General features: G+C 45.1%; 2 protein-coding genes across 2 annotated transcripts in view; both read right to left on the reverse strand.

Moving 5' to 3' along the window:
- The window catches only part of Lct (lactase), a 44,257-nt gene extending 16,950 nt beyond the window's left edge, over nt 1–27,307 (reverse strand). The window contains exons 1-8 of the mRNA XM_021175421.2: nt 26,662–27,307; nt 17,725–17,804; nt 13,331–13,414; nt 11,809–11,911; nt 10,751–10,829; nt 7,876–8,596; nt 3,279–3,924; nt 1–914 (exon numbers count right to left, since the gene is read on the reverse strand). The exon at nt 1–914 is cut by the window's left edge and continues 643 nt beyond it. Of these exons, the coding sequence (XP_021031080.1) occupies nt 1–914; nt 3,279–3,924; nt 7,876–8,596; nt 10,751–10,829; nt 11,809–11,911; nt 13,331–13,414; nt 17,725–17,804; nt 26,662–27,307 (3,273 nt within the window). The remainder of the gene's footprint in view (nt 915–3,278; nt 3,925–7,875; nt 8,597–10,750; nt 10,830–11,808; nt 11,912–13,330; nt 13,415–17,724; nt 17,805–26,661) is intronic.
- Nucleotides 27,308–30,616: 3,309 nt separating this feature from the next.
- Nucleotides 30,617–58,869, reverse strand: Mcm6 (minichromosome maintenance complex component 6). Its single transcript, XM_021150920.2, has 17 exons — nt 58,627–58,869; nt 53,664–53,810; nt 51,562–51,672; nt 49,598–49,847; nt 47,651–47,816; nt 47,273–47,418; nt 46,719–46,869; nt 44,313–44,454; nt 42,699–42,840; nt 41,832–41,939; nt 40,404–40,559; nt 39,052–39,180; nt 37,922–38,083; nt 35,015–35,150; nt 33,911–34,066; nt 32,449–32,588; nt 30,617–31,073 (listed from the first exon to the last, which is right to left on the reverse strand). Exons 1-17 carry the CDS (start codon nt 58,731–58,733, stop codon nt 30,957–30,959), a joined length of 2,466 nt encoding a protein of 821 aa, XP_021006579.1. The 5' UTR covers nt 58,734–58,869; the 3' UTR covers nt 30,617–30,956.
- Nucleotides 58,870–60,948: the final 2,079 nt, after the last annotated feature.

Consider the following 60,948-nt stretch of genomic DNA (forward strand, 5'->3'; position numbering starts at 1 on the left):
TGAGCCCGGGTCCTGCACATTTGGGGGAAATATCCCTGAACTATAGCCTAACACTGCCGAACACCAGGGCTCATTAAAGGTCATCCAGAACTTGACTCTGTCACCAAAGGTCTTAAAACAGAAGTCTGCATAGCTGTCGAACAACTCAATCAAAGAAGGGTTCTCCCAACCTCCAATATCCTGGAGGGCCTGGGGCAGGTCCCAGTGAAAGAGTGTCACCATGGGGGAGATGTTGCTCTCCAACAATCTGTCAATCAGTTTGTTGTAATAATCAACACCTTGTTTGTTGATGGAACTGTTTCTTCCCGTTGGGAAAATTCGAGGCCAGGAGATGGAAAATCGATAGGACTTGACCTTCAGGGTTCGAAGGATGTTTATGTCAGCGTCCAGTTGATGATAGCTGTCACACGCTATGTCTCCGGTGGCATTGTCTTTCACACCGTTCCCTGGGGTGTGGGTGAAGTTATCCCAGATGCTGGGGCCTTTGCCATCAGCATCCCAACCTCCTTCGATTTGATAGGCTGAAGAGGATACGCCCCACAGGAAGTCATCCCGGAATGTGCCATGATAGAATAAGTCTCTTTCAAACTTGGGCTGCCTGGAGAACTTGTCCCACACTACTTTAGCCTTGGAGGGCACCTCCGATGGAAAGCTGGAGGCAGCCCTGGCTCTGGAGGTGAAGTCTGCTTTCAAGGGCAGTGGGTTTCTTTTGACTTTCTTGGCAGGAAAACCGTTCTTTTCAATGATGCTGGTGAAGAAGTAGGCAGATTTCCTGGGAGTTCGTGGCCTGCTGCTGTCGTTGAAGTTGACATGGTATAGCCCAAACCTCTGGCTGTAGCCCAGGGGTCCTTCATAGCCATCAATGAGGGAACGAGCAATATATGAACGGACATCCACTGAATCCTCTTTGACAGCTGTAAAGAGAAGATGAAAGTCAGTGTGTGTGTGTTTGGACTGGGTTCTCTTTTCTTAATTTTAAAAAATGTTTATATGTATGGGTGTTTTGCCTGCATGTATGTCTGGGAAGCACATGTGTGCAGTGCCTACAGAGGTCAGAAGAGGGCATCAGGTCCCTCGAACTAGAGTTCCAGATGGCTGTGTGCTTGCTGCTATAAGGGTACTGGGAATTGAACTCAGATTCAGACAGTGCTCTTAACCACGGAGTCATTTCTCCAATCACCCCCACCCCCACCTCATCACCTTAAAATAAAACAAAGCCAAGGTCTCATGTGGCCCAGGCGGGGTTCAAACTCTGTGGCTGAGAATAAACTTGAGCTCCTGATCCTATCTCTTCCACTTCCAGGTCAGCATGGCCTTGGTGGGGACAGAAGGACACGGTTCCTGCCCCTGGGACAGTGGACAATGGCTGCTGTGGATGAAAGGCTTGGTTATATAATAATACACATATTTTTTTCATTCCTCCTGTAAGGAATGTCCTCCCTGTTAACATTAATGACTCCATGATAATCAGACAGCAAGAGTGCGGGAGGCAAGGATGTGGCTAATGTCTCAGCAAAATGGTAAATGCTGGGACCTTCAGGGCAATACTCTTTTTTTTTTTTTTTTTAATGGTTTTTTGAGACAGGATTTCTCTTGCCCTGGCTGTCCTGGAACTCACTTTGTAGACCAGGCTGGCCTCGAACTCAGAAATCCACCTGCAGGGCAATACTCTTAAGGCTGTGGGAAAGAACTCTAAAATCATGAGTTCAAAAACATATAATTTCTCAACTATGCAGAAATAGGATAAGGATGCAATTTGAGTTAATGAGGGGCTTCACGAATCTAAAGGAGCAGAGGTAGTTACACCATGAGCCAGCTTGTCAAGAAGATACAAAGACAGGCAGATACAAATGCAGGCAGATTCCTGAGTTCGGGCCTGGGACAGAGCAAAGTTAGGTCCAGATATGGTAGAAATGTTTCAGGACAGGGTCCCACCCAGCCAGCTTATCAGGCAGATCTCTGAATTCTTTGGTAGTGTTAAAAGGAAATGTGGGCTTGCTGTCTCCTAAGGATTAAGGGGCTGAGGAACATGGGGCAATCAAAAGGGAACCTGAAATAAGTGGCTGGATTGACTGGGCTTATGATCTGCAGGAGAAGAGCTATCCAGAGAATCTTTAGAACTGCAAGAGAGAACAGCCTTGAGTGGGGGGTTGGGGGAGAGAGGGAGAGAGGGAGAGAGTGCTAGCTGTCTGGAGACCTCCAGGAAGAGCAGATCAGAGGGAAGAGAAAGCAACCTGGAAAGCAGAGCATAGGCCACCAGCTCGGACCCACGATTTGACTGCAAGTCCTTTGTTTTCAGACACAGCTTCCTCTGAACTCCTCTCCAAGCCTAGGCTGGTCCTTAGCCCTGCACTTGAGTATTGTGTTACAGGCATACGCCACCTAGTGTCTGGTAGCCAGTACTACCGGCATGCTAGGAGAGCTCTCTACCATCTGAGCTACATGCCCTCACCTATTTATTTTTGAGACGGCTCTCACTAAGCATTCCAGGATAGTTTTGAATTCTCAATCCTTCTGCCCTAATTCCAAGTGCTGTGGATAAAGGCATGTGCCAACACAACCAACCATCAACCATAAGGAGAAAGTTCACATGAAGATGGAGGCACAGGCTGGCGTGAGGCTAACCTCCCCACTCACTCTCTGTGGATAATCTGTGGCTGGAAAAGATGTGGAAGAGAGTGCTGGGCCATTTCCTGTCTTCTCACTCTGAATAGGGTAGTGTTAACTTTTCATTCCTGCCCTTGCTCATTGGCTTCTCTGAGTGACAGGTATCATGAGCTGATTCTAGTTTCCTGACCTATGTGCTGGGAACCACTCGGCATCCTTTCCCACTTGGATAAGAAAGCGTGGGGCGTGGGGTGCACGGTTCCACTGCAAAGCAGGGAAGTGCCATGCAGACTGGACAGCCAGCTAAGGGAGATGGAGCTCATAGGGCCTGGTGCCCTGAGGGCAGTCCATGGGTTAGGGTCCTATCCCAAGTGTCAGTCCATTCTGTGTCCACTGCACACTGAGAGACCCCTTTAGAAAGGATGCCATTCATTCAGTACAATACTTCTACTGTCTTTTACAATTCCTGGTCCGTCGTGGGCTCCCAATAAATATTAGCTAACTAAGTACATTAGCATATTGGACTGGAGAGGCTGGTTAAGATGGCTCAGTGGTAGAGGCTCTTGCTCTACCTGAATGACCTGAATTCAATCTCTGGCCTCTAATTAAACAGATCCCCACCCCACCCCACCCCACCCAGCCAATCCCCCTGGGATCAGTATTTCTCTTACCCTTGAGCACCTCGTTGATGTACAAGTTTAAGTAGTTTACTCTCATTGAGTCGTCAAACAGATCTGCTCCTTCCCCTATTGGCATGCCATTTCCAGCCAAGAAGATTGGAAGTTTTCCTTTCGTGTATTCCATGGAAGCAAACCAAAGCAGCCTCCTTATGCCCCAGGGCACCACTCGGATCCAGGGTGATGCCGTCTGGGGCCACTTGGGGTCTACGTGCTGGGAGAAGCCTCCGATGTTATCATAGCTGGGGATGCAGGTCTGCTGCCCTGCCTTGCTGATGAGGCGGGATGTGTAATGAGACAGACCCAGGAAATCCGCAGAGCCTTTCAGGAGCCGCTTCTCCGCTTCAGTGAACTCTGGGAGTTGGGCCAGAGGACGGCCACACTGCTGGTTTATGTGCTGGATCTGGGCCCGAAGAGCAGCAGGGTAGTCCCCATCTACAAAGATGGGGTGTGCAAACCAGCCTAGCATGAAGTGCAGGGAGCGCTCGGCAGCAGCAAGGTCCTGCGGGCTCTTCCCGTCCAGGGGCTCCGCCCAGTCTGAATTGAGCACAATGCCCACGCGTCCCTGCTGCTTTTGGCGATGGTGATAGTTGTAGTGATGCCAAGTTCTGGCATGCGCCTTGAGGATCAGGTGAGCCACCTTGTGAGGGAGAGGAGGAAATGATGGTAAGAGAGGCACTATCAAGTCACTGTCCACAAGTTCCTGCTGAAGCAACAGAGGCAGCGATGGGTCTGGGGTGTGGCTGGGTTGGTAGACTGCCTCATAGTCACAAACCCCTGGGCTCCATTTCCTACAATGAAAAGTGTGTGTGTGTGCAATGAATTGTCGTGGTGGTGCAAGCCTGTAACCCCAAAACCGCAGTGAGGACTAACTCTTGTGACACTGTTGAGTGAACCAGGAGCACTAAACTAAGGCCAGATATGAAAATGCCACAAAAGCAGGACTGTAAGAAAACCCAGTACTGGACAGGATCACTCCTAGGGACAAGAATGTTACCTGTGACATTTACTATGGACTAAACTGTATCCCCTATGAGTACATGTGAAGTCCTAAGTCCCAGTGTGGTAGTGTTTGGAGAGGCCCTCAGGAGGTGGCTGGGTAGGACGGGATGAAGCCAGTGTTCTTATAAAAGGAGCCACCAATGGACACGCTCCATTTTTTGTGCCCAGTCCCCAGCTCCCCCATTCTCTCTCCTCCCTGCAGGACGACACAAGAAGCTGCCTCCAGACAGGAACACAAGCTCCACTGGGAATGAGAGCAGGAGATTGCTTAAGCCCAGCTTACGGCATCTTTGTCACAGCAGCCACAAGACCTAGGTCTTAAACCCTGAAGCAACGCGAACTGAACGCTGAAGGCTATGGCTCAGGGTGGAGAGCGCTTGGCTAGCTGCTCTTGAGGTTCAAGACCACAAAGAAACGGGGGACTGCGTGAAGCTGTCTGTGGGTGACACTCCACCCACAGGGCCACAAAGAGAAAGAAGAGGGAAGAAAAAATAATTTGCGACAACATTCCCAGCTTGACAGAATCTAGAACCATGGAGGAGACGAACCTGGGACTGTCTGTGAAGCAGTTTCTGAGGAAGTTTCTAGATGGGATAAACTGAGGTAAGGAAACCTACTCTAAAGGAGTGTGGCAGCTTTCCATGAGCTGGGGTCCTGGACTGAATAAAAAGAACATGAGCGGAGTACCAGCTCTCTGCTTCCTGACTGCGGAAGACCTGTGCCCAGCTGCTTCCCAAGTGCACAGCTGCTGAGTCATGCTGACGTCATGCTTTCTCCGCCTTGATGGGCTGTGTCTTGGCTTATGAGCCAGAAGAAAGTCTTAAGTCTTTCCCCCAGGTACTTTGTCAGAGCAATCAAAAAAGTAACTACGAGGGCTGGAGAGATGGGTCAGTGATTAAGAACACTGACTGCTCTTCCGAAGGTCCTGAGTTCAATTCCCAGCAACCACATGGTGGCTCACAACCATCACCGTCGTCTGAAGACAGCTACAGTGTACTTACACATAATAATAAATAAATCTTTGGGCCGGAGCGAGCAGGCCGACCGGAGCAAGCAGAGGTCCTAAATTGAGTTCCCAGAAACCACATGATGGCTCACTCCATCTGTACAGCTACAGGGTACTCATACATACATACATACATACATACATACATACATACATACATAAAATAAATAAATAAATCTTAAAAAAAAGAAAAATATCTACGACATAAATGAAGGAGAAAAGCAAAGCCTTTCTCAGCCCTGTCTCTGTAAAATATCTCAGAAGTCTCTCTCTATAAACACTCAAAAAAGTCACAACCATAAGTACAGTTTATGACAAAGACCAAATACACCATAGTCCACAGGTCTGGGTAAGTCCCTAAACGTACTACTGCTACATGTTGGCTTCTGTAGCTCCACTCATTGCTAACGGTTCTTACTAATTAAAGTGTATCAACAGGGTATTTGTGTGTGTGTGTGTGTGTGTGTGTGTGTGTGTGTGTGTATGTGTATAAAAGCCTTTTGGCTATATCACTTGGGCAGGTTCCCTATGTGGCATGTATGCATGTATGTATGATGTACAGTGCTTCCTAAATGTCTCTTCCATCTGACTTCATTATCGTTACTGTTTTACATGCATATTTGTAAGAGTATTTACTTTCGTTGGAAAAGCTCAAAATGGGCTTGTTATGTTGCCCATGTTGGCCTTAAACGCAACAGCACTCTAGCCAAAACCTCCCAAAAGCTAGGATTATAGACTTGTGCAATGCCCAGTTCGTTTTGGAAGAAAATATCTTACTTATGTGTCTGTTTATTTCTTGAAATAAAGCATTTGTTCATGGCTGAAACAAAAAAGAAAGAAGAGAAAAGAAAGAAAAAGAAAAGAAAAGCTTAAAAAAAAACCAAGCCCCTCAACAGAGGAATGGATACAGAAAATGTGGTACATTTACACAATGGAGTACTACTCAGCTATTAAAAGGAATGAATTTATGAAATTCCTAGGCAAATGGATGGATCTGGAGGGCATCATCCTGAGTGAGGTAACATATTCACAAAGGAACTCACACAATATGTACTCACTGATAAGTGGATATTAGCCCAAAAACTTAGGATACCCAAGATATAAGATACAATTTGTTAAACGCATGAAACTCAAGAAGAACGAAGACCAAAGTGTGGACACTGTGCCCCTTCTTGGAATTGGGAACAAAACACCCATGGAAAGAATTACAGAGATAAAGTTTGGAGCTGTGAAGAAAGGATGGACCATCTAAAGACTGCCATATCCAGGGATCCATCCCACAATCAGCTTCCAAACGCTGACACCATTGCATACACTAGCAAGATTTTGCTGAAAGGACCCAGATATAGCTGTCCTATATGCCGGGGCCTAGCAAACACAGAAGTGGATGCTCACAGTCAGCTATTGGATGGATCACAGGGCCCCAAATGGAGGAGCTAGAGAAAGTACCCAAGGAGCTAAAGGGAACTGCAACCCCATAGGTGGAACATTATTATGAACTAACCAGTACCCCAGAGCTCTTGACTCTAGCTGCATTTGTATCAAAAGATGGCCTAGTCGGCCATCACTGGAAAGAGAGGCCCATTGGACTTGCCAACTTTATATGCCCCAGTACGGGGGAATGCCAGGGCCAAGGGGTGGGGGTGGGTGGGTGCGGGACTGGGGGGGGGGAGTGTATTGGGGACTTTTTGGATAGCATTGGAAATGTAATTGAGGAAAATACCTAATTAAAAAAAAAAAAACAAGTTTGGTGGCTTGGCCTGTAATCTTAGCACTTTAGAGGCTGAGGCAGGGGGATTGCTGTGAGTTGAAGACTGAACGGTAAATTTCAGGTTAGCCTGAGCTACAAACTCTGACCTATCTCAAAGGTTAAAAAGGCTGTGGCTATGGTTAAGTTATATAAGTAAGTGTTTGATTAGAAAGCAACAAGCCTAGGTCTATCCCCCCAACCCCAGTGCTGCATAAAACTGGGTGTGGCAGCACATGCCTGCTATCCCTGCACCAAGGAGGTAGAGACTCATCCCAGGGTCACGTGCGTGCTCGACCAGCGCGCTACAACTTACAACAGGCCTCCAAGCCTGGAGCTTGCCTTTGGAGTCAAGAAGTCTTGACAGAGGGGCTGAGGGTATGGCTCAGTTGGTAGTGTGCTTGCCTGGGATAAAAGAAGCCCTAGGTCTAACGCTGCTTAAAAATCAGGCATGGTAAGCCGGGCAGTGGTGGTGCACGCCTTTAATCCCAGCACTCAGGAGGCAGAGGCAGACAGATTTCTGAGTTCAAGGCCAGTCTGGTCTACAAAGTGAGTTTCAGGACAGCCAGGACTATACAGAGAAACCCTGTCTTGAAGAAAAAAACAAACAAACAAACAAAAAAACAGGCATGGTGACAGTTCTCAGGAATAGGAGCAAGAGGTCAGAAGTTCAAGGTCATCCTTAGCTCCATAGTAAATTCAGTATCAGCCTTGGGTGTGTGAGACAAAAATAACAAAGTGTACTTATCCATCCCTCTCTCTGGTTTCCTTCCAAGGACAGGAAGGAGTCAAATGTGTTTTCTAATTGGCAGGAGTTGCAGGATGGGAGGAAGTACCTTAAAGGAAGCCACTCCTGGGTCAGAGATGGCTGGCGGGTGCTGCCCGGTGCCGTAGCCTGCATAGCTTATCACCCATGGCTCATGGAAGGTCACCCACAGCTTCACACGGTCCCCAAAGGTGGAGAAGCAGAAGGCGGCGTAGTCCAGGAAGGCATCCACCACACTCTCGTTCTGCCACCCGCCTTGCTCCTGCAGGGCCTGGGGGAGGTCCCAGTGGAACAGCGTAGCCATGGGCTCCACCTGGGAGTCCAGCAGGCTGTCAATCAGTTTGTTGTAGTAGGCAACACCTTGGAGGTTGGGGCTGGTCCTCTGCCCGGTGGGAAAGATGCGGGACCAGGAGATGGAGAATTTGTACACATCAGCCCTGAGGCCTCGGAGGAGGGCCACATCAAAAGCGGGTTTGTGGTAACTGTCACTGGCCACCTTTGCTGTCGCTTGGCTCTCAGCAGCATTCAGGTTACTGTAGTGGTCCCAGATGCTTGGCCCTCTGCCGCCTTCGGCCCAGCCTCCTTCCACGTTAAAGGCTCCCGTGGATACTCCCCAGAGGAACCCTTCTGGAAATACATCTTGAAGGAAAGCATCCCTTTCCTCCCTAGACTGGTTAGCAAAGGCTGCCCAGACTCTCTGGTAGGCGGACACAGGGAATGAGGGCACAACTGTCTCATGCTGCTGCTCGCTCTGAAGGGCCAGGCTGATGTCCGTTAAAGAACAAGATGGGCTGTGGGATTGAAGTGACATAATTAGTGACTGAGTTACAAATGTTGAATAGGGTCAGGCATGATGGCTCATGCCCTAATCTCAGCACTCAGGAGGCAGACACGGGCAGATCTCTGTGAATGTGAGACCAACCAGGTTGGTCTACATAGTGAGTTTCAGACTGGCCATGGTTACCCTGTTTAAAGGAAGAAGAAAGAAGAGGAGGAGGCAGGAGGGGAGGAGGAAAAAGAAGATGGGGGGGGGGGGGAGAGGGGGAGGGGCTACACAGCTTTTGGCTACACACCAAAGGCAGCCCACATCCCTGGACTTCTCAGGCAATATCCACAAATGGGGCACAGACATCGAGCAGCCAAACACTCAGACACATGAAAAGGTGCGATTCTCTGGACTGTGCTCTGCTGCATCGGCTCTCAGGCTGCTGCTGTGTTCTCTGGGGAAGGTGTTTCACATTTCACACTGAAAACCTGGGCCAGGAACTTATTTCACGAAGCTTCTGTGGGCTGCTCGGATCTAAGCTGGCTTCCTTTTTCCTTCTCTTTAAAAAGATGATTGTATTTATGTACTTTTCAAGCTTTATTATTACCTGTTGCTGCTGTGTGGACAGCTTCATGGAGTCCCTTCTCTCCTCTGCCTTTACATGGGACCTGAGATCACACTCGGGGCACCAGGCTTGCCTGCGGAGCTGGTTAGTTTTTTTGTCAACTTGACAGCACGCTAGGGTCACAAGGGAAGAAGAAACCTTCACCTAGGAAATGCTTATGTCAGACCAGCTTCTACACAAGTCGGGTGGGGCACTGTCTCGTTAATGGTGGAAGAGAGAGGGCCTATATCTTTGTGGGTAGTAGCCCTCTGGGCAGGTGGCCCTGAGTTGTATAATAAAGCAGGCAGGAGGGGTGAGGGGCAGGGGCCTCAGACTAGGTATAACTGTACTTACAAAGGCTATGGTGCCCTCTTCTGGTGTGCATACAAGCAGACAAAATGCCCGCCCATATGCATTAAGTATATAAGTATATAAATAAATCTTTTTTTTTTTTTTTTTCCGAGACAGGGTTTATCTGTGTAGCCCTGGCTGTCCTGGAACTCACTTTGTAGACCAGGCTGGCCTCGAACTCCGAAATCTGCCTGCCTCTGCTTCCCAAGTGCTGGGATTAAAGGCATGCGCCACCACACCCGGGGGGGGGGGGAAGGAAGGAAGGAAGAGGGCTGAACAAGCCAGGAAAACAAACCAATAGGCAGCACTCCTCCATGGCCTCTGCTTCAGTTCCTGCCTTGATTTCCTGCTCTGACTCCCCTTGATGATGGACTGTGAGCTTTAAGATAAAGTAAACTCCATCTTCCCCAAGTTGCTTTTGGTCAGTGTTTTATCATAGCAATAGAAAGCAAACGGTGGTAAGTAAGTGCCTTTGCCCTCTCAATCATCTGCTAGTCAGTCCTACATTTTTATTTATTTAGAGACTCTGTGTGTGTGTGTGTGCGCACGCGCACGCTCACACGGGCACACATGTGCACATTGCATGTGTATGGTATGGTAGTAGACAGGACAATTTGTCAGTTATCTCCGTCCAACATGTGAGCCACAGGAGTCAGGCTCAGGTCTCCAGGCTTGGCTGAAGTGCCCTGACCCACTGAATCATCCAGCTGGCCCCATAGCCTGCCTTCTCTGCACACTTTTCCTAGTGTCTTAAACTAAAAGGCACAGGCTCAGATATCAACCCTGCTAATGTGTGCACGTACGAGAATGCGACAGTGAGGAAGCAGACTATGTGGGGCCCAGATACCTGGCCAGGAGGGACTGCTTCTCCTCCAGCCTCCCCTTTGAGCCTTTGTCTCTCATCTGTTAAATGACTATAACCTGTTTGCTATTCCAAGGGGCCAGGATAGGGCTGGAGAGATGGCTCAGCAGGTAAAAGAGATTACTGCTCTTGCAGAGGGCCTGCCCTGCACCCACATGAGAACTCCAGTTGCAAGGGTCTGATACCCTGTTTTAACTTCTGCATGCTCACTCAGGCATGTGCACGCACACACACACACACACACACACACACACACACACACACACACTAAGAGACACATTGGTCCCCAGTGATTGCCTTTATAAAGAACAGCAGAGCCCACAGTACCAGTTTCTTATAGTGATCTGTGCAAGCGGCATTACCTCTCCTCAGAACTGGATGTACAGCTCAGGAAGGCACTGACATCAAACCCAACAGTCTGGACTCGGTCTTTATTTATGGCTGTAAGGAAAGAACCTTAGTTGACTGTGTGTGAGATCAAACACAAACAATACAGTTTGCCTCGTTCTAAAACCAGCCAAGGCCCAAGCAATGATCCTCACCCTTTTATTTTGTGTTTTTTGAGACAGGGTTTCTCTGTGTAGCCTTTGCTGTCCTGCAACTCACTCTGTAGAACAGGCTGGACTCAAACTCAGAGATCTGCCTGCCTCTGCCTCTCGAGCGCTGGCATTGAAGGCATGTGCCACCATTGCTTGAAAAGGAAAACATTTTTAAAAGGCAGCTGGGGAGTTACTTGGTAAAGTGCCTTGTTGGTAAGCATGAGGTACCAAGTTCAGCCTCCAGAAGCACATAAGAAGCTGGCCTTGGGGTTGGAGAGATGACTCTGGTTAGGAGCATACCCTAGAAGACCTGAGTTCAGTTCCCAGCAGCCACTTCAGGTGGCTCACATCTGCTTGTAACTCCATTTGCAGAGGATCCAACACCCTCTTCTGTGCTCCTCATGCAACTGCACCAATATATACACACTCACACACACACACACACACACACACACACACACACATACACACACACAAACACCAAAAAGACTATCCTAGAGTTCAAGGCCTGCCTGGACTACATGGTGAGTTCTAGAACAGCAGGATGCACCTAGAGGTTTTTAGCATCTTAGGTGCCACCAGGGCTACATGTAACATGGGTACACAGGCTGTTTCCATGCTGACAGCTCCCACCTGAGGCTGGAGATTTACGTGTCCGTATTGGGCATTCTTAGCATCTCTACAGAACCTCCTAGTGTCTTGGGACAGCGAGTAAGAGCTCACTGTCAGGGCTGCAGGGGACCTTAGCCTTATTCGCAGGCTCCCAGTCTGGCCATCTTCCTAGGCCTCTCCCTCACGGGAACCCCAGATTTCAGTACTGCTACCCAACAAGCCAGTGTATAAAACATCACTCAGCACTTGTCACATGTTGGTCCAGTCACCTTCCAGGAGTCTGAAGAGCAGTGAGGCGGGGTTCATTCCAGTCGATGGGCAGTCCTGAGGTTTTAGGGTGTAGATGAAAACTTTCACTTTTGGCTCAAGGTTCTAGAAGAGACAAAGACCAAGAAATGCACCTTCAGCATGGGAACAGGTGAGATGCCCTCTGCTCTCCTTTTGGAAATGACCTCTAGTCATCCCACTTACCAAGGACAGTGACTTGGACTCTGAGGGAGAAAGACACTAGTCAATGACCATCAGCCACCAGCCCTTCCCAGAGGAAGTGATGCCCACAGCAGCCTATTTCAGACGGGGCACCTCATAAGCCAGCAGCCACATTATTATCAAGGCAATCTGCTTGTGTAAGGAGTACCCAAGAAGTTTAACCAAGATGCCCTCATGTTCATAAGCACCTGTGGCTTGCTTAAAAAGATTCTGGCCAGGCGTGGTGGTGCATGCCTTTAATCCCAGCACTTGGGAGGCAGAGGCAGGTGGATTTCTGAGTTCGAGGCCAGCCTGGTCTACAAAGTGAGTTCCAGGACAGCAAGGACTACAGAGAAACCCTGTCTCGAAAAAAACAAAACAAAACAATACAAAACATCTGGTTTGTGAGACGAGAGCTGAGGCTGTTTGGCAGAGTGGTTTGTCTGCCTGCATATGTGTCTTTGCATGTATGTTTATGTACATGCATTCCTAAGTATCACCTGTTGAGTCCATGTACATTGTTTGTACATTTGCAGGGCTGACCATTTGGCACTGGACAATCAGTTGGTGTGCTCTTCCCTGGGGACGACCCCACCCCAGCCCCGCTCCCAGCGATACTCAGCTGCCTGTAGTATTCCGTGCAGAGTTGAGGCTTCATGGGCTCTTCAGCATCCAGGTTTGCACGTTTATTGGTGTTATCCTTGCTGATCTCACGTTCTAACCGTCATGTTGGTGAGACATTATAGTTGTAGTTTTCAATATTTCTTGGAGACGCCCTCCCATCAAAGGCTGCCTCTCACAGTCTATCTCTCCCTCCTTTTTTATTTTTCCAGTATCTTTGGTGTGAAGGGAAATTCTCTTCAGGCTGATATGTTTGACTTCACTTAAAAGTGTTTTATCGGTGGTCCTGGTTTGGAGGCTTCTGCAGACACCCTTTTTTGTGGCTGCTTGTGTTGATGGCCTCTCTTCCCCATCCTCTCTCAAACAGGGTTTCAAGTAGCCCAGGCTGGCCTTGAACTCATTGTTTAGTTGAGACTAACTCTGAACTCTAGTCCTCCTGCCTCTATCTTCGAGTGCTGGGACTACAAGCATGCATTAATACACTTGGTTTATGCTGTGCTGGGTATGGGACTCAGAACTGCACATTCTAGGCAAGCAGTCTGTCACCTGAAGAGCTACTGAGAGCCCATGGCAAGCCCATCTCAGGCTCAGCAGGTCTGATTTAGCAAGTTCAGCCCACACCTTAGCCAAAGCATCACATTTCTAAGAAGCTGTCCAGAACCTTTGCCACCCACCATCGAGATGAAAGAGCCCTCACGTTACCTGCAATTCACTCAGCTTCTGTGGTAGAGTCGATATACTTTGGCAGTCATAAGACAAATCAAGAGACAGGAAATCCACGGAACCCTAGAAGTAAGGAAATCAAGCCATTAGGAACAAGGTCCTGCACAGAAGTGAGCCGTGACTCTCCCCAGGACTAAGCTCAATCGTGGGCTGAGAATCTGGGGATGCGTGTGCATATCACTAGATCACCTAGTGCCCCGGCGGGAGCACTGTGGGTAAATAATAAGTGTGTAGATGGGTGTGCTGGGTGTGGGGTGCCAACAAATGGAGGAGCTCCATCTGCCCATGGCAGCACACTCCCCTTGACCTTTGTGGTATCTGAGGGCCCTCCTGGGGCTGCAGTTTGGTTTCCATTTCAGGCCCTAGTTTGAAGTCCACACCAGTCAACCCTGGCTTGACTCGTTTCCTAGCAGAAAGCACAAAAGCACAAACTGCACAGCCCCACTCAGCTGTGCTCTAACCCGCACTCTAGTTAGGGCCTGCTGAGTGTTAGCTCAGAGGGTAGGGTGCTTGCTTACCATGTGCAAGCCCCGGGTCTGGCACCATGCTGGTGCATGCCTGTAACCCAGCACTCATCCTTGGCTACCTACTGAGTTCAAGGCCAGCTTGTACAACATGAAATCAGTCTTGTCTTGAAGAGGGGGAGGGGCAGAGGGGAGGAGAATAGTGAGATGGCTCAGAGGATACAGGCTCCTGCCATCAACTCTGGTGACCTGACTTCTATTCCCAGATCCCACATGATAGAACAGAGATTCCTCAAAATTATCCTCTGACATCCACATAAGTATCATAGCACGTGCATGTCTACACAGAGACACACAGGTACAGACTCAGATACACACACACACACACACACACACACACAGCTGTCTGGCTGTCTGGCCACTCAATTCTTCTCCTTGCTGGGATCTCATGAGCTCATTGCCACCCTGGACCTGACACCTAACCCATCGCTGGCTCCCCAGTATTCTCCTAATGGGATGATCCCTGGTTTTCACCAGGTTCCACAGGCTGGCTCCATGGTGGAGACTGGCACTGAAGTCTCCCAAGCACACGCTCCCCATTCTTGTTTCTGCTGTCAGGTGTGATAAGACACAGGCATGGTCTTCCTGGTGGGAGCCATGCACAGGGGATAAAGAGACTCACAGTTACGGGTAGGTTAAGACTCGGATGCACAGCTTAAGAAGGAAGGTGAGTAAGTATATTGAGCTCATGAAGGAAGGCAGAGGATGATAAGGGCTCTAAGAAAAGCCTGCACTAGTGAGGCTCAGTGTTCACGAAGGAGACTCACCTGGGAACTTAGGACACTTTCAAAGTCTCAGATCAGCTCCACCTAAGCAAGCTGTTGGAGTCTCTCACCCCACTCCCCTCCTCTCTTCTCTTCCCTCCCCTCCCCTCCCCTCCTCTCTTCTCCCCTACCTTCCTCTCCTATCCTCTCTCTTCCCTTTTATACTTCACTGCCTTCCTTTTTTGTGAGAGGGACAGGGTCTCATGTAGCCCAGGCTAGCCTTAAACTCACTGTGTAGTTGAGGCTGATCTTGAACTCCTAGTCTTCCTGCCTCTATATCCCGAGTACTGTATTCTAGGTATCTGCACCATGCCCAGTTTGTAGTACTAGAGACAGAAGCCAGGGATTTATGTATGCGAGGCAAGCACTCCACCAACTCATTAAACTCCATACTTAGCTCTATTAAGTATACATTTTTAAAAAAGAATAAATCATCTAAGCAGTAAACAGCTTTGACCTGCTTTGGCTGCAAGGCAATGTGGGACATTGTTCTGTAGTGTGTACGCTGACAGCTGCATTGTCCTGAGCCATACGTGTGAGGGACCAGATGTCATATTTGCCAACTCAGGAACTTGAAAAACATCCATGATAAGGTTTTGGATTAACAAATTTCTTGCTGACTAAACGGCATCTAAATTAACTTATAAAGAGTGATAATTGCTATCAGGAGACCAAAGGGCTGATCATAAAAATGTTTCTCCAGCAACAGCCTTTGAACTGGTATCTCACCCATGCTGGCAGCGTGTGGAGTTTTGAGATGACCCCAGCACGGCATGGGTTCCCTCTGGGAAGCTCCCACCCTGCTCAGTGCAAACCCCCAGGGCCTCCAATGGGCCTGCACGGTAGATGCCTCTCTCTCTGACTCTGGACTCAACTTCTGCATTTGCCCTGTGTGTATCTTATGCTGGCTTCCCGTCATTTTACATGATGCCTGCCTTCCACGGCTCTCCCTCCTCCTCTGCCTCTCTTAATGTGTCCAGCAACACCCCCTCTACTGTTAACCCCACACACTAGTGTCCTCCAGCAGGACTGATCAGAGCTCCTCTCTCAACCCTCAGGTGTTCTTTCCCCTGGGAGCTCTTTGCTTAGATGGTGGAGACCTTGGCTTGGGGATATGGTTCAGTTGGAAGATTGTTTGCCTCGAATGCACAAAGGCCTGGGTTCCATCCCTAGTGTATTACAAACTGGGTATAGTGGCTCACGCCTATAACCCCAGCACTTGGGTAGTAGCGGCAGGAAGAGCAGGGGTTGAAGATCATCTTTAGCTATGCAGTGACTTTTAGGCTAGCCGGAGATACCTTTTTCAAAAACAAAATGAATAAATGATAGTTCCTAAAGGAAATTCCCTAGGGGGTCTTGGCACTCAGAGGCTAAGGCAAGAAGATTGAGCAAATTTGAGACCATCTTGGGCTATAAGATGTTAGTGAGACCCCGTCTCAAAATAAAACAAAATATAGTAAGGCCAGGCATATAAACCCCAGAGCTCAGAAAATGGAAGCTAAATGATCAACAGGCCAAGTTCAGCCTGGGCTACACAGGGAGACCCTGTTTCAAAACCAAACCAATCCAAAAATATGCTATAGTTTAAAAGGCATAGAGAATATAAATCAGATGGGTACTGATTTATATTACTAAGAAGTGTATTACTGATTACTAAGAAGTATATTTTTAAAAATTAGTACACCTGAATGAGTTTTTCTCTGTGTGTGGGCACGTGTAAGCCACAATACACATGCCAGGTGAGAGGACAAGTTACAGGGAGTCAACTCTCTCCTTCCACCACGTGGGTATCAGGAGAATATTTGTTTGGTTTTCTTTGAGACGCGCATTATGTATACCTGGTTGGCCTTCAGCTCAGTATGTAGATCAGGCTGGCCTCAGACTATTTAGAGACCCACCTGCTTCTGCCTGTTGAGTGCTGGAATGACAGGCATGTGACACCGTGCAGGTCGGACTTTGGCTTCTTGATGGAGCCAAGCTGAACAGGACAGATGTGGGGAGCTAGGGCAAAAGCACATAGTTCCTTTTTAAGGTAGCTGTGAACCTTGGGACTGGACACTGCTTGGAAGAATTTATGAAGATATCAAACCAGGGCTGGGTTTGTAGCAGGGTTGTTGGCGGGGTGCTTGCCCAGCGTTGTCAACTATCACAGCACTGCACAAATCAGGTGTGTGTCACATGCCTGTAATCAGAATGTAGCACTCAGGAGGTGGAGGCAGGCAGGGGTGGGGGGTAAGGGGGAAGTCAGAAGTCCAAGATAATCTACTGCTGAGTTCTCAGAGACATGGAACACTATCTCACAAGTTTTAAAATTAAAAAAAAATGCAAAGAAGCAAATGAAAAATTTCAGTTTTAACAATTAAAAATCACAGCCGGGCATGGTGGCGCACGCCTTTAATCCCAGCACTCAGGAGGCAGAGGCAGGCGGATTTCTGAGTTCGAGGCCAGCCTGGTCTACAAAGTGAGTTCCAGGACAGCCTGGGCTATACAGAGAAACCCTGTCTCGAAAACAAACAAACAAACAATAAACAAAAACAAAAACAAAAAACCCCCCAACAATTAAAAATCACACTTTAGCCAGGCAAGGTGGTGCACACCTTTCGTCCTAGCACCTTGGGAACCAGAGGCAGGTGGGTCTCTGAGTTTGAGGCCACCTGGTCTACATAACTGAGAGAAAAAGAGCTTGACCACCTTACCTTGGAGGCACCCCAATTCTGGCCTAATTGCACCCCTCCTGTGGTTAGTTACAGCCAAGGCACCCGCCACCCCTGCCCCACTGCTGTGACTAACAGTTTCCCTAAGTCAGTGTCCATACAAGCACCATTCCTGTACAGCCTAGATTAGCAGTTAATAAACCTGGCCAGACTCAAGCTCAGCCCCTTGACTAAGCCACCTCCCTGTTGCTGGTGATAGAAGTCCACTGTCTTGTCTTCTCTGATGACAGCCCGTCTCGGATTTCCTCAGAAATAAACCTGTCTCATTGCCCTTGAGCAGCCTTCCGTTGTGTTCTTCATACAGAGACTTTATCTCAAAATAAATGAATACAACTGCAATTCTCCCTAGGCATTTCAGGTGCTGCGCCTACCTTGACGAGAGCCACCAAGGCTGGGTCTAGCAGAAGCTTGGAGATGTCTTCAGCCTTCAGGACCACAGACAGCTTTCCTCCTGGAACCAGACAGAAGCATGAGGCTGAGGGAGGGCTGAGGTTTTTTGAAGAGATTTCTACTGTGGCTTGTCTCTAGGGGACTGACACACTTTAGAAAACAAAGTGGCCAAAACCCACAATGTCTCTTTAAGAGACTATTTTGTTCTTATTTTTTGTTTTGTTTTGTTTTGTTTTGTTTTGTTTTGTTTGTTTGTTTGTTTGTTTGTTTTTTCGAGACAGGGTTTCTCCGTATAGCCCTGGCTGTCCTGGAACTCACTCTGTAGACCAGGCTGGCCTCGAACTCATAAATCCACCTGCCTCTGCCTCCCAAGTGCTGGGATTAAAGGCATGCGCCTCCACGCCCGGCCTTGTTCTTTTTTTTTTTAATTTCTTTTTTAAATTTAATTTTATTTGTAATTCATTTTTTTTCACTCCATATTCCATTCCCACCCCTCCCCTCCCACCCTCCAACTGTTCCACATCCCATGCCTCCTCCCCACCACACCCCGTCTCCACATGGATGCCCCCAGCTTCTACCCCATCTGATCTCTAAACTCCCTGGGGCCTCCAGTCTCTTGAGGATTAGGTGCATCATCTCTGAATGAACACAGACCCGGAAGTCCTCTACTGTATGTGTGTTAGGGGTCTCATATCAGCTGGTGTATGCTGTCTGTTTGGTGGTTCAGTGTTTGAAAGATCTCGGGGAGCTGGGCATGGTGGCACATGCCTTTAACCCCAGCACTCAGGAGGCAGAGGCAGGCCGATTTCTGAGTTCGAGGCCAGCCTGGTCTACAGAGTGAGTTCCAGGACAGCCAGGGCTACACAGAGAAACCCTGTCTCAGAAACAAAACAAAACAAACAAACAAACAAACCCAAAAAACAAAAATGAAAGATCTCGGGGTTCAAATTAATTGAGACTGCTGGTCCTCCTACAGGATTGCCCCTCAGCTTCTTTCAGCCTTCCCTAATTCAACAATGGGGTCAGCTGCTTCTGTCCATTGGTTGGGTGAAAATATCTGCATCTGACTCTTTCAGCTGCTTGCTGGGTCTTCCGGAGGGCAGTCATGATCCCTTTTATTGAGTGCTCCATAGCCTCAGTAATAGTGTCAGGCCTTGAGACCTCCCCTTGAGCTGGATCCCTCTTTGGGCCTGTTGCTGGACCTTCTTTTCCTCAGGCTCCTCTCCATTTCCATCCCTGTAATTCTTTCAGACAGAAACAATTATGGGTCAGAGGTGTGACTGTGGGATGGCAATCCCATCCCTCACTTGATGTCCTGTCTTCCTGCTGGAGGTGGGCTCTATAAGTTCCCTCTCCCCACTATTGGGCATTTCATCAAAGGTCCCTCACTATGAGTCCTGGGAGTCTCTCACCTCCCAGGTCTCTGGTGCACTCTGGGGTGGTCCCCCCAACCTCCTATTTCCTGAGGTTGCCTGTTTATATTCTTTCTGCTGGCCCTCAGAGCTTCAGTCCTTTTCCCTCCCCCAATACCAGATCAGGTCCCCCCACCACTGTCCTCCCACCCCATCCACTTTCCCTCCCAAGTCCCTCCCTCCTTCCCCACTTATGATTGCTTTCTTCTCTCTCCCAAGTGGGACTGAGGCGTCCTCACTTGGGCACTTCAGCTTGTCAAGCTTTTTGAATTCTGTGGACTGTATCTTGTTTTTTTTTTTTTTTTTTTTTTGTGCTAATATCCACTTACCAGTGAGAAGGAAGGAGTCTTACTGTGTGACTCTGACTGTCCTGGAACACAATTTGTAAAGTAGGCTTGCAGAGGTTTTCTTGCCTCTGCCTCCTAAGTGCTTGGACTAAACTCTTGTGCTGACTAAACCATGCCTGACTAAAGGCTGTTTTGTATGAATAAGGACTGCCATACAGAGCACTTGGAAGATTAGGAATAAAAAGAATTATCCTAAGGTGACAAGAGAACCCTTTTAATTCTATTTAAAGGCACAGTGCTCTGGGCTTTGTAGTGAGCTATCATGCCAGGCCCAGTGACTGTATAACCCAGGTGTGGTGGCACATGCCTGTGACCCCAGCGCTTGAGAAGTAGAGAAAGGAAAGATCAGAAGTTCAAGGTCATCTTGACTATATCCCCAACTCTACTCCTGGCCAATCGGGACTACCTAAAACCAAACCAAACCAAACTAAACCAATCCAAACCTGAAGGCAGGGCGTTTCCAGGAAACTGCTGTTTCTTTGCCCTCATTGCAGCTGCTGTGACTTGAGGGGAAACATAGGAAAATCTAATGTATGTGACTTGTTAGATTTTATCTCAAAGAGCATGGCCATGGTTCTCAAGCTTTGTGTATCCCACAACTCCTGTAGAAATTTAAGAAAATGAAAGCACCAGGTATGTGTGTGTGTGTGTGTGTGTGTGTGTGTGTGTGCCTGTAGGGATATGAGGGGTCTAGGGGATGATGGTGCACACCACTTAATTCCAGCACTCAAAAGGCAGGAGAAGCAGGCAGATCTCTGAGTTTGAGGCCAGCCGGATCTACAGAGTGAGTTCCAGGACAGTCAGGGCTACACAGAGAAACCCTGTCTTGAAAAACCAAAAAAGAAAAGTAAAGCCAATGTTGAAGACCCATCTTCAGATGTAGAGTCAAGAGATGGATGGGCCCAAGAACACATACCCCTTTAAAAAAATATATGCTGGTTTTTATTTATGTGTATATTTCCGTGCCCATATGAGTATATGCAATTCAAATACAGATGTCTGCAGAAGCCAGAAGAAAGTGTAGAATCCCCTGGAGCTGGAATTACAGGTGGTCCTGCCTGAGCCACTTGATATGAGTGCTGGGAATCAAACTCTGCTACTCTGGAAGAGCAGCAAGCACTCTCAGCCAATCAAGAGTCATCTCTCCACTATCCCCAGTCCCCAACAGAGTCTCATGTGACCCAGGCTGGCCTCAAGCTCTCCAAATAGACAAGGATGGCCCTGAACTTCTGATTCTCCCACCTTCACCTCCCAAGCTGAAATTATAGGTATGCACTACGAGGCCTGGTTTATGCAGTCCTGGGGATTGAAGTAGGGCCTTCTGAATACCAGGCAAACACTCTACTGATTCAGCTACATCCTGAGCCAGGAACATAAACGTTAACACAAGCTATCTATCTGTGTAATTCTGACCCTGTGGTCCTTAGATGGCTCTGAGAGACACTAATGCAGAGGGGTTGGGTTTCTCGGGTGCGCTGCCTTACTGTCTAACTGGCGTGTTCACACACCCCACACATTATACATTCCTTGAGAAGGAAGCACTGAAGCACTGGAGCTGGGAATGTGGCTCAGTTGGTGAAGTGACTGCCTCACAAGCACGAGGACTGGTACTGGCTGGTTTTCTATCACTTGACACAAGCTAGAGTCACTGGGGAGAAAGGAGCCTCAGTTGAGAAAATGCCTCCATAAGATCCAGCTGTAGGGCATTTTCTCAATTAGTGATCAATGGAGGAGGGCTCAGCCCATTGTAGGGGGTGCCATCCCTGGGTAGGGCAGACTTTATAGCCATGGAAAGGAAGCAAGCCAGTAAGCAGCACCCCTTCATGGCCTCTGCATCAGCTCCTGCCTCTAGGAGCCTGATCTGTTTGAGTTCCTGTCCTGACTTCCTTCAATGATGAACAGCAATGTGGATGTGTAAGCCAAATAAACCCTTTTCTCCATAACTTGCTTTTTGGTTGTGGTGTTTTGTCACAGCAATACAAACCCGAACTAAGACAGGACTTGAGTTCAGGCACCATAATCCACATAAATAAACCACGGGTAGTAGTATACATATGTAATCCCAGCACTGGGAAGGCAGAGGCTGGTAGACCCTGGCTTGCCAGCATAGTCTATTTAGTGAGTTCCAGGACAGTGAGAGACCATAAAAACCAAGGTGTTTAGCTGTTGAGATGGCTTAGTATGTAAAAGGGCTTGCTGTGCACTGGAAACCTAAATTCAGCCCCAGAACTCACAGTGGAAGGAGAGCACAGACTCCTAAATGAATGTCATCCTTTGACTTTCACACACATATACCATAAACGCGCGCGCGCATGCGGTATCATTTGTTTCTTCCAGGCATTAAGATTAAAACTGATTGGCTCCACACAGGGAAGTTGCTCAGCTCTGTGGTCTGGAAACCAAAGGAAGTTGAGTAAAACTAGTGTCCGAGTGCGTTCAGGTGCTCCTGAGCACAACACTTTTGCTTGCTGTGGCACGAGGGACTGACCCCAGGGCCTCACACAAGCTGGACAAGTACCACACCACTGAGCTGCAGCCCTGGCCCCAGGGTTCATAAGCTTGGAGTACCAACTGTCTCTGGGAGGCAGTCTTCATTGTGATAAGATAAAGCTGTCCCTGGTTATTGAGTGACTGGCCCGATGGGGCCACATTCCACACAACCTTTAGATTCCTGTACTTAAATCAAGCTTGCATCAGCACACATGGATGGGACGGTGCCTTCCTAGCCAGTCCTCATTCAACCTTTCAACATGGACAACTTAATCATGCGCTGCCAGCATGAACTCTATCCTTTGGTTGTTGTTTGCTGTGTGCATGTGTGTGTGTATGTGTGTGTGGTGTGTGTGTGGTGTGTGTGTGTGGGGGGGCTGCTTGTTAGTGTTGTTTGGGGTGCTTCCCAGGAGCTGTGTGTGTGCCCCTTGACACTGAACAGGGACAGCTTTATCTTATCACAATGAAGACTGCCTCCCAGAGACAGTTGGTACTCCAAGCTTATGAACCCTGGGGCCAGGGCTGCAGCTCAGTGGTGTGGTACTTGTCCAGCTTGTGTGAGGCCCTGGGGTCAGTCCCTGTGGGAATGCCCAAGTCTGCAGTCTCCTCCAGGTCAGTGTCTCTCTCACTCAGAGCCACCCTAAAGGGTCTGAAGCAGACACCCATGGAGGTTTTGGTTTACATTTCTCTAATGGTAACTGAGGTTTTACATGTTTTGTTGTTTTGCCAGTGCCGGAGAAGTCCTTAGCCCATTTTTGGATGGTAGGATTTAAGATAAGGTCTTACTATGTATCCCTGGCTGGCCTCAAATATACAAACCTGTCACCACATCCAACTCTCTGCTTCCTGTTGTTATGCATTTGTTTATCTTCCCCACCCCCACCTCTTTCTGGCTGGGTGTAGTGACACATACCTTTTTTTTTTTTTTTGGTTTTTCGAGACAGGGTTTCTCTGTATAGCTCTGGCTGTCCTGGACTCACTTTGTAGACCAGGCTGGCCTCGAACTCAGAAATCCGCCTGCCTCTGCCTCCCGAGTGCTGGGATTAAAGGCGTGCGCCACCACGCCCGGCTGACACATACCTTTAATCCCAGCACTTGAGAGGCAGGATTTCTGTGAGTTCAAGACCAGCTTGGTCTACATAGTGAGGTCAGAAAACAGTAAGAGCTACATTGTGAGACACTGTCTTGAAAAAAAAAAAATCTTTTCTTCTTCTTACCTTTTTTTCCTTGTTTCTTGTAACCCAGGTTGACCTTGAACTTGCTATGTCACTGAGGATAGCCTTAAGTTCTCATTCCTCTTTCTTGCCTCCATCTCTTGAGCTATGCTGTGCTGGGAATGTAGCCCAGGGCTCTGTGCAGGCTAAATAAGTGCTCTACTGACTTAATTAGTCTCAGCACTCATTTTACTTAAGTCGTTTTAATTAGTTAAGTAATTAGTTTATGAGTCTGCATCTCATGTGCTCCCAAGATGACCCTGAACTTCTAGTCAGCCTGCTCCCACCTCTTCAGTGCTTGGGTTAAGGCCTGTGTCACTATGCCTTATACAGTGTCGCTTGTGCAATGCAGGGGATGAAACCAGGCCTTCCTGCATACTTGGCAAGCACTCTTCCAACTAGCTATATCCCCAGTCACATTGCTCATATAAAAATTTAAGTATCTATCTGTCTATCTATCATGTATGTATGTATGTATGTATGTATGTATGTATGTATTATCATCATGTATGTGAGATGAGTTTAGGAGTGCATATGCAAGGGCATATGTGTAGGGGTCAGAGGACAATCTGGGGAACCGGTGGTTCTTTCCTTCCCCTGTGAGTTCCAGGCTGTTGGGCGTGCTAGCAAAGCACTTTTACCAGCTGAACAATTTTGCTCATTTAAAAAGGTGTCTTTTCATTCCTGTGTGTATGTGCTTCACTGTTTGCCGTGCCATCTGTGTACCAGTGCACTGGGAGGCCAGAGAGGGAGTTGGATCCTCTGGAACTGAAATCACAAGCAGTTGTGAGCTGACAGATGTGGGCACCAGGAGCCAAGTTTGGGTCCTTTGGAAGAATAGCAAGTGCTCTAACTGTCAAGACGTCTCTCTAGCCCCCACTGTGTCAATTCAAACAGAATTACACCCCTCAGGGCTCAGGGCTCTGGGTGGAAGAGGAGGTAGAAAGACCGAGTAAGAGGCAAAGGTGAAGGATGACTCCCAAGAACCAGTGCTTTGCAGACACAACAGGACTGCTGCACTCACACAGGGCCTTCGAAGGCTCAAGTCTGACGGGGCCAGGCTCCCAACACAGAGGGGATTAGTAGACAGGAGGTCCCATGCCTAACCAAGAACCTATCTGCAACTGGTTCCTGCTTACAAAGGAAAGCACTTTTCTCCAATGGTTTCTCACTGGGTATACTAACCACACTTCAGAACAGGCCCCATTTGGGAGCAGGCTTACACAAAACGAACTCAGTGATACTTTGTAAACTTTCTGTCTCATAGCACTCTGAACATTTTTTTTTTTTGTCTTATTGGTCTTTTGGTTTTTTGTTTGTTTGTTTTTGTTTCTGTAGGGTTTGTTGTATGTGTCTATCCCTTATTTAGAGAGAGGGAGAGAGAAAGGGTATGGAATTGGGTAAGTATGTAGGTGGGAAGGTGCTGGGTAAGAGGTAAACTGTGATCAGAATATATTGTATGAAAAGTTTTTCAATAAAAATTGAATTATATTTTGTCTTGCTATTGACTTCCGTCTTACTATTGAGTTCCTTTATGAGGAAAGATTTCAGGCCAGGCATGGTAGTACACACCTTTAATTCCAGAACTCAGAAAGCAGAGGCAGGATTTCTGCTAGTTGGCCAGCCTGGTTCACATAGTGAGTTCTAGGTCCATCAAGGGACACAGTCTTTTTTTAAAAAGGGCTTCTATGTTTTAGTTTTAAACTTTTGTTTGTTAGTTTGGGTTTGTTGTTTTTTTTGTTTTGTTTTGTTTTGTTCTGTTTTTAAATACAGGGTTTCTCTGTGTAATAGGCCTGGATGTCCTGGAATTCACTCTGTAGACCAGGCTGGCCACGTACTTATAGAGAAGAACCGTCTGCCTCTGCCTCCTGAGTGTTGCAATTAAAGGTGTGCACCACCACACTCGGTTACTTTTTAAATTTTTAACACAAAAATTTAAACTTCTTTATTGTTGTTTGTTTGTTTTTGAAGACAAGGTCTCACTACGTGAAGTTCTGGCTGCTCTGGAACTCACTCTGTAGACCAGGTTGGCCTTGAACTCAGAGATCCTCCTGCCTCTGCCTCCAAGTACTGGGATTAAAGTCTTGGGCACGATGACGAGCTAAAAGTTAGCTTCTTTATATTCACACTATTTATAACAAAACTTTTATCATTTAAAATTGGCAGAACAAAGCCAGGCGGTGGTGATGTACCCCTTTAATCCCAGCACTTGGGAGGCAGAGTCAGGCGAATTTCTGAGTTCGAGGCCAGCCTGATCTACAGTTCCAGGACAGCCAGGGCTATACAGAGAAACCCTGTCTCGAAAAACAAAACAAAACAACCCCCCCCCCCCCAAAAATTGGCAGAACAGGACAGAATGACAACATTAGAGCTATGTGTGTAAATAGCACTATTTTAACATACTGCTTCTCTTTCTCTCTCTCTCTCTCTCTCTCTCTCTCTCTCTCTCTCTCTCTCTCTCTCTCTCTCTCTCTCTCTCTCTCTCTCTCTCTCTCTCTCTCTCTCTCTCTCTCTCTCTCTCTCTCTGCAGGGCAGGGATGGGGAATCTCACTATTCGGTCATGGCTGGTCTTGAACTCGTAGAGATTTGCACACCAGGCTGACTTTGAAGTTCTAATTGTCCTGTTCAGTCTTTCGATTTATAGGCGTGCACCACCACACCTGGTTAATTTTAATGTGAAGGCCCTACCAAAAAGATTTTGTCAGTGAGTGGGCAAGAATTTATCCATAGGGATACTCACTGCAACACAGTTTGTTAATGGTGAAGACTGTGGGAAGAATTGTGACTTATAACCTTCCCTTCAAAGGATACAAAAAGACAGTTGCATAGACTTGACCCTCAGGAAGGGTTTTAGAAGATAGTTTTCAAGAGACTGAAGAGACCCTCAGCACTTAAGAGCACTGGCAGTTCTTCCAGAGGACTCAGGTCTGATTCCTAACACCCACATGGCAGTTCACAACCCTTTGTAACTCCAGTTCCAGGGGATCCAAGGGCACAGTCACCCTTATGGTGCTCAGATATACATGCAGACAAAACACCCATATACATGAAATAAAACCACACACACATACACACACATACACACACATAGATAATTCACGTGCACTTAGGATATGACTTAGTGGTTGCCTGACATGCACAAGCCTGGGTTTTAGCCCAGCACTGAATAAAACTGGATGTGGTGGAATATGCTTGTCATCTCAGATGAAGGAAGGAAGAGAAGAGGTTCAAAGTTATCTCTTGGCCACACAGTGAGCCAGCCTAGGCTACAAGAGATATTATCTCAAAGGAAGAGAAAAGATGTTTCAGACAAATGCAGGACACATTTGTGTCCCCTTTGGAAATGTTCACATTATACATTCTCAGCAGTGCTTAGATCTGGTGGGGGGTGGGGGTGGCGATCTCCTGGAAGCGCACAGTTGGGAGGGAACATCACCTTGTCAGTGTGTACTCACCCTGAGAAGAGTACTTCCTGTGGTAAACGTCAAAGGCTTTCCTGTGGGCATTGCTGAGGGTTTGGAGACCAGAAGCTTTCAAATGCTGGTGGGGAAGATCCATGATCACTTTCTCCAAGTCACTGAAGGTGAACCAGATCTCAACAAGGTCCCCAAAGGACTGAAAAGCCAATGCAGCATAGTCAGCAAAGAGGTCAGCATAGCCCCCGTCTCTCTGGATGGTGCTGGTGGGTGGCATCTGGTGGAACAGGACCACCATGGGCTGAAGCTGGGCATCCTTCAGGGACTGGAGGAGATGTCGGTAGCACTGCACTACTTCCTGGTCTGGATTCTTGGAGCTTCCTGTTGGGAGAAGTTGTGCCCATGCCAGAAGTACTTTGTAATGGGTAACCTGGCTGGCCCGAAGACTGCTGAAGTACTGAGGCAAGAAGGAGGGCAGTGGCTGCTGGCAGACATAGATGTCGGTATCACCAGCTACCAAATCAGAGCCCTGCTTTCCCAGCGGATGGTTCAGATTACGCACTAAGTCATTTGTTAGAGGACCAGCAGCTGAAATAAAATTTCTGTCAGATTCCCAGTCATTCCCCTGGCATGAAAGACCCAGGAGGATGGTACTGAGGAAGAGTGCTGTCCAAGGCAGCTCCATGGTCAAGGAACTGCTAGAACCGTGTGGAAGGAATCCTGACTTTATGAGCACAGCCAAGGCTGTAAAATACAGTGATTATCCATACAATATTTAACTGGGTTATCTAGGACAGATAAATCAGAACTTGGATCAACTGGTATAACCTTCAAGGGGAAAAGTGTTTTAAGTTTGTATATACATGTTTGTGTACTTGTGTGCACACACAGGCCAGAGGTAGAACTTGGCTGTCTTCCCCAATTGCTAGTTCCAGGGAACTGTCTCGGCCTCTCCAGTGCAGAATTACAGATGTTCGTCATCACAATGGAAGAAAGAAAAGGAAAACACGGGAACTTGAATAGCAGTGCTCGTCTTTAACTGCTCGTCTTTAACTCGGTCAGCACTCAGGAGGTTGGGGTAAGTGGATCTCTTAAGTTTGAGGCCAGCCTAGCTTACATAAGTGAGTTTCAGGCCAGCCAGAGCTAGTGAGACCCTGTCTAGAAAAAGCAAAAGTTTGACAGGGGTACGAGTGGAAAGTTGGCTCAGTGACCTAAGAGTAGTTGCTGTTTATGCAAAGGATGCAGGTTTGGTTTCTAGCATCCAAAAGGTGACTCACAAAGGGATCTGAGGCCTTCGCACCAGGCATGCATGGCACATATACATACGTGCAGGCAGAACACTCACACACATAAATCCATCTTGTAAAGGAGGAAGCAACCCTTCTCTGTATGCATGTGCACATGAGAGTGTGAGAGTGCGTGTGTGCGAGTGTGTGAGAGTGCGTGCGTGTGTGCGTGTGTATGTGCACATGAGAGTGTGAGAGTGCGTGTGTGAGAGTGCGTGTGTGTGAGAGTGCGTGCGTGTGTGCGTGTGTATGTGCACATGAGAGTGTGAGAGTGCGTGCGTGTGTGTGCATGTGTATGTGCACATGAGAGTGTGAGAGTGCGTGTGTGAGTGCGTGTGCATGCGTGTGTGTGTGTGTGCGTGCGTGTGTGTGTGTGCGTGCGTGTGTGGAGTAGGGACGGCTTTGGGAAGGCATTGTTCATCTTTCATTTTTACTTAAAAATGAAAAAAAAAATGTGTATGCATGAGCTCTACAACACCCATGAGGTCAGCTGGGTCTTTTTCTACCATGTCAGTGCTTGGGAGTAAACTCAGGTCCGCAGGCTTGCAAAGTGCCTTAGCTGCAGTCTTACAGGCCCCCTTACTTTCAAGCTGGGTCTTTCACTGGCTTGGAATTGGTTTGGTAGGATAGGGTGGTCTACATCTCTTCTTCCCCAGTGCAGGGATTCCAAGCATGGACTACCACATTCAAGTTTATGTGCTTTTTTTCCACACTCAGTTCCTCATGTTTGAGGGTCAAGTACTTTAACGACTGAGCTATCTCAACAGCCAATATAGTAAGTATCAAGTTTTCATATCACATTAAAGTACAATAAGGAGTTGAAAGTGTCTTTGATGACACACTGTGAGGTCAGGTGTAGTGGGGGTTTCTTTATTCTTACTGCTAGGGAGGCAGGGGCATAGGTCCCAGGACAGCTAGACTACATAGTGAAACCTTGTCTTTAACACACACACAACACAGAGAGCTACACAGCAAGATTGTCTTTAAACATATTAAAACTTGCATTTTTCAATTTTTATTGTGTACATGCACAACAGCATGTGTGGAAGTTCAGAGATAGCTTTGTAAGTGACTTCTTGCCTTTCACCATGGGTTCTGGGAATTGAACTACAGTTGAATGGCGAGCATCTTTATCTGCTGAGCCATATCAACATATATTTATTTAAAACAAAAATGTATGTGGATGAATATTTTGCTTATATGCACATGTGTATCACATGCATGTCTGGTGCCTGCAGTTCCAGCCACCATGTGGGTGCTATACATTAAAAAAAAAAAAAAAAAAAAAAAAAGAGAGAGAAAGAAAGAAAGAAAAAGAAAAGAAAAAACCAGGGACTCTCACTGGTCTAAAACTTGCCAAGTAGTTTATCAGGCTCCAGGGATCTGCCTGCCTCCACTTCCCCAGCAACAAATTATAAGCATGAACCGCCTGGGCCCTGTACTGGCTAGTGTTGTCAATTTGCTGGGAGCTAGTTATCAGATAAGAAGTCTCAGTTGAGAAAATCCCTCCATTAGATGTGGCTGTAGGCAAGCCTAAGGGGTATTTTCTTAATTAGGGATTCATGAGGGAGGGCCCAGCCCATGGTGAGTACTGCCCAGGGTTCCTAGAGGCCAAGCAAGCCACAGGGATGGAGCTAGTAATAAGCACCCACCATGGCCTCTGCCTCCAGGATCCTGCTGTTTTAGCATTCCTGTCCTGACTTTCTTATTATGAACAGTGCTTAAGTGTAAACCAGATAAACTCTTTCTGGCCCTACTTGCTCTTTGGTAATAGTGTTTCATCACAGCAACAGGCCACAAGACAGGCCCATAATCACTTTATGATTGGGCTTTCTCCTTAGCCCTTTTTGAGTCTCCTCTGTAGCCCTGGATGGTCTGGAACTCAGTGTGTAGAACAAGCTTGCCTTGAACCACCTGTCCCTGTCTCTCCAAGTGCTGGTACCACGATGCTAACTATTCCTTCTGAGATAGGTGTCCTTGTCCAGGTTAGCTGAAATTCTAGTCTTATTTGTCTACCTTAGACATCTAATAGCTGGGACTACAGTCACGGGAAAACACCTGGCTCACATAATGGAAATGCTTGCTCTAATTGACCATCTGGCTCCAGAATGTTACCTGTTGTTCAAGGTTGTGACAGGAAGACATATCAGAAACAACTAGTTACAAGGAAAGGTTCATGTACTGTTGGAATGATAAACTTTCAGTATTTTTCTTTAAACAAAAATGTTGGCAACCAGATGTGAAGTCAAGCCTGATAGCAGGATCCAACCTAGGAACCCACGTAGCAACTTGTCCTGGGCCTGAGCAGATACCACAGGACCCATGCCCCCACCAAACTAATTGAGAACAATCCCAAAGAACTATCTTTAGGAAAGAAATAAAATAAATCAGTACTGAGCAGATGGTAAACAGTCCTTCTTCTAGAAGCTAGATGTGGGAATTAAGACAGGAGGATCAAAAATTCAAGTCCAGGCTACATAAGTTCCCCCCAAACCCAGCCGCTCCACTCCCCCCAAAAAACCCCAGACACCCTGACCCCCACACCCAAACAACAAACCCCAGCAAAACCACTGGGATTTTACTTCAGAAAGTCACCAAGAACTCTCGCTTATCATGGTCTTTCTACTAGCGAATAAGCCAGAAAAAAGTCACTCATGGAAATGGAGGCAATAAGCAAGAGTAGAAATGAATCCAACAGACAATCACAGAACAAGTTGTTTTATTTTCATGAGTAAAAGCAGTGGCTGGGAACAGAAGAAAGCAATTTCCACAGACACATGTATGACAGATGCAGCAGGCTTTTCCTATACATGAAGAAAATGTCTTACAGAAACAACATGATTTGGTTCCAACTTCAATAGGACAAGAAGCCTATTGACAGAGTGCCCAAGCCTGTCCCAGTATGAAATTCACAGGGCCATGAACTCAGCCATCACTTTTCAAATCCTCCTCAAGCGTTGCTCCAGAAATTGTCTTTCAGTGCCGTTCAGGGTCCAGGCTAAGGGTAGGACACCACAGGTCCCTGGCCATCAAGTTACCTTCAATACCTCAATCTTCAAGCAAGTAGTTAGGGTTGACTACCAGGTAGGGATCTTCCTCATAGCTCTCGCTTCCTTCACTGGAGCCTTTCAGCCCAGCCTGGGTGAGCTCAATCAGAACGTGATCCTGTGGAGCACAGTTTGTCCTCAGTCCAGAACCACGGATGCTTCCAAATGCCTAATACTTACATTTTCTTGTTTCCTCTCAAAAAGGCCCTGGACCAGAACCATACCTTCAAACCATTACCAGTGTCCTGCTCAACCCCCTTCTTACTAGGATGCTAACCTTTCGGTATAACTGCCTTGAAAAACTAAGAAACCTAGCAGGTATTGTGATTTTTTTAAAAGACTTATTTTGTGTACATGAGCACACTGTCTGAAGAAGAGACACCAGAAGAGGGCATCGGATCCCATTACAGATGGTTGTGAGCCATCATGTGGCTGCTGAACTCAGGACCTCTGGAAGATCAGCCCCAGGTATCTTACACATTTTATCAAATGCTTGTCAATATAACTTCCAAACAGCTGTGCTTGAATTTTAAGATTGTGCAAAAAATTCTCTAATATCTAAATCTGTTCATTTTTAATCACTGCTTATTGGCCCTTTTGAGGCAGTCTATGCTGCTAGACCAGCCTGAAACTTGTAGCTCTCCTGCCCTCACTCGAGCACTAGGATTTAAGTGCGTGTCAGCTAGGTCCTACTTCTATGTCTTCTTTTTAACTATTCTGAAGAGGTGCAGGTAGGTTTTAGCCACTGACGTGGGTGCTGAGACTCCACCCTGAGTGCTGTGGGAGAGCAGTGCATGCTCCTAACCACTGAACTCTCCCCAGCTTTCACTCCAATGGTGGTATACATCCTAGAATACCAGCACCCAGGCGGCTGAGGCACAAAGACCTTGAATTCTAGGCCAGTGTGGGCTTCACAGTGAGAAATAATCTCTAAAAAAACAAACACAAAATATCTAAACATAATTCATCTGGGAATTTTTTCTCTGAACAAGTAAAAATAAATGTAGAACACACCATCTGTCCTCTTCTCTTCCAGCCCCTAAGTAATTTTTACCAAACAAAGTAGAAAAGAACTTTCAAATAAAACTGATTATTGGACTGGGGGTGGGAGTGGGGCCGAGGATCAGGTGATGCTAGTGGGCCGGTCGAGAATTACATAGAATGAAACCGACAGGGTGAAAACAGAAAGTTAGAAAACACCCGAACAGGAGCCTAGAATTCAGCACAGAGGCATGTCTGCCCAGCACATACAAACCCAGGGCTCAATACTAGTATAGCTAAATAAAGACACCACAAAAAGCCCACCCAAAAGTAAGACTCAAATGCTGCCTGCTCAGCTTTTACCTAAATTCTGCTTATTTTAGGAAAAGTCCTTTCCTTTCGGCTAATTTTCCTCAACTACAATTATGACCACACCCCAATGATTCATCAGAAAGCCTACAGATAGAGGCACTCCCTCACGGTGCCCTGGAGCCCAGGCAGTGGACACTTACATAGTGTGTGAGGCGGTGAACAACCTTTTCGATGATTGTCTTTTTATTTATGAGCTCTTCTTCAGAGTCTATCTCTGATTCGATTTCCTTCAGGTACCAGTTGACAAGCTCGCTTCTCTTTAGTGCCGACTCATCCTCCTCTGCAACCAAATAAACACATTATTGAAAAGGACTGACCTCTAGCAAACTGCCACACAATTCATGGCACACACAGGAAAAACTGTAAGCTTGATTTTAGAAACTGCAAAATAAGGTGCAAAAGTAAAGATCAGTGGTTTTAGAACATGTGTTTAGGATGTACTACGGCCTGGATCTAGTCCTCACCACACACACACACACACAATCACATGGTTTGGTAAGCTCCTCTTCAGGGTGTGTTTGTTTTTTGTTTTTTTGAGACCAGACCTTCTTACTTTGTAGCCTTGGCTGGCTTGGAGCTCACTATGTGGACCAGGCTGCTTTTGAACTCAGACACAAACCTGCCTCTGTCAAAGTGCTAAGACTAAGCGTAGGCACTGCATTCAGCCAGAATCTACTTCTGAGTCTACTTCAGTTTCTTTCAAGTACTAGGTGAACATGGCTGTGAAAGTCTGCAGCACAGATTGGAATTGTGCATGGGGAATTATGCCTAGAAGCCATCACAGAGTCGTCTTTGGAACTTTTCTGTTCTTAGAACACACGCTGGTAGCTGGGCGTGGTGGCGCACGCCTTTAATCCCAGCACTCGGGAGGCAGAGGCAGGCGGATTTCTGAGTTCGAGGCCAGCCTGGTCTACAAAGTGAGCTCCAGGACAGCCAGGGCTATGCAGAGAAACCCTGTCTCGAAAAACCAAAAAAAAAAAAAAAAAAAAAACCACACACGCTGGCAGCTCACAACCTACTGTAACTCCAGCTCTGGGGGAGCCAAGTCCCCCTTTTGTTCTCCATGGGCACCCATACACAAATGGCTACACCCACAAAAAGAATGAACTTCGGCTCTAACAGATGATGGCTTATCCTCGTACCCATGGCTAACCGTGAAAGCAATATGAAACCATGGCAAAGCAGTTGAGGGTAAAAAGTGGCCAAGTGTCCCACCGACCAGGTAACAAAGGAGGGTTGTATTACATTTGTGGTATTTTATAGATAAATACAAATACCCTGCAAGACATCTGTTGGGAAGAAAGCAACTATAGTCATTTCCACCTGCAAAAATGTTGTTTCTATCATCAGATCTAAAGATTCTGCTTCAAAACCATAAGCTAAACACAGGAACATCGGTATTTACGTCCTGTATTGCAGAGTGATCTGTACTCTTCTGACAATGAGCTTGTAGGGAGGCTATGCTGATACGACCCAAGGCTCAGCCAACACAAACCACCATCTCTTCTGACTTCTGAAGCTTAACACAACGCTTAACATCAGAAGCGGCAGAAAGCGCATGTAAGACCGACAGCAGATAAGCAGCCTGGGATACATACTCACCTTCTTCCATTTTCCTGAGGTGGAGCACGATGAGGTTAGAGATTCGGCAGTATTCAGCAAAGCCCAGCCTCAGGGAGGGCTTGGAAACAGTCTCCTGACTGGCATCTTCACTGGAGCCGTTGAACCTATTCACAGGGGCAGGGCTGTCGGCATGACCTAAGGAAGGAAACAAACACCTAAGTCCTTCCTTGTGCCTTCAACATGCCCATCTAGTGCCCATGCACACTCTCTATGCTTAATACAAACTTCAGAAAACAACCATTTTATAGATAAATCTGAAACAAATTAAAACCCTACTAGTGGAGACAACTAGCTTGAGAAGAGTGTCAGAGATGGGGACAGAGATCTTATTGATACCATTTGCAGCAGGGCACAGTGGTACACACCTATAATTTGTGCACTTAAAAGGCTGAACCAAGCCAGGGGTGGTGGCGCACGCCTTTAATCCCAGCACTCAGGAGGCAGAGGCAGGCAGATTTCTGAGTTCGAGGCCAGCCTGGTCTACAGAGTGAGTTCCAGGACAGCCAGGACTACACAGAGAAACCCTGTCTCGAAAAAAACCAAAGGCTGAACCAGAGGCTAGAGATTTAAGACAACTTAGGCTACCTAGTAAGACGTTTCCCCTGCATCTGACAAAGTCAATTTGTAGTGTTATAAGGAAAAAATTATTATTCACCTGTTCAATGTGATCGAGAAGTTTAAGAATCTTTTAAATTGCTATTATGCATATGGACGCACGTGAACAGAAATCAGGTTATTCAGTCCTCTTACCTTTACATGGTAAGATCACCAGGTTTTCAGATAAGGGCGTTTACCCACTGAACCTTCTACTTGCCCAAGAAAATATTTCAAAGTCAAGAGCTAAACAGAATATTGCATGCAAGAGTAGAGGACAAAGGATCTGTTCATTTTGATGTGCTTTCTTTTGGTCTTCCAAGCATATATACTTTGTACAACCACTTAACTGTCCTTCAGCTTATACTTAATTTAAAATCCCCTTTGAATACATCCATTCACAGCCACTGACAAGCGTGCCGGTACCATAACACCCTGCAAGACTGGAACCTGTCTACAGACAGGCAATGAGATGAGCAAGCTCCTCACCATTGACGCCTCCTTGTCCCTCATCCGTCTCCATCTGGATCTCTTCCTCTTGATCTAGATTGACATCAGGCGTCTCTACACGGATGATTGATTTATTCAGTAATCGAAAAGCTTCCTTCACATGTTTAGGCTGGACCTAAGGCAGTAAACAGACAACTTAGTTATGTTAAGATACTTTATACCAAACAGCCAAGAAAGAACACGGTGCTCTCCCCTGTATGGCACTATTAACTCACTAAGATGGTGGAAATGATTGACAATATCATATACTATCAAGATCACAGACTAACTCTCACCTTCCACAGGTGCATATGAACTGACACAGCTGTATCTATGCATGTATTCTATGTACCTGTGTGTGGGTATGTGCTCACCAGTGCAGATGCCTGTGGAGGGGTGAAGAGTGCTGGGATTCAGCAGGGCAGTGGTGGCGCACGCCTTTAATCCCAGCGCTCGGGAGGCAGAGGCAGGTGGATTTCTGAGTTCGAGGCCAGCCTGGTCTACAGAGGTAGTTCCAGGACAGCCAGGACTGCACAGAGAAACCCTGTCTCCAAAAACCAAAGAGTGCTGGATTCCTTGGAGCTGGAATTACAGGCAGTTGTAAGCAGCCCCAATGTGGGTTTTGTACTGGCTGGTTTTGTGTCAACTTGACACAGCTGGAGTTATCACAGAGAAAGGAGCTTCAGTTGAGGAAATGCCTCCTTGAGATCCAGCTGTAAGGCATTTTCTCAATTAGTGATCAAGGAGGGGAGGGCCCATTGTGTGTGGTGCCATCCCTGGGCTGGTAGTCTTGGTTCTGTAAGAGAGCAGGCTGAAGGCTGGAGAGATGGCTCAGCGGTTAAGAGCACTGACTGCTCTTCCAAAGGTCTTGAGTTCAATTCCCAGCAACCACATGGTGACTCACAACCATCGGTAATGGAATCTGATGCCCTCTTCTGGTGTGTCTGAAGATAGCTACAGTGTACTCATATAAATAAAATAAATCTTTAAAAAGGAAAAAAAAAAAAGAGAGAGAGCAGGTTGAGCAAGCCAGTAAGTAACATCCCTCCATGGCCTCTGCATCAGCTCCTGCTTCCTGACCTGCTTGAGTTCCAGTCCTGACTTCCTTTGTCGATGAACAGCAATGTGGAAGTGTAAGCTGAATAAACCCTTTCCTCCCCAATTTGATGTTTTGTGCAGGAATAAAAACCTTGACTAAGACAGAACCAAACTCTGGTTTGCAAGAATATGGATATTGTATGGATGTATCACCTGCCAATTAAAAAGCCTATGGCCTATGGCTTAGGCAGGAAATGGGAAGTGGGACTAGAAGGAGAATGATCTGCCCAGGAAGATCTAAGGAGACAGACTCATGACACCTGAGGACATGATAACTAGCCACGTGGCAAAATGTAGATTAAAATAAACAGGTTATCTTTAGTTATGATCTAGTCGGAGTAGTTGTATGGCCAAGGTATCTGTGAATATATTTTGAATCTAAGTCCTATTTTTGGAGCATGGAGCTGGGAGGCAAACTGGACCTAACAAGAGCAGTATACACTTTTCTCCCTTTATTTCGTTTTTATTTAATGTGCATTTGTCTGAAATTATGTCTGTGCACCATATGCACTCAGAGCCTGCAGAGGCCAGAAGGTATTGGATCCCTTAGGACTGGCGTCATGGACAGCTGGAAACCATCACATGGTTGCTGGGAATATAATCTGGGCCCTCTATATTCTTAACCATAAACCATACAATCTCCCCAGTTCCATTTTCTTTATGTTTTTCCTTGTTTTGAGACAGGGTTTCTTTGTGTAGCCCTGGCTATCCTAGAACTACCTCTGTATATCAGGCTGGTCTTGAACTCACAGTGATCCACCTGCTTCTGCTTCCTGAGTGCTGGAATTAAAGGTGTGTGCCACCACCACCACATGGCTTCTTCCTTTCTCCCTTCCCTTACAGTACTGAGAACTGAATCTAGCACCCCCCACAAGTATCTACAACATTCCCAAAAATTGTTTATTGATTCATTTTTTGAGACAAAGACCCATTCAGCTGAAGTTGGCCTCAAACTTGAAATGCAGATGAGGATGAGTTTGACTCATGATCTCCTGCCTCTACCTCCTAAACCTTGGGATTATAGGCATGTGATACAATGCTGGGTTCAAGGCCAGTTTGGGCTTTAAATGCTATCTCAAAACCTAACTGCATTTATAATTCCACCCATGGTAATCTGTGGCAGAGGGCTGGGAATTTAAGCCAGGTTACCAAAAGAGCACCTGTTTCAGAAACACAACAAATGAACCTAGTCCTTTCACAGACAAAATTTGAATTCTAACTGAACTTTGTATATAAAAGTACACAAAAGCCTCTTGGTTTGAAGCAGATGTGTGGCTTCCAATATCACCCCTTCCCATAATCCGACATTTGCTTTGAGTCTAGGGCACCAAGAGCAATTAAAAATCTATGGAGCTAAGGTAAGAGTCACGAGTGTGCTTAGCATGCACAAAGCCCTGAATTTAATTTTGCCCTGGCATATGCAAAACCAAAATAATACCCAAACCTGCCACACACTGATTATACAACCCTAAGGAGGAAGAGTCCTTCTGAGGCAGGAGTCACAGTCACATTTGTATTCCCAGCCAGAGGCCAAGGCCACTGTAGAGATTAAATAGGTTTCTCTTGCGTAAGTACTCACCTGTATCTGCACTCCATAATTTACTGATTATAATAAACACTTTTATCCATTACTATTAGTCTAGACAGCATACCTCATAAACGTATGATAGCAACATTCTTACTGGGAGAATAGTTATCAACTGGTTGTGAGATATTCCATAACAAAGATAAACACCCGCCTAAAAGTCAACTCATGCATTCCTGTTCCCATGTTTATCAGAGGCATTCCTGTTCCCGAGGGGCTGGTACCTCGTCACAGCAGTGCATGCGGGCCATCGATTCTGAGAGTCGGATCATGCTCTCAAGCTGTCGCACAGTGATTCTCCATGAGGACTTGGTGACCCCAGAGCCATCCCTCTGGCGGAGACGTTTGTACTGCTCCACAATGAAGTCTTCTGACTCTTTGGAAATCTGTTTAAAAACCAGTCAAGTCAAGGAGATATTTATTTATATATATACAACACACACACACACACACACACACACACACACACACACATATTTGATTGACTACATTAAATGTCAGCTAAAGAGGGTCCTGGATGGGAGTACTCCAGGAAACAGTCATGTCCTAATTTTATGAATATGAAGACAATGGACCAGTATAAGCAATTGACCATTTCTAAATGATGTTTAACACAGGAAGCAAGAGAATAAAATGAAATGTACCTCAAGATGTCAAAGCTCATTAGCACTAAGTCTATCCTGAGGCTTAGCTCATGAACTTATACGGGCTTGTGGGAAAAAGACAGCATATACTGACTTAAAAGGCCCTCAGTTTTTCAGAGCAAGAAATTCAGTAAACAGTAATATTGGCAAATTCATACTCTTTATATGAAAGTTGCTCACAATCCTTATTGTTAGACAGGGTTTCATTATATAGACTATCATGCCTGGCTAAAATATTTTTTTCAGTATTTAACAATTTAACCATTTTTGAAGAAACCAGTACTCAAAACAACACAAAAATGTGAAATTTAAGGAGATTATAGTGGACTTAGAGGGTTTTAAAAGGAGTATACAAAATTAGGAAGGAAAAGTGGTGTGGATATGGAAGGAATAAAAAGTTTAGAAGCGAGAGGTGGATTTATAAAAACACATCTTCTTCAAGAATACAATTCTCAAACAATAAGCTAAAGATTTGAGGATATTTAAAAAATGAATACAGCTAGGCATATTGTCACATTCCTATAAATAGAGAAGTGGGCATCTAAAGCAGGATTGAGTTTGAGGCTAGCCTAGACCTGAGTGCCTCAAAAGACTAAAACCAAAGCTAAAGCTCCGTTCAGTTCATTTCCACAGAACCCATTTATCTACATCGAGTTCTAACACCCACACGCACCACGACTGACTTATCCAGGTCTGGCAGGGCAGATTACCTTGGGTTTAAACTGTCGGGCAAAGAGAAGGTACCTTCTTATATCATCAAGGGAATAGACTCGATCGATCGATTCTTCAATTCTTGAATGCAAGTCTACTATGCGCCTGGCAATAGCATAGTCTGTCACCTGATCCAGAACAAGAGAACGTCTTTCAGTCATAGTAGTACTGACTCCCAAGTACTACCTAGTAAGGGATGATGTATGTGATGGGCATGGAGTAAAGGCCTGCAGTCAATTCTAGCACTTAGGAGGTAGAGGCAGGAACCTCAGGAGTTAGGCCTTAACTATATAAGCAGTTCAGGGCCAGTCTATGCTCCAGGAGACCCTATCTTACTTCTATGTTCCTGAGAAGTCATTGGTGGTGGCGCATGCTTTTAATCCCAGCACTTGGGAGGCAGAGGCAGGTAGATCTTTGTCATTTTGAGACCAGCATTGTCTGCATAGTGAATCTCAGGATAGCCAAGGCCACATAGAGAACCTGTCTCAAAACAAAACAAAAACCAAAACAGAAGAAAAAAATTAAAAAAAAAAAATTTCAAAATAGCCCCAGCAGAGCATTTATAGGAGCTTCTTCTTCTTCTTCTTTTTTTTTTTTTTTTGGTTTTTTGAGGCACGGTTTCTTCTCTGTGTAGCCCTGGCTGTCCTGGAACTCACTTTGTAGACCAGGCTGGCCTCGAACTCAGAAATCCACCTGCCTCTGCCTCCCAAGTGCTAGGATTAAAGGCATGCGCCACCACACCCGGCAGGAGCTTCTTATATGAAACGGTTTTTCCATGTATGTCTAGAAGCGATCTTCATGAAGCAGATGATAGCTTTATTTTATGTAGAAGTAAACTGAGTCCCTGAAAAGTTTTATTATCCAACCGAGGTCTAAGTAGTAAGGACAAGACTGAAGAGCCTAACTTCAGTGTGTCCTCTTAGCCACTACACTATCATCCATGAGTTAACTACGTCTGTGTACTTGTGAAAGGAAAAGAGGAGAAACCTCAGCCCAAGGCCCCCAAACATTCACAAAAGCAAGGCAGTTTTATTTAGATAATGTCTCAAGTCAGTTTGGAAGCAAGGATTTTGCATTAATTATTGAAATAGAGCTTCCTGCTTATCGATTAGGAGTGTATCCTATAAACGTGGGCATGGTGGGTTACACAGAGAGTTCAAGGCCAGCATGAGTCACACAAGACCTTGTGGGGTAGTGGGCTGTTTGTGTGTTCACACACATCTGAGATGCTAAGGTTGAATACTCAGATCTAAGAACGACTAACTCAGGTCAGGAGCATTACACCCAAGAAGCACAAAAGGTCACGAAACTGAACAGAAATGGAAACAGCACCAGCAGCATCAGTGGTTACCTCATTGCACTCATCCACCAGAATGAAGAAGAGATCAAAGCGGGACATGATGGGCGCCGACAGATTGATATTCTGTTTCAAAGATTTTGATCTGTCATAGTGTCCGCTGACAGGATTTGCTGCAGCTAAAATGGATGTCCTGGCATTCAGAGTTGCCTGACCAGAAGAGAAAACCATGACACTAAAACACAAACCCAAATTGGCCAATATAGATACAAGAAAAAGTTCTATCTCATGCAATTACCTAAATGGAAGCAAAAGCTTTTTCAGTTCCTGAATGATCCAAACTCAAGCATGGTACCAGCGCAGCAGGCTTTTCTACATGGTGACAAACGGCACTAGTCCTTTAGCTAGCACTCTGTTAGGAATTTACTTTGTAACTAGACACAGGAGGTCCTCAGCTGACATGACAATTAACATAGCTTGTGACACACCAGACTGAAAACCTCCCCATGTATGGCTCATGCAGCTGAGTGCCATGAGGCTAACAAATCATAGTGGACCTAACAGGCGCTACAACAGGAAGACTGCTAATAAAATGAAGACGCTAAAGGAGGGACTGCATGCACTTGCTCAGTTGTGCATACTCAGCACATACCTAGTACCCACTGTACTATGAGTTGTACAAGATTTCTCTTAAATATATACATCAGTGTAGTACTTTAAAAATATTTAGTTTTCAATTTTTAAAAGATTTAATTTTAAAATTATGTGTATGCATGTCTGCCTCTCTATGTACGTGCATGTGCCTGCAGTGCCTATCTATAGGAGCCAGAGAGGACGCTGAAATCTCTGGAGTTGTGAGCTACCCACTCTGAGTTCTGGCAACTGAACTTGGTCCTCTTAAGAACATATGTGCTCTTAACTGCTATGCCATCTGTCTGTCCCCCAAACCTATTACTTTTAATAAATTAAGATCCTCTTTAATGTTGGCTACCATATGGTAGTCAGATAATTTCATTTAAATTACCTGTTGATTTTTGAGTAATTTGTGGTACTGGGACCAATAACTTTTTTGGTTATAACAAGAAGGCAGTTTAATCAACAAATGCATATTTTGCTCATGAAACGTTTACAAAACACAGCTGGCAAGATGGCTCAGCAGGTTCTGTGTTCCTTCTATGCAAGCCCCAGAAATTATGTAAAGGTGGAAGGAAAGAACCAAATTCACAAAGCTGTCTTGTCACATAGATGGCAAAGCAGTCCCCCAAATAAATGAATATTTAAAAAGCTTTACATTTCTGAAAAATGAAATGCTAAAAATTACATCAGTACCATTACTTTCTGTCACAGCAACACAGTTGTTCTAGACCCTCAACAACACCTGTCTTTTACATTTCAGATTAGCACTACACATCGGAACAATGTATCCCATCAGGTGGATGTCTCTAACAGGATGTCTCATCGGCATGGTTGGGGAATACCCACCTTCACTCCTGCTTTAGTGATAGAGATGGTCTGCTGCTCCATAGCTTCGTGAATAGCAACTTGGTCCCGCATGTCCATCTTATCAAATTCATCAATACAACAGACACCCTGCAACCAAACAGACCTACCATTAACCGAGTTCCTGGCAGGGCCAAGGATTCAGCTCAGGGGTAGAGTACTTACTTGCCTAGCCTGTGTAAGGGAATCAGAGAAACTGCTTTGCAGATGTAAGATGGTAAACTTACAAAGTTTCCTACCAGAGACCTTTCTATTCCCTAGGCAAATGGAGATGAGATATAAACATTTTTAATTCCTGTTTAGGCAAGACTATTCAACAGAACAGAGCTAGAAGGGAATCTCATGCCTGACTCACTAAATCTAAGAGCAAAACAAACAAATAACACCTACAAGCAAAACAAATAATGTGCAGGTAACAGGACTGCGGAATTTAAACCTCAGCATGAGAAGATTGGGGCTGTGTGTAACAGTGCACATCTGTGATCAAAGACTGTGGGTGGCAGAGACGGTTCCCGGCCAACCGTAAATACGGACTGACTGGAAAAGTAAAGAGCGAAGGAGTACCACAATGAATGAATCTTTGCCAAATATTATAGATGATATACTATGTATTCATGGATAGATTTGTTTAGAGATGTTAGCAAAGTGACAAACTGGGATGGTCTAGTCACAGTAATCAACACATTCAAGGGATGCTCAGAAAGTACCAACGAATGATGAGTCGCAATTCAATGGAGATTAATAAAACTGAATAACATACTAATGCATTCACTAAAAACTATAGCTTGTTATTAAAAGGTCAAAGGATACTCTGATTTCCCTATATCCAACAGCATACAATGTCCTTACGTTATCAGCCAGCATCAACGCTCCAGCCTCAATGACAAATTCGTGAGATTCTTCATCTCTCACCACAGCTGCGGTTAAGCCGGCAGCGCTGGATGCTTTGCCACTGGTATAGACAGCTCTGGGACTGAACTCATCCACATGCCTATTTAAGAATATCACACAAAGATTCATTAGCACATCAATACACTACACCAGTTCCAGAAATATCAGCTAACAGGAGTTCTAAAATGGATTCAACTTCATTCCTGTCAGATAGAATGAATAGGAGACAAGAACATCAACTTTGAACTTAACAACCACATTTATTTTAACTTTTTGTGTGTGTGTGTGTGTGTGTGTGTGTGTGTGTGTGTGTGTGTGAGAAGGGGTGGTAAACGAAGGCCAAGGGACAACTCTCTGATTTCTCTCTGCTACCGTACACAAGTTCCAGGGACTAAGCTTTAGCTACCAGGTCTGGGTGTGCCTTTACTCACTAAGCTATTTTTCCAGCTCCCAAAAATAAACACTAAAAAAATAAAAATTAAGAAAGCCAGGTGGTGGTGATGCAGCCTTAAACACCAGCACTTGGGAGGCAGAGAGAGGCGATCTCCACAACTTCAAGACCAGATTGGTCTATAGAGCAAGTTCCAAGACAACCAAGGCTACATAGAGACCCTGTCTCGAAAAACCAAGAAAAAAATATCTTTAAAAATTAAGGATGCTGGGCAGTGGTGGTGTACATCTTTAATCCCAGCACTTGGGAGGCAGAGGCAGGTGGATTTCTTGAGTTTGAGGCCAGCCTGGTCTACAGAGTGAGTTCCAGGACAGCCAGGGATATACAGAGAAACCCTGTCTCATAAATAAATAAATAAATAAATAAATAAATAAATAAATAATAAGAAGTAGAGCTGGGTGTGCTACAAGCTTCTAATCTCAGTATTTGGGAGACTAAGACAACAAGACCATGAATTTGAGGCCGTTCTGGTCTATAAAGAAAAAACCCTGTCTGAAAACAAAATAGGAAAGCAGAGCCTCTGATTCTCAGTCTAGTGATTTTCACAGTATTATCACTATATAATGGGAGAATACAAACAACTGAAACATCCATCTATTGATTATGTACAAAACACAATACAGTACATGCATAAAGTAGATCCTCATCACCTCAGCATGATGAATAGCCAGTGTACTGCCTATTAATTATTAATTAGACAAAGTAAAATTGTGCTTGCTAGGAACTATGAGAGGGGAGTGGAGGACTGTGGCGTTCAGTGGTTCAGTTCAGGAGAACAAAAAGATGTTCTGGGGACATCTAATCAGTGGTAGTGATTAGAGCTAATCCTAAAAATGGCTAAAACAAGACATGTTTTTACATAAAAGTACAATGCTGTCTACCTTCTGGTCACTCATATATTCTATGAATGACAGAAATATATTAAACAGAAAGTGGGAAACTACGTAAAGCAATTATCTAACACTTCTTAGTTGGACACAGTGACACATGCTACACAGAGACCTTGTCTCTAAAACAGAATGAGCAGGCGACACTGACTGCACTGTTGGTAGCGGAGGTGGCCTGCAAGCACACAGCACAGGTTTTCCCGCTCAGCTTCTTTACCTCAGACAGATACTTACTTGAGAAATTGGCTCTTAGCTGTACTTGGATCACCAACAATGCAAACATTTATATCCCCACGAAGAGAGGTTCCTTCCCCTGTTGTCTTAGGAACACCACCGAACAACATCAGCAAGACACCGCGTTTTACTTCATCATTGCCTGAAATGAAAAGCTCAAAATGAAAACTTAACTTTTCAGGGGGATGGTAAGATGGCTCAGTAGGTAAAGATCCTTGCCTCCTAAGCCAGAAAACTAGAATTTGATCCCAGAAAACCATGTAAAGGTAGAAGGAAATAACCAACTCTACAAAGCTGTCTGCTGACCTTCAGTTGTGTCTTCCCTCTTGGTATGACACATATACATGGGAACTAAACAGCTCAGGTACAACATAACTTAACCAAGAGAAAAGAAGTCACCATAAGTGTCTTCTCCCAACCACAGTTATCAACTGCCCATGCTCACCATCCCAAGAGCTTTTCTTGTCCACTTCCTATGTGAGGCCCTTTCCTCAAAGACTTCTCCCACAAATACAGACTCGTCCACCCTACACTGCCACATTTTTCTTTTCTTTTCTAAGTTTTTTCTTTTTGCTGGAGTGGCATGAGTGTGCTACCCTTGCAGTCCATTGCTCGTTCTGCCAGTGGCAGCTCCAGGTCCTTCAGGAATCTGGGATGATGCTTCTTTTGTTGAACAACACTAAATAAATGCGCACTAACTGAGCTGATAGGCTGACACGCTGAATGCGATTTACAGTGCCTCTATTAGCTGGCCACCCCTTAGTCCCACCCCCACCTGCCTCCGCATGGAATTGGTGAGTGAACCCCACTACCAAAATGACGCTTGGCAAATGTATACCATTTATTAAACCAAAACAAAAAAACCCAAACAAACCAAAAAAACCTAAAGCAATGGCTCAAGAGACAGTTCACTTGTTAAAGCCCTTGCCAGGTAAGCCTCAGGGCCTGTGTTTAGTTCCTAGAAACCACATGAAAATCCAGGTAGAGCGGCTTACACTTGTAATCCCAGGGCTGGGGAAGCAGACTGGAAGATTACTAAGTAGGCTCTGCTGACCACCCAGTGTTGCTTACTCGAAGAGCTGCAGGTTAATGAAAGGCCGCCGCAAAACCAAAGCCAAAACAGATCACACGGTGAACAGCTCCTGAGGACATCATTTCACGCTGACTTTGCCCACCATCCCAAGCACACATATGTAAACACATATAGAAACAGAAAGCTAAAAATCTGTTCTATAGCAAAGCTGACATGACCTATGAGACAAACGTGTTGAGGGTGTGATGAGTTTTAAGTAGTCCATAGAAACGTTCATACTTGTTAATCTGAGAGAACCTAACCAAGTATGCTGGCAGATGTCTTTGATCCAGCACCCGGGGGATGAAACAGGTGAATCGCTTAAATTCAAGGACAGCCTAAAATCAACAAAAACCGAGATGGAACCTGTTGGTCGTGGTAGATTATTCCTTTAATTCCAGTCCTGTGAGTTTGAGACTAGCTTGGTCTACAGTTATGGTGCAGCTGAGACTACAAAGTAAGATCTTGTCTCAAACAAAGGAGATGGAACCTAATTTTCTACCTTTGAAGTAGGCATGAATTTAGTGACTCTTGTAGATAGGGTCCAGGCTATACTCAAACTCACATGCAACCCCTGGGTCAGCCTCCTCCTTGATGGTAGAGAATATAAGTATTATTATGCCTAGTGTGACTTGAATTTTAACAAGTAACTATGTGAACTCCAAGACTAGGAAAGCACTGTCTCCTCCTTGCTTTGTTTCATGCTCTGTGCTAAATGAGCTGCTTGTGGTGAAGACCTGCCCACTGGATGTCTCACTCATAAGGAATCCAACTATCCACCAGCACTAAGTCAAGTCAAGTGAGCCCCTGCGTGAGCTCTAGCCACAGTCTACCTTTTGGTTGTCTACAGCTTTTGCCGGTGCATGCACCCGTCCTTTCTTCCTTATTTATGGTTTTTCGAGACAGGGTTTCTCTGTATAGCTCTGGCTGTCCTGGAACTCACTCTGTGGACCAGGCTGGCCTGGAACTCAGAAATCCACCTGCCTCTGCCTCCCGAGTGCTGGGATTAAAGGCATGCGCCACCACTGCTCGGCGATGCATCATCTTTATTAAGGGCATTGGTATTTTGTCTGCATGTGTGCCTATGTTCCACACGCAGGTCTAGTACCCTCAGAAGCCAGAACGCATTGGATCTTCTAGAACTGGGGTCATAGATGGTTGTGAATACTGTTGAATCAAACTCAGGTTCTCTGAAAAAGTAGCCAGTAATCTTATCTTCTGAGTCATTTCTTCAGCTCTAAAAGCAATCTCTTCATGAAAATCCCTGAAGCAGTACTGAATCCATGAAGTGCTTACTACTGATCTCAGGTTTTTATCACAAACAGAGCTCTTACCATGTATAGTAGGGAAGAGGCTTGTGCAGAGATTGTGGTACAGGTTTTTGTCCTGACTCATTTCAAACACCTTTTCCCATTCCTTCACCGTCATTTGGTTCTTAATGCTCTCAGCTGTCTGTTCCTCATCTCTGAGTTCTTTCCCTCCAAACTGAAGTGGAAGAAAAACAAGATGAAAGACATTATAGAGAACCAAGATAACATAAAGGGAAAGAAATTCTACTAGAGTAAGATCACTTGGGAGGTCAAAGTTGTGATTTATTTACTATAGTCCCTAAACTAGGCTTCAGTTACTAAAGATATGTAAAAGCCTATCTTTTGTCCAGAGAGGAAAACAAAAGCTACCATTGTTTTATATTACTCTGAATTGTAGTAAGTTCATCACTGATATGAAGATGAAAATGAGCCTTAGCAAAGCACTTTCTTTATCCAGCTCTGCCATCTTAGTAAATCTCACACTAAGGTTGAGGATGGAGCCCAATTTCTACCTAGCAGGCACAGATCCTATGCTCAATCCCTAGGACAATAAACAAACAAGTAATAATAAGACCTACCCTTGGGTTGGTTGGTGCAACATGGCAGGCAAGGAAGACCAGCCTGTACGACAGATCTCTGACACCAAGGGCCCGGAGCCCTCGAATGCCTTCTGTCTCATACCCATCAGCTCCACTGACTCGGGAGTTAGTCTCTGCACGTGCTCCTATAAGAGTGAAAGATAGGCGTTTCACAGTTCAAACACTAATAGTGCTCATAGGAACTAATGTACTTGAATAAGCCAAAGTTAAAATAGCACCTTTCATAGAAAAATCTTTTTTTTTTACTCTCTTCATACTTCTGTGCTCATCCTGATTGGGAGCCAAAAAGGTTACATACAAAGAAGATTCCAGAAGCCAAATCCAGGACTGGTAACATCCGAGCAACAAATTACTGACCTGGTGTGCTAAGCTTGGACACATCAGGCACAACAATCAGTGCCCCTGTGAAATCACATCTGTCACCAGCTTGGGCTGACTCCACAGCTTCAGCTCTCAGGATAACCTCTAAACTCCGGGGAATACTTCCCCGGGGAAGTTCTGCTTGAGTCTCTTGAATGCGAACCTATAACCAAGACCGACAGCAAAACAAAGAGATGCTTTCACATGCTACACAACTGAAACCAACTGCTATAAATGCCCACATAACCCAGCCTCTTTGTGCACCTCTCTCTTTGTGTGTATGAAGGTAGTCACACCTATCTCAGGAGTCACTCCTCAGTACCATCCCCCTTCTTTCTTAAGACAGGGTCTCTCACTGGCCTAGAACTCACCAACTAGCTTTTAGGGATCTGGCTGCCTCTTCTTCCCCTGCACAGAGTTCAAAGTACACGCCACCACATTTGGCTCTTTATGTGGTACTAGGGATCAAATACAGGTCTTCATGGTTGTTAACAAACATGTTACTAACTAAACTATCTTCACAGGCCCTGCCCTATAGACCTTTGACACATACTATTATTCATCTAAAAAGTTTGTACTAGGACTGGCAGGATGGCTCAGCAGGTAGGAGCACTGACTGCTCTTTCAAAGGTCCTGAGTTCAAATCCCACAACCACATGGTGGCTCACAACCACCCCATAATGAGATCTGATGCCCTTTTCTGGTGCATCGGAAGACAGCTACAGTGTACTTATATACGAATAAATCTTTAAAAAAAAAAGTTTGTACTAGGGGCTGAAAGATGGCTCAGCTTTCAGGAGCAGTGGCTGCATGGAAGGTTACAACCACCAATAACTGCAGTCCCAGAGGCTCCAATGTTTTCTTCTTGCCTCTGTAGGCACTGCATGCTTATGGTACCTAGACATACATACAAGCAAAACACCCATATACATAAAAATACATAAAGATTTTGTGTCCTAAAACTTTTCATCAAATAGTTCAACTGGTTAAGCAATTACATCTCTTGGTTCTGGAGAGATGGCTCCATAGTAAAAATCATGATCTGCTTTGCAAATGTTACATACACGTAGGCAAGGTACATAAAAATGTTGTACCCTTTCAGTCAAATAGCTCAATTGGTTAGGAGATTAATCTATTAGGACTGAAGAGGTGGTCAGTGGTTAAGAACACTGTTCTTGCAGGACCAGAATTAGATTGCTAGCATCCACGTGGAGGCTTATAACCATCTGTGTCCTGGTTAGTTCTTGTCATCTTAACACAAACTATAGTTATCTGGGAAGAGGGACCCTCAGTTGGAAAAATGCCTCTATCATGCTGGCCTGTGGGCAAGCATGTGGGGCATTCTCTTGATTAACAGTTGGTGTGGGAAGGCCCAGACCACAGTGGTTTGTGCCACTCCCAAGTAAGTGGTACTGGATTGTCACAGTAAGCAGCATTTCTCCATGGCAGTGGTTCCCAAACTTCCTAAAGTGGCCACCCTTTAATACAGCTCATCATGTAGTAACCCTAACCATAAAATTATAACTGTGAATCTGTTATTGTTTTGAACTGCCATGGAATTATCTATGTTTCTGTTTTAGGTAGAGACCCACAAGTTGAGTTGAGTACTATTCTATGGCCTCTAATTCAGTTCCTACCTGCCAGGCCCTGTCTTGACATCCTTCTATGATGGACTGTAACTATAAGATGATAAAATAAACACTCCCAATCCCCATTCCATTTGGTCATGTTTATCACAGCAACAGAACCTAACTAGGACAATCTGTAACAGAGAACCTGATACCTTCTGGCCTCTGTGGGCACTTCATTCCTTAAAAACTGACATCTAAATAAGTTATTACAAGGGCCAAAAATGAATTATTAGCAGTAAATCTGATCTAATCTATTTGTCTAATAAATACATTTATATATAAGAATCTAGTTTAAACAGAAGTAAATAAATACCTTTTGAAAATCAACAAATCTTGATTTATTAGTGTCTAGAAGGAACCTCTTCCTGTTGGCACACACTGGATTTCGGCAGATATTCGGCTGTGTGTATTTGAACTGCTGCTCTACGTCCTTAATCACTGTTTGACAGTCAAGGCACAGGAAAGTTCCACTCACAAGCTCAGGGTGAACTGGGTGAGTGCGCACCACCTGCCCACTGATTCGGGTGAGCAGCCCAATCCTGGATGAAGTGAGCTCACGAATCCTATTTGAAGACAAACCACATTAATAGATATCCTATCCCACTTCAGTTCCAGGGATTGAACCTAACATCTCATACGCTGAGCTACCGTCTACTCAGCATAAGAAACCTAAGAAATGTTTCTTGGCTTTTTTGTCTTAATGTATGGGTATGTCTCTGTGTGGTTGTGTGCATGTGAAGGCAAGTGCTTTCCAAGGCCAGACGACATGGAATCTTCCTGGAGCTGGAGTTACAAGCTGTTGTGAGTCTCTGATACTAGTGCTGGAAACTACACTCAGGTCCTCTGCCAACAGCAGTTCACTCTTACCAGCTGAGCTATCTCTCTAGGCCATAATTTCTTTTGAATTATGTAACACAAATTCACAATAAAAGTAAAAATGAGCTAGAGAGTGGTGGTGTATACCTTTAGTTCCAGCTCTTGGGAGGCAGAGGCAGGTGGATATCACAGTTTGAGACCAGCCTGGCCTACAGAGCAAGTTCTAGGACAGCCAGGACTGAACAGAAAAATAGTCTCAAAAACCCAGAATAAGTAAATAAATAAAAACAACTATGAAATGTGAAAATACTGAAGAAATAAAATTGGGTGGGTGGCATGATATGCATCTAAAACCACAGTGTGTTGCTGAAGGGGCAGATCTTGGGTGCTCACTGTCCAGTCAGCCTAGTTAGATGAGGACTATCTCAGACTCAGGAAAAAGTTGGGGTTGGGGGATGGTGGTGCATGCCTTTTTCAAATGTATTTTTACTATGTGCATTGGTGTTTTGCCTGCATGTAAGCTTGTGTGAGGGTATTAGATGCTCTGGAACTGGAGTTATAGAGAGTTGTGAGCTGCCATGGGTGCTGGGCATTGAACCTGGTCCTCTGGAAGAGAAGCCAGTGCTCTTAACCACTGAACATCTCTCCCAATCCTAGTGCATATCTTAATCTCAATACCTCGGGAGGCAGAAGCAACAGCAACCTCTGTAAAAAAGTGAATGCTGTGAGTTCGAGGCCAGCCAGGTCTATATACTGTGAGTTCACAATCTAATATTAAAGTTCAAAATTCGTGAACTTTTTTTTTTTTTTTTTACTTTTTAAATTCATTCATTCATTCTTTCTTTTGTTTTGTTTTTATTTTGAGACAGGATTTCACTACATATTTCTGGCTGACCTGAACTCACTCTTTAGACCAGCTGGCCTTAAATATTCAAGAGATCCACATGTCTTTGCTTACTGAGCGCTGAGATTAGGTATGTGCCAATCATTGGCTCTACTCATGAATTTCTGCAACTGTTCTTGGTTCTCAATTTTTCCCCCCCTTGGCAAATCTTGTCTCCCAATTTCCCTAAAAGGTGCCTTTAAGATAGCAATACTAAGTATCTGCTGCACTTCATATTGCCTAGCCTAGCTCCATGGAAAAACAAGTTTCTCCAAACTAAACTTTCTGGGTTAGGTCTAAATACTTCAAAAATGTTAGTATGTACTCGGTGTGGCAGCACCTGTCACAAGGAAACCTGATCAGAAGGTCTTATCTTTAAGAGACACAAGCAAACAAGAGGAACTTGCACAGTATTAGTGCTTCGTGATAGGTGAGGACCCTGAGACCCAGCAAGGGAAGGCTGATTTATATACTACATAGGCAGCTATCGCATGGCTGTGTGCCTCAAGTTTTAAGTGCCCAGTAAGTGGTATGTGATATGATGGGTCCTTTCCCCCCCTAAAAGGTTCCTTCCTTACTTGTGTCTAGTAGGTAGGTCTTGGAATGCAACATAAAAATCCTTAGCAAAAGGGATCTCCTTTCGGTCTTTGACAAAGGTCTTCAAGGCTCGACACAGGTAAGGGTAGACTCTGAAAAGCAAGCAGAACCAGTGACATTAGTCTTACTAAGTCTGTATTCTTTTTCATGTTTGTCAACTTTGAGAGCACAGCATTTCATCTGGTCACAATCAAGCTGTAAAATTTAATTTCAGGACACGTTCATCAATCATCCCCTATCCCACCACAGAGTATCTGCTGCTGAGATAGTACCCACACTACAGGGAACTTTTCTGTCCAAAAACCTTGTCAGCACTAAGTTCAATATTGCTAGTTTTCTCTGGATAGTCTACAAACTAGTAAAGCAGAGCCCTACTTGGTATGACCTAGTTTATATTTTCCTCTGCTTGCTTTATAATAAAGTCTGCTGCTTATCTCTCCAACTGAGTTTTTTCTTTACGTGTATGGGTATGTGTACCCATGAACATGTGTGAAACCAGAGATCATCATTAGGTGTCTTTCTGTATCTCTCTCTCTTTTTAAACACACATGGTCTCTCCTTGAACCTGGTCCCCACTACGGAATAGCATGACTGGCTAGTCCATAAGCACCTGGGGTCTCCTCCCTCTTTCCATTCCACCGCCTCGGGTTGTAGGTATGAACTACCACATCTAGTCTATGTAGCTGCTGGGAATTGAACTCTGATCCTAATGCTTATACAGCAAGCACTTTCCCCTGCATGGCTATCTCACCCAGTTACCCTTCAACTGTTCTTGATCAGCTATGAATATAAAATTTTAGAGTCCTCTAGCTTCCAATCCACCATGAAAACACGACCATGCTTCTAAGTTGTGTCTTTACTTCTCTTTTATTACTATTAACATTCATATTTATACAAATATTTACTCAGAAGAAATATAGACCAAAAATTGTGAACAAAGTTTTTTGTCATTCATAGTTATAAACAAAACAAGCTGAAATTATTTCTACCCCTAAAACACTCAAGGTATGCTGGATATGGTGGTGCACACCTATAATCCCAGTACTTGGGAGAAAGAGACAGAGAGATCTCTAAGTCTGAGGCCAGTTTAGTTTACAAAACAAGATCAAGACCAACCAGGGTATATATGGAGACCCTGATTCAAAACAGATAAAACAAAATGCTACACTAAACTATTAAAATGTTTCTAAGGAATTTTATATTGAAAATTATACATTAGATTAAAAAGGGCAGGATGCTTTATCTATAATATTCTCTCTAAAACTATATACTCATAGGAAGTCATCAAAATGCAATAAGACCCTTATAAAAGGCTAGACTTGAGAGGCTGTTGAAAGCTTGGGACCTGCAAAGAGTGGCTACCAAGGAGTAGTAAAGTTACTTACTTTGGTAAAGTAGTTAACTACTTCAGGTAGTAGTAAAATTACATACAGGTAACTTGATTCCCCTCCCCCACAAAGAATAGATATACATGGGTTTGCAAGACGGTGCCATCACCAAAGCTGAGAATTTGTGTTCAATCCTCAGGAAGAAGGACTGAACTGACTCATGTAAACTTTTATGAATTCTACACATACACCATGGCACACTCTTTTAAATAAAAATTTAAAAGAGGCATACATTACTTCCATAATCAGAAAAATAATAAAAACTTTTAACAGAACAAATACAACATTATTGCTATAAAGACTCCTAAGTTGGCATGAGTGATGTGTGCTTGCAATTCTAGCTGTTCAGGAAGCTGAGGCACGACTAAACATGAGCCCAAGGTCACCTTGGGCAGCACCTTAGTGAGGCTCCATCGGAAAAATCCCTATCTTTGGTGCAAAGAAAGACCTTTACACCTAGGACGTAACTAGAGTAATTACTAAGTACCTACTCCAGGGGAGAGATGGGCTAGGTGAAGATCAAATAAAATGAGAGAGCAATATAAAAGCAACTGTTTTTTTGATATTCCACAAAAGTTAAAGTTAGACCTGCATCAATAGTAACTGTGACAGCTTCCTTACAGGGACCATCCAGGGCAAGGAGCTGGCTTCTCAGGCTTCATGTCTAATTAAAGGGAAAAGGAATACACTCTTACCTATAGAACTCTTCCTGAATGGTGGTAGAAAGTTGTTGGTTAAATTGTTCCAGGTCTGCAAAACTCACAACCAGCGTGTTTCTCTCAGGACGAATTAGCTCCTCTGCAAACTGCAAGTATTTAATTTCTCCATCACCACCCTGGAACCTGCAGATACATACAAGTCACATTAAACAGTGTAACTAGGCAGTGAAAATTAATCTGGACACTAGGTAACTTAGTGTATTGACTAATCAGCATCGAGTTTAGGATCAGAGAGGTCCACATTCAGTATGTACATGATTTGGGGCAAATTATTTACTTTTCTAAATTTAATCTCATAAAAATGATGATGAGTAGATGAGAGAATACTTTTAAAATGAGTTGTACAATGCTTACTCATTTATGTATTTATTCTATTGATGTCTGTGTTTATACTCAATGTAAACACAATGTCCCACATGTGAAAGGACAACTTACAGGGACTAGAAAGATGGCTCAGCTCTTATGAGTGCTTGTTGACTCTGTTCCAAACACTCACATCAGGAAGCTCGCAGTCATTGTAACTCCAGCTCTAGGGGATCTCACAACCTTTCCAGGCCTCCGAATTAAAAAATAAATAAAAAACCCAAACAAAACATGGGAGTTGTCTCTCTCCTTCTACCACTGAGTCCTAGGGACTGAACTCAAATTGTCAGGTTTGCAGTACCCACTGAGCCATTAGCCCCAGACCTCACCAAAATTAACTAATTTAACATTTTCTCTTCTTAAAAATTGTAGATTTTATGTGTATCAGTATTTTACCTTCATCTATGCATGTTCACCATGTGTGTAGTGGTGCTTAAGGAGGCCAGAAGGCGGTAATGGGCGTCCCTGGAACTGTAGGGTGCTGGGAATAGAACCTGGGTCCTCTACACGAGTAGCTAGTGCTTTTAACGACTGGGCCATCTCCCCCGCCCTGATCTATTTCTTTTCTCTCTTCTTTTTCCCTCCTCTTCCACCTCAGGGTTTCTTTGTGTAGCCCTGACTACTCCAAGACTATTCCAAACTCCAGAGATTCACCTGCCTCTGATTTCTGGTACTGGGATTAAAGGTGTGTGTCAGTACCACACACCCAGATGATTTAACATTTTCTTTTTTTTTTTAATTTTTAATTTTTTATTAGGTATTTTCCTCATTTACATTTCCAATGCTATCCAAAAAGTCCTCCATACCCACCCCCCACTCCCCTACCCACCCACTCCCACTTTTTGGCCCTGGCGTTCCCCTGTACTGGGGCATATAAAGTTTGCAAGTCCAATGGGCCTCTCTTTCCAGTGATGGCCGGCTAGGCCATCTTTTAATACATATGCAGCTAGAGTCAAGAGCTCCGGGGTACTGGTTAGTTCATAATGTTGTTCCACCTATAGGGTTGCAGATCCCTTTAGCTCCTTGGGTACTTTCTCTAGCTCCTCCATTGGGGGCCCTGTGATCCAGCTGACTGTGAGCATCCACTTCTGTGTTTGCTAGGCCCTGGCATAGTCTCACAAGAGACAGCCATATCTGGGTCCTTTCAGCAAAATCTTGCTAGTGTATGCAATGGTGTCAGCATTTGGAGGCTGATTATGGAATGGATCCCTGGATATGGCAGTCTCTAGATGGTCCATCCTTTTGTCTCAGCTCCAAACTTTCTCTCTGTAACTCCTTCCATGGGTGTTTTGTTCCCAATTCTAAGAAGGGGCAAAGTGTCCACATTTTGGTCTTCATTCTTCTTCAGTTTCATGTGTTTTGCAAATTGTATCTTATATCTTGGGTATTCTAAGTTTCTGGGCTAATATCCACTTCTCAGTGAGTACATATCATTTGAATTCTTTTGTGATTGGGTTACCTCACTGAGGATGATGCCCTACAGGTCCAACCATTTGCCTAGGAATTTCATAAATTCATTCTTTTTAATAGCTGAGTAGTACTCCATTGTGTAAATGTACCACATTTTTTTTTTACCCATTCCTCTGTTGAGGGGCATCTGGGTTCTTTCCAGCTTCTGGCTATTATAAATAAGGCTGCTATGAACATAGTGGAGCATGTGTCTTTCTTACTAGTTGGAACATCTTTCTAATGAACAGGTTTTTAAAAATTATTGTTAGCCGGGCAGTGGTGATGCACGCCTTTAATCCCAGCACTCGGGAGGCAGAGGCAGGCGGATTTCTGAGTTCGAGGCTAGCCTGGTCTACAGAGTGAGTTCCAGGACAGCCACGGCTACACAGAGAGACCCTGCCTCGAAAAACAAAACAAAACAACAACAACAACAAAAAAAAAGAAAAAAAAAAAAAGAAAAGAAAAAAAGTTATGTGTAATTAAGAACAGAGAGTTAAAATCCAAATATTAAACTTCCATTAGTCATAATTTAAGAAGCAGAATAAAAAGGCTGGAAACATAGTTCAGTGCTTGCCTAGTACCCACAAAGTCTTAGGTCTAATCTCTAATAACACACATACACACAGCAAGCAAAACAAACAACACCCCACACAGAAATGAGGTATCACCGCTAAAGACCTCATGAAAATGAAAGCACATTAATGGGGGGGGGGGGGGGACGACGGACGCAAAATCAATTTCTCTTCCAACTAATATCTAAAAGTATAGAAAAGGTAGTGTCGTTTCTGTCCTGGGGCTGGCATTCTTAGGAGACAAGACCCATAAGCAACAAATAATGTCTCTTGACAAGAAGTGCCAGAAATCGAAGCCAATTATGCCTACTGGAATAGCTATAATAAAGATTCACAGATGTAAAAGGTGGCATTGGTGTCATTAAAAAGGTAAACTTATGAAAAAGAAGTGGCAGAGCTTGGTGATGTGTGCCTGTTAATCCTTGTTACCGAGGCTAACGATGGAAAATTGGAAGTTCAAGGACTGACTGGGCAACTTAAAAGGGACCTTCTCTCAAAATTAAAAAAGGCAAAAAAGGCCCAGGGTGCTAGGTGCACGCCTTTATCCCAGCACAGAGAATGATTCTGTGAATCCAGACAGCTATGGCAACACAGTAAGTTAAAGAAATAAAAGGGGATAGATGCTGGAGACACAGACTCAGGGGCGGAATGCTTGTCTACCATGTGTAAGGCTCTGGGTTCCTTTCCTAACATATTAAGAAAACAAGCAAGCAACAAAAAATAGATAGCTGAGCCACCCGTAGTGACTCATGGAAAATGAAACTCTAACAGAAAATTTAGACATAGCTGGGTGGCGACAGTGTACACCTTTAGCCCCAGTGCTTGGGAGGCAGAGGCAAGCACATGTCTGAGTTGGAGGGGCTACACAAAGAAACCCTGTCTCAAAATAAAAACAAACAAAAAAGAAATATTTAGACTCTTCTGTAAGCAAAAGCAAAGCTGCTCTGTGAATGGAAGTTGATTATTTTAAAAACTAAGTCCTGTTTATGCTTAGCTCCAGCTCTTAGCTACCAAGAGAAGGCACTTGCATCTGGGAAATAGCAGGCCTGCTGGGATCACAGGCAAAGAAGTAGCTACTGCTTGTTGCCTGAAAGGTCTACAGTAGTGAGTGGTTCTCGACCTTCTTAGTGCTGAGACCCTTTAATACAGTTCCTCATGTGGATGACCCCAACCATAAAACCATTTCACTGCCACTGCTACTTCATAACTAATTTTGCTGTTATGGACCATACTGTGCATATGGATCTGGTATGTGCTCCAAGGGATCCTGATCTACATGCTGAGAACTGCTGGTTTACACAAACTTTAATCAAAAGGAGACTTGGGTTTTGAAGGACAAGCAGCTGTACCGACTGCCAAAAACATTACAAAGGTTGGAATATAGAATTTAAATTCCAGAGGGTTATTTTTGTTTGTTTTGTTTTTCAGCACCGGACTTTCTGTGTAGCCCTGGCTGTCCTGAAACTCACTTTGCAGACTAGGCTGGCCTTGAACTCATAGGATCCGTCTACCACTGGCTTGTGCCACAACACTGGCCTGCTTACAGTTTTAAGTATAGCAGAACTTCAAAAGATAGCTGTAGAGCCAAAAGGATGACTAGATCAGAAATATGTAGTAACCAGTACACGGGTGCCATGTCATTTTATTCTGCCTTAAAAGGCAAGCCCTTGACTACAATAAGCTGCATGTCTAGCAAAATTAGCCACACACACTTATCGGAGGCACCTATAGTGATCCAGGTCAGTGTTAGAAGTGTGGCAGTTGTCAGGAGGCTAGGAGAGGCTCTAACATTTAATAGGTAGAGTTGGAAGAGTTTCAAACAGGGATCATTGTACAAGTTGAATGCACCTCAAGATGCTTGTTGTATACTCCCAAAAGGTCAAAACTCTTAAGTTTTTGTTATATACTGACATAATCTTTAAAAAGAAAAAGAAAAGAATTGTTTGCTATTGGAGGCGGAAGAGTAAGTAGCACACTGGTATGTGGTTGCTGCTAGGTGCTGGAAGCGGAGGGAGGGATGGGAAGGAGGCAGCTAGATGTCTAGAACAATTCTTTCATTATATAGGGCAGAACTCATTTCACTGAACAGTCATCAAGCCATAGATTCCTGTTAGAACGAGCTGGTCCAGGTTTGCTTGCACTGCAAGCTCCTGGTTCCGGGCTGTGTGCCCAACCCTACTCAAGAGGTAACGCCCCCCCACCCCCACCTCCCAAAAAAACAAACTCTGGCCTCACTAGGTTGCGACGTGAGTCCTGCTGGGTTTCATTCCCAGCATCGCCCCAACTAGTCATGGCGGTGCACATCTGTCATTCCAGCACAAGCTAAGCGGAGGCTGGAGGATTACAAGTTCAAAATCATCTTTGGCTACACAGCGAGTTCGAAACCCTGTTTCAGAAACGTAACGAGAAAGCAGCGCAGTATGACACAAGGGAGCACTGCGGTGGGGAAAAGAGTCGAGGAGGCTTTGGATTCCCGCCTGGCCAGGGCCCATCCCTTCCCGTGCACACATGGCCCTGGTCTCCGCCCGGCCCGCGAGCCCCCGGAGGCCACTCACTCTTCCAGGAAGTCTAGGAACAGCTTCTGGCATTTCTCGGCCACCTCGTCGCGCACCTCCGGGTGCTGGCTTCCGGCGCCGGGCTCCGCGGCCGCTGCGAGGTCCATGGCGGCCCTGAGAGTACACGCTGCTGAGGGAAGACCACCGCGGAGGAGAGTCCGCAGCTGCAGAAGGCCGGGCCGCAGGTTCCACGCGTAGCTCCTTCCGCGCCGCCGCTTCGCGCGCGCCTCCGGCTAGCCCCGCCCTCTCACCTCAGCCAATAACAGGGCAGGAGCTGAGCTACTTCGCGCCAAACCCGTCCAATCAATGGCGGTTCCGTCCAGAGCCCCGCCCACCGCACGCACATTTCGCGCCAAAAGCAGACTCCATGAAGCTTTTGCCCATGCGCAATGTAGTCGCACCCACCTCTGGTTGTTTTGGCTTGAGGAGCTAACCCCTCCCTCTCTCCCTTTTCCCCCAGAGTTTACGTATAGACTTTTCTTTTTCTTTTTTGGTTTTTGGTCACTCAGGGTTAAACCTACTGTGAATTGTGCATCTGGAGGAAGTAAGGTATGAGCAAACCAAACCACAGGAGAGAGACCCTTAAAAGTCAGGTGGAGGACAGGAGCGATGGCTTAGAGAGTAACTCATTCCGCAGCGGACCCAAGCTTGTTTCTTAGCAGCTACCGGAGACAGTCACCACCTTTAACTCCAGCTTAGTGACTTTGATACCCTCTGCTGACTTATGAGAACACCAGCACGCACATGTGTATACACATACACTCTAAAAAAAAAGTTAGAGATAGGTATATTCTGACAGAGTAAAATCTGCATACCATTTGACATTTTTTTTTTTTTTTTTTTAAACTGAGAGGGTCTCACATAGCCCAGGCTGGCCTTGAATTCTGGGTTCCCGTGGTGCTGGGCCTGAACCTAGAGCCTTCTGAATGTGGAAAAAGGACTACCTTGTTAGTAAATGATCCACATTGCCAGTCCCTCCTCCACTTTGATAGCTTAGTCCTGATAACTTGTTTCACCACCAGCACTTTTATCCTGGGCTTCCAGGACACAATAAACCTGGAACAGAATAAATAAGTCACTTTTTTGAGGCTTACTGGATGTTAAAAATTTAATGCCAGAGTATATCAAATTAATATTTTTATAATCTATTAAGAAATATACTATAGAGATCTGCAAATGAAGGTGTTGAAGACTTGAAGCCTCAAATCCCTCCCTCCTTTGCCAACTCCAAATGTAGCCTTCACTGTGAGATAATACTGGGGTTTTCTAGAGAAACAAAACTGATAAAGACACAGGATTTATTAAGTTTAGCATACAGGTTGTTGTCTGGCTAGTTCAACATTGGCTGTCTTCCAACAAAAACGTCAAGCAGATGGTGGTTCAGTCCACAAGGCTGGATGTCTTAGCAGGTTTTCATTAAATGTTGGAGTCCTGAAGAAACAGGTTCTAATACCATTAATTGCTGCCTCAGCAGCAGGATAGATGCACTTGCCGGTGAGAGTGAGGACAGGCAGGCAAAACCACAAAAGGCTTCCTTCTGTGTCATTTTAGGTATGCTGTCACCAGGTGTGGCCCAGATATTGGATGGGCCTTTTTATTTTTAGAGAGTATTTCTATGTGTACTAATTCTGGCTTCTTGGAACCTGATTCGTAGACCAGGCTGGCCTTGAAGTCAATAGATCCAGCTGCCCTTGCCTTCCAAGTGTTGGGATCAAAAGGGCTGCACCACCACTCCAGGGCTTTTAGGGTGTGGGTCTTCTGATTACAAAAGATCCAGATTTAAGGTGAATCTTCTCACGTCATAGAATCCAATCAAGAAAATCCTTCACAAGTGTGTCCAGATGCCCAGGTTTAGTTGATAGTGTGTGTGGTGTGTGTTTTGTTACGTTTTTTTTTTTTTTTCCTTTTGATAAAGCTCCAGACCAGCTAGCTAGTGCTACAAAGTGAGACCCTGCCTAAAACAAACAAACAAACAAACAAACAAACAAAAGAAAAATGTTTTTCTGAGTCAGATAACCCAACTCCAGAGACTGGATGGTCTCGTTTGTGGTTACTAGTTCTGAATCCTTAGATGTGTGTATATTGTTAGAAATAACAGCAGAAATCAGCAAAGTAAAAAGAACTATGGAGGCTGTAGAACACGTTCTAGAAAGGAGAATAGCAGATCACAAATGCTACGCCAGGGAAGACAACTGGAGACAGCCAGCCCCTGTGGTGCTGAGCTTTTACTTTGGGAGAGGGAAGGCAAGACAAAGGAAGCAGGAGAGAAGGAGGACTAGAGCATTAAGGGTGACTGAAAAGTTAAAACATATATACATATGA

This window comes from Mus caroli, unplaced genomic scaffold, assembly GCF_978045245.1.
Source record: "Mus caroli unplaced genomic scaffold, Mus_caroli_1 scaffold_1, whole genome shotgun sequence".
In the NCBI taxonomy this organism is placed as follows: domain Eukaryota; kingdom Metazoa; phylum Chordata; class Mammalia; order Rodentia; family Muridae; genus Mus; species Mus caroli.

What these genes read in the sequence shown, in the direction of transcription:
- Mcm6 (XM_021150920.2), bottom strand. Translation starts at nt 58,733, where the DNA reads ATGGACCTCGCAGCGGCCGCGGAGCCCGGCGCCGGAAGCCAGCACCCG. An exon ending in GACCTACCTACTAGACACAA is followed by an intron (nt 49,848 to 51,561) that starts GTAAGGAAGGAA and finishes GTCTTCAAATAG; the next exon opens with GATTCGTGAGCTCACTTCAT. An exon ending in CCCGACAGTTTAAACCCAAG is followed by an intron (nt 38,084 to 39,051) that starts GTAATCTGCCCT and finishes GTTTTTAAACAG; the next exon opens with ATTTCCAAAGAGTCAGAAGA.